General features: G+C 48.8%; 3 protein-coding genes across 10 annotated transcripts; all 3 read left to right on the forward strand.

Moving 5' to 3' along the window:
• The first annotated feature begins 2,556 nt into the window (after nt 1-2,556).
• On the forward strand, nt 2,557-12,075 carry CDC25B (cell division cycle 25B). 4 transcript variants are annotated; one of them, XM_081033927.1, is made up of 16 exons: nt 2,557-3,040; nt 3,884-3,993; nt 4,572-4,623; nt 6,429-6,470; nt 6,678-6,714; nt 6,998-7,120; nt 7,231-7,353; nt 7,542-7,673; nt 8,087-8,167; nt 8,275-8,451; nt 8,580-8,675; nt 9,187-9,249; nt 9,384-9,482; nt 9,678-9,811; nt 10,491-10,602; nt 10,760-12,075. In XM_081033927.1, the coding sequence occupies exons 1-16, from the start codon at nt 2,838-2,840 to the stop codon at nt 10,898-10,900; spliced, it is 1,725 nt and encodes a 574-aa protein (XP_080890053.1). In that variant the 5' UTR covers nt 2,557-2,837; the 3' UTR covers nt 10,901-12,075. The 4 variants fall into 4 exon arrangements, with proteins under 4 accessions (XP_080890053.1, XP_080890054.1, XP_080890051.1 ...); XM_081033928.1 differs by having other exon boundaries at nt 10,491-10,556; XM_081033925.1 differs by having other exon boundaries at nt 2,591-3,040; nt 9,384-9,811.
• Nucleotides 12,076-19,427: 7,352 nt separating this feature from the next.
• AP5S1 (adaptor related protein complex 5 subunit sigma 1) lies at nt 19,428-23,535 on the forward strand. 3 transcript variants are annotated; one of them, XM_081033930.1, is made up of 3 exons: nt 19,428-19,850; nt 20,807-21,041; nt 22,439-23,535. In XM_081033930.1, exons 2-3 carry the CDS (start codon nt 20,866-20,868, stop codon nt 22,863-22,865), a joined length of 603 nt encoding a protein of 200 aa, XP_080890056.1. In that variant the 5' UTR covers nt 19,428-19,850; nt 20,807-20,865; the 3' UTR covers nt 22,866-23,535. The 3 variants fall into 3 exon arrangements, with proteins under 3 accessions (XP_080890056.1, XP_080890057.1, XP_080890055.1); XM_081033931.1 differs by having other exon boundaries at nt 19,476-19,850; nt 20,850-21,041; XM_081033929.1 differs by having other exon boundaries at nt 19,842-20,098.
• A 17,548-nt stretch (nt 23,536-41,083) lies between these two features.
• On the forward strand, nt 41,084-53,574 carry MAVS (mitochondrial antiviral signaling protein). Of its 3 annotated transcripts, none has more exons than XM_081034318.1 (8): nt 41,390-41,443; nt 43,419-43,635; nt 44,568-44,751; nt 46,284-46,458; nt 47,653-47,825; nt 48,536-48,692; nt 50,597-51,111; nt 51,997-53,574. In XM_081034318.1, the coding sequence occupies exons 3-8, from the start codon at nt 44,635-44,637 to the stop codon at nt 52,444-52,446; spliced, it is 1,587 nt and encodes a 528-aa protein (XP_080890444.1). In that variant the 5' UTR covers nt 41,390-41,443; nt 43,419-43,635; nt 44,568-44,634; the 3' UTR covers nt 52,447-53,574. The 3 variants fall into 3 exon arrangements, with proteins under 3 accessions (XP_080890443.1, XP_080890444.1, XP_080890445.1); XM_081034319.1 differs by having other exon boundaries at nt 41,437-42,037; XM_081034317.1 differs by lacking the exon at nt 43,419-43,635 and having other exon boundaries at nt 41,084-41,443.
• The last annotated feature ends 15,969 nt before the right edge of the window (nt 53,575-69,543 follow it).

The following is a 69,543-nucleotide window of genomic DNA, read 5'->3' on the forward strand; positions in this document are numbered from 1 at the left end:
ACTTTTTTTTTCCAAGTCAAGTTGTCCTTTCAGTCTTAGTTATGGAGGGCACAGCTCAGCTCCAGGTCCAGTTGACAGTTGCCTGTTGCAGGGGGCGCAGCCCACCATCCCTTTCCAGAGTCCAACCGGCAACCTTGTGGTTGAGAGGATGCACTCCAACCAAGTGAGCCATCCGGGAGACAGCTCAGCTCAAGGGGCCGTGTTCAATCTTAGTTGCAGGGGGCGGAGCCCACCATCCTTGCGCGACTCCAGAAGTTGAACCGGCAACCTTGTGGTTAACCCACTGGCCCATGGGGGAATCGAACCGGCAGACTTCGGAGTTAGAAGCAGGGAGCTCCAACAGCCTGAGCCACTGGGCCGGCCCCTCGTGTTTTTTTAATGTGGCTACTAGAAAATTTTAAATTACATATTTGGCTTGCATTTGTGCCTCCCATTCAAATTTATAGCAGTGGTGGCTTCTGGGAAGGGGTCCTGAAGGTTTGTGGAGGGTGGGAGAATGTATTCTCACTACCTTTTTGTACCATTTGAATTTTCTCCTTTGCCTGAATTTTTGGTAGCAAGTATTAAATGTTTTAAAAACCATTTAATATGTCACAAGCCATGATAGAAAAGGCACCAAAAAAAATTAGTCCCACAAAGAAGATGCTGTTTGGGAACAGGCTTGGAGAAGCAGAAGGATTTTGCAGGCATGTGGTAATTTTTCCTCCTCTCCTGGCAAAGCACCAGACCCCTTAACTGAGCTCAGTGCTTGATATGTACAGTCCAGTGCCAGGTCATTTGTTTCCATGGGAAGATGGAGCCATGTGCCCAGAAGTGTCATTGTAACCAGCGCCTGGCTGGATGGGAGGAGCTGATCCTCTTACAATGATATTTGCAAAAAGAATTTTAGCTTATTTTTATTAACTAGGTTTGTTTTTAATTGAACACATAATCTATGATCTAGTTGGCAAAAGGAGATTCCAGAAGATATACAGAGCTGCTATGTGGGATGCTCTCGAATGATCCCTCTGTGGCCCTGGCTTCTCCTCACTGGCACAGAGGTGATCTTCTGACTGAGATTTCAAGGGATTCGAGAGTATAACACCCACCTCCTTACCCCCACACACCCTCCCAGCTGTGTGTGTGTGTGTGTGTGTGTGTGTGGCGGGGGTGGCAGATAACATGGCTGGGTTGCTTTTGATAATGCAACCCTCAGGACAGTTCTATTTCTGGTCCTTTGGGTGGATGGCCTCACAGCCCCCCCCTCCCCCCATTGAGGGCAGTCATAGCCTTGAACCTTGGAGGTCCAGAGTGGGACCCTTGACCCAGGGCATATGAGCCTGAAAGTTCAGACCTGCCCATTACACAGCATAGTGCCTGGCACAGCACAGAAGGAGCTGGGCAAAATATTGAAAGGAGAAGTCACAGTTCCCACCCAGGTTACCCCTCTCAGGTGGGACTGGGGTCTTCCCATTCCCTTCCTCCACACGTGGGTCCCAGTCCCTCTGTTTGGCCACCCCCACCCCCTGAGCCCTGGTTGGGGCTGCTCGTGAAGGGGTGTAAGGCCTCAGCTCCTGCCTTCCCGAGCTGCACGCCTCGCAGCTAAAGACCATGTCATCTACCTGGGGAGATGGGATGCGAAAGCTGCTTATGCCCGTTCTTTTGGATACAGCCTTCCTGCCCCGTTCCAGGAGAGCGGGCTCGCTGGAAGGGGATTAGATAATTAGAAGATGCGCAGCTTAAACTGGTGACAAATTCAGCCTCCCAGATCATCAAAGAAACACTAAGTAAACAATCCGATGCCTTTGGCACCACGGAAGTCAAACGGCCAATGGGCAGGAGATACTTTCCTAACTGGGTTTTGAGGTCACCGACACCTTCCTCGGCCGTGGCCGCCAAAACCCATGGCGCTGCCAGAGAAAATCGGGCTCCTTGGGTTCACATCTAACCTGGGGCCCCCCCGGAAGCGCCCGTTAGTTACGCATTGGCCCCCACCGCGGGTCCACCTTCTGCGCTGGGGTCCACAGGTGGGAATTAGGCTTTGGGGCCGCTTGGCGCCTCCTGTCGGGGTGGCGGGAGGCTGCGCGAGCATAGGTGCCTGGGGAGAATCTCGGCTCCACCACCTGCCCAACCTTGTGACCTTGAACGAGTTAATGAACTCCACACCTCAATGTCCGGGTCTGTGAAAATAGCGAACACGAACTGCGTAGAGCCGCTGTGTTTGACAAACTCCTGTAACAGTGCCTCTCACAATACCTACCGGTGCTTGTAAATGATGTTAAACCGCGGGGGGTCCCTCTTGAGGCCACCCTAGGGGGTTGTTGCTTCCCCTGGGGCCCTCTCCGCAGGGAGTAACTCCAAACCACATCCCGGGCAGCGGAATTTGGGAAGCCAGGATTATCAGACCCTGGCTCGAGGGTGGGGCGCGGGGGGTGGGGTGGGGCGGGGCCTGGGAGAAACCCCAATTCCGCCGCCCCACCCAAAGCCTGGAATTGGGCGGGGCGGGGCTGGTCCAGCCTCGCGCCTTTCACCCCGCGGGCCCGCCCTCAGTCCCGCCCTCCTCTAACCCGCGCCCCCATTGGTGGCGTCCGGCGGCGCGGCCGCTGTTATTTTTCGAATATATAAGGAGGTGGAGGTGGCAGCTGCTGCTAGAGGCTTCCCCGACTGGTGGCAGGTCCCCGCGTCCCTACACCCTTCCCCACCCTCCCCGCTTCCCTCTCCTCCCTCGTGCCGGCCCCGTTGCTCTTCCTCCCTTCCTCCCCCCTCCACCCCGGGCCCGCTCCCTACCTGGTCCTGGCCAGCTGTGCCCGGCCTCTGTGGGTCGCCCGGTCCTCCGGCCAGCCTTAGGCTCCGCCGCGATGGAGCTGTCCCAGCCAGATCCCGCCGCGCCGGGCTCGGCTCTAAGTCCGGCCCGCGTGCACGGTGGTACCAAGCGTCCGGGCCACCTCCCGGGCCTCCGGCTGGGAGCTCATAGCCTCCTGGGGTTCCCGGAGCGCGCGACCGCTTCCTCGCCGGTCACCACCCTCACCCAGACCATGCATGATCTCGCCGGGCTCGGCAGGTAGGGCTCCCCGAGGAGGCCGGGTGTGGGGTGAGAAGTCTGCCCCAGGTGTTGGTCCCAGGCCTCCTGGGGAATCCGGCATGGGACCCGAATCCGAGAGGCAAAGTGGGGAGGCTTCCCGGGCAGAGCCTGCTTCGGGGGCCCAGGACAAGGGTGGTGAGGTCAAGACTTTGCTGCTCACACTCTTCAGGTGGCCTGCTCTTGGCTAGCACAAGAGTCTCAAGACCCTCTTTTCACCCTTCTCCTCCTCCCTCAGTGTACCTCCACCATGCTGCCTCCCTAATCTCTGCCCAAATCGCCACCATTTTGCCCCAAATCGTGAGCCTAGAGGGGGAACTTGAGGGTGGCAGAGCAGTCCAGTTCTCATATGTCCATGCCCCTGCTCCCTCCATCCCCAGTTCAATCCTGGGGTTCAGAGGTTAAACGCTGGTCCTGCTCACTGAGCTACCTGTAGGGTTCAGGCTGGGTTGCCTCCCAGCAAGAGACTCAAGTCTTGGTCCTTCCTCCAGGAAGGCTTGTGGATGGGTAGGAGCTTAAAGGCTCTTCAGGGCTGCTCTGCTGCCCCACCATCCCCCACGGTGGTCCCCAGCCCAGTTCCTTGCTCTTGTCTTGGGCTCATCTCCTCCTCCATCCAGGAGGACCTTTCTTAAACCCGTCAACAATGAGAAGACATGTAGGACCTCTGTAGTAGGAGATTGCCTTGGCCTAAGGGGGCAGGCCTTCCATGCCATCACCTCCCTTGGGGCAGTGCAGCATTGGGTGGCTGGTGGGAACAGGGGCCGGCCAGCCCTTGAACCCCCCCATTTACCTTTCTCCTTCCTTGGGTCCCTGCTCCCTTCCCAGGGAGACCCCAAAGAGTCAGGTAGGCAACCTGCTCCCATGCCTACCCCTGTCCCCGCGGCGGGCATCTGCATCCTCTCTGTCGTCTGAGTCCTCTGAATCTTCTGATGCAGGTGAGGCCCAGGGGTGCCAGGGGAGATTGAGGGGCTGCCTGAGCCTCCCCACATCCCTGCCAATTAGATTAACATCTTTCCCACAACCTGGGGGCCCGAGAAGCCTCTCCTGGCCTACCTCTGGTGGGGCTCATCACATCCAGCCCAGATTGGCAGAGTGGGTGGTTGGGCGGGGCCCTCTGCAGATGAGATCTCACCTATTTAAAACCTAACTCTCTGAACCACAGCCCCACCTGGGAGGCATTAGGGCTGAAAGCTGGTCATTTTATAACATTCATTTGCCTTCAACTATAATCTTTTCCTTTAAAAAGCCATTATCTTTTCTAGAATAAATTATCTTAAACCAGTTCAAGAAAAATGCTTAGCAAAGTTTTGGCTTAAAAACCTATGTAGGAGTGTTTCCATAGTAAACAGGGAGTGGAGCCCTGGGCAAATTGGGGGGCAGTGTCAGCCATGGATGGGTTTTGTTTCTAAAATAGAAACAAGTTTTCTCCCTTCTCTGAGTAGGGTTAGGATGAGGTGGGGAAAGTATGCGGAGGATGGCACTACTTTCACACCAAGGTACTCTGTCCCCCCAGGTCTCTGCATGGATTCTCCCAGCCCCATGGACTCCCAGAAGGCAGAGGAGACGTGAGTAGAGAAGAAGGATTCCCCACTACCAAGGATTCCCACCTGCCTTTGGGAATCCCAGCTCTAGTGTAAACTCACTGGAGAAGCTTGGAAGAGTGGACAGACCCCTCTGGATTCCCATCTGGGGGATGACCTTCCTGATTTCTGGGATTCTCCCTGTCTCAGAGAAGGGTCTTCTCTCATGGGAGCAGCTGGGAGTGGGCTCAGAGCTGGGGTGGTGGCCTCTGGAAACAGCAGATACTTGACGCCAGCCAGCCCTTGTCTTGTGGGAAGAGGCCTGGTATGTGTCCCATTTTTCTTTCTGCCAATACACATTTTTTTCCTGTGAAATACCACACTTTCAAAATATGGTCCAACTAATTCAAAACCTTTATCACTCTAGGCCAAACAAAACAGTTGCTGCAGGCTGGTTTGGCCCTCTGCCATCCTATCAGAAACCTCTGGCTTCAGTGACATTTGACCCTTTGGCCAACCCCTGGACCAGGCCCTTTGTGAGGGGGACTGGAGAGGGAGCTGGTGGGTTCTGCTCAGGACAGATCCCTCCCACTAGGTTGTGGGGCAGGCGTAGTACCTTGCAGAGCACAGCTTTTCCCATCCATCTGTTCAGCCTCAGCAGGCAGAGCAGCTGCCAAGCATTAGTGAGGACAGCTGGGCATCCCCCAGCCTGGGCTGGGGGACTATGGCTTTGGGTTTAGGGCAGTGGCTGTCTTTTTTCCCCATTGCCTTTGATCAGACTGGGCTGGGCTGCAGGGTTTGTTCACAAACAGGAAATGAAGAGAGAATTGGGTGGGGGTGGGGGTAGGGAGGAACTGCAGGTTCAGTTTTGGTGGCAACACAGAGCTGTCCCTGCTTTACCCCCCCAAGGCCCAGGTGCATATTGGAAATGAAGCCAATGAAATTGGTCATCCCTGATGACAGGTTGGCTGAGCATAGCCACACTGGCACACACCCAGGGGCCAATTCCTTGATATTTTAGTCCTCGATGTCCCCTCACCTTTGCATGTGTTTTGACAGTTATACAGTTTCTCAGAAAGAAGGGTGTGTGTGTGTGTGTGAGTGCATAGATGCATAAAGGCCTGTGTGGCAGGTGGTCTCGTAACATAGCTAGGCCTGTCTACAGGAGCTTGTGTTCCAGTCTCAATAGGAACATCTGTTGGAATTCCTTGCCTGCTGGCCTATCCTAAGGCAGCAGGAGGAGGGTGGGATAGAGGCTGGGTCCCCGAAAATTCCATAGGAGGGAGGAGAAGATGTAACCCTACACATTTGTCACTAGGGGGTCTGGCATGGCAGACTGGGGCTGATCCAGGGGCACACTATACCAGGCTCCTGTCCTGGGGGAGCCAGGACAGCCCCACACAAGGGGAGGGAAGCCCAGCCTTGTTGGCATCCGGGCCCTGAAGACACCCACATTGTGGGCCAAGGCCCACATGGGATGGATGAATGCCTTTCCTGGCTGCCATATGGCCCTGCTGAGGTGATTTGCATACAGGTGGAAGGCCTGTGGGCAGGCTGGCGTGACCGTTGTCTGGGTAACGCTCAGCCACCCCTGTGACCTGCCCCAGCTGTCTCCATTGCTGCCATTCTCTGGCCCTCTTCCATTCAGGGCAGCCTTTAAAATCCCAGGCTGCCTTTCATCTCCCCGCTCCCCAATATCTGGGCCCCCTTGTAGTTGACATTCTTCCTACCTTCCCTTTCCACTGTGCTAAGCCCTGGCCCACAGGCCTTGTGGACTGGGGACCTGATGCTGGGGGTGGGCAATGGATTGTAGTGGGAGGTGGGCTGCATGGGACCCTTCTCTCTCCTAGGTTTGAACAGGCCATCCAGGCAGCCAGCCGGTTCATTCGAAGGTAGGTGCCCTGCCTTCCTCTTGCAGGCTCCCATGGTCTACCCACTACAGGCTACCCCTGTTCCCCATTGGGTGGAGTAGGCACGGTGAAGGTGTTCTCCCAGGCCCTCCCTTAGGGGTGCACAGAGCGCTGGCGTGGAGGGGCACCCTGCGTGCTCTCCATTGCGGCCCCAGACTCTCCAGCCTTGATGTGTTCTGTTTCCTACAGCGATCAGTTCACCATCCGACGCTTCCAGTCCTTGCCGGTGAGTGTCCTCTGAGGCCCGGTGGGAGGCTCAGGCCCGCTGGCCAGATCTGGGGAAGGGCAGAAGGGATCCAGGGTCAATTCCAAGAGGTTTCACTTAGGTTCAGGTGTCCCTGGGAGATGGGGTTTGGGAGGTGGACAGGCTGGTGCGCCCATTGTCTTGGTAACACTGAGCCACCAGGCCTTGTGGGCTGGGGAGTCAGGGGAGGGATGAGAAAAGTAGGGCCTGGCCTGGTGCAAGAGGAATGCAGCCTCCTGCACCTGCTGCCCTCCTGGCTCCCTAGGTGAGGCTTCTGGGCCACAGCCCCGTGCTACGGAACATCACCAACTCCCAAGCGCCTGGCAGCTGGAGGAAGAGCGAGGCACACGGCCATGCTACTCGAAGCTCTGAGGAGGACAAAGAGAATGTGCGCTTCCAAAGGGCTGGAGTGGGAACACTCCGGGGAGAGAAGGGGGCGTGCTGGGGTGATTCTCGGGCATTTGACGATGCCCCTCCCACCCCCAATCTTGCCCACAGGATGGATTTGTCTTCAAGATGCCGTGGAAGCCCACACATCCCAGCCACACCCATGCTATGGCAGAGTGGGCCACCCGCAGAGAAGCGTTTGCCCAGAGGCCAAGCTCGGCCCCCGACCTGATGGTACATGGGGAGAGCTGACCTTTGCAGGGCAGGAGTGCACGCAGGGCGAGTGCCCCTGAAGGCAGCCTGGGACAGGAGGGTGATTGTGAGCCCCAAGGCAGGGGGAACCTTTTCTCAGAAAGATGGGCGTGGGGACTGCCTCGGCCCCCCACTCCGGAGTAGTCTGCATCTGTTCACCACCTATACAGTGTCTGATCCCTGAGTGGAAGATGGAAGTAGAGGAACTGAGTCCCCTGGCCCAACACTTGTCCCTGAGCCCCACCAAAGGGGCTACTGAGGAAGACGATGGGTTCGTGGACATCCTAGAAAATGACTTAAAGGTAAGCAGTTGCCCCGTCAGGGGCCCTACCTCTCTCTCCCTGGGGTCTCCCAAAGAGGAGAGAATTCTGAGCTTCTACAGCAAGACTTATGACCTCCTTCCAGTATCAGAAGAGTTGGAGGTAACGGAGTCACAGCCTGACCTCTGGCCAATCAGAGAAGAGCAGGTGGCTGCTGCCGCAGTGTGGGGAGGATGGGCGAGGTGGATGGCCATGCTGCTCTCAGTTCTGTGCAGGCCCCAGCAGCAAGGGGCACCCTGCAGCCTCCTTGCTCTGGGGAGCTGCCCTGTGTGGGTATGCTGGCAGGGCCAGGGAGAGCTGTGAGAGAACAGAGAACGCTGTGTTTGGAGAACTCAGGGCCTGAGGTTTGGCCTGTACCTGCGGGGGTGACCATATTCTTGCTGATTTGGCCTCAGGATGATGATGCAGTCCCCCCAAGCATGGAGAGCCTCATTAGCGCCCCACTGGTCAAGACCTTGGAAAAGGACGAAGAGCAGGTGAGCCTCTGGGGTGGCCCCCTCAGAACTTGGAGAGCTGGGGCCCTACCCTCCAAATGGGATTGCAGTGGGGGGTGCTCTGATCCCGGACCTGCTGCCCTTGCCAGGACCTCATCATGTACAGCAAGTGCCATCGCCTCTTCCGTTCTCCGTCCATGCCCTGTGGTGTGATCCGACCCGTCCTCAAGAGGCTGGAGCGGCCCCAGGATAGGGAGCTGCCCATACAGAACAAGCGGAGGAAGAGCATCACCCCTCTGGAGGAGCAGCTGGAGGCCGAGGAACCTGTGAGTGCCCTCCTCCTGGGGTGGGGCTGCCCCGTTCTCACCCAGGGTGCAAGAAAGGGGGGGTACTAGCCAGATGGGGCATGGAGGGGCGGCCTCCCCTCTGACCCTGGCTGCCATCTGTCTCACAGAAAGCCCGTGTCCTCCGCTCCAAGTCCTTGTGTCATGATGAGATTGAGAACATCCTGGACAGTGACCACCGTGAACTGATTGGGGATTACTCCAAGGTACCCTAAGGCTCAACCCCTTACTTACTGTGGCCCCCCCCAGCCCAGCAGCTGCTTCCGCACCTCCCTCTTGCCCCAGAGGCCCTTTTGCTTTGTCCTTTGCATTCTATTTTCCTTTACTCTCACTTAGATTCCTCTCTCTGACGCTCCTTAGTCTCCCAACTCTACCTCACATATGTCTGGGCTTCAGTAGTGTTTCCACCTTAGAAGACATTTCCAAACTAACATCTAGCTTGATCCCCCTCGGGCCTCCTTCCCAGGCTTGGCAGAGCGGGGGACAGGAGGCAGGAATTCCATCACTCTGCTGCCCTTCTTCATTTCCCCTTGGAAGTTTGTTCCCTGGGTATCAGACCAAAGAGTTGCCTCTCAGTTGCTATGGGAACCAGAGCTGAATTTGAAGGTCAAAGCAGGTGTGGCCTCTGGGCTTGGGAAAGAAACTCCATCTTTTCCATGCTCCTCATCTTACAAATGTCACTTTCTTCCTCCCCTCTCTCTCCCCGCTTCCTTTCAGGCCTTCCTCCTACAGACTGTGGATGGAAAGCACCAAGACCTCAAGTACATCTCGCCAGAAACGGTAAGTGTGGATGAGCCATTTGCCTGTTAATGTTCCTTAGGAACAGGCTGCAATCCCTGGGTAGGGTAGGGTTAGGGTCTAGGCCCTCCCTTTCAGCCTGACCTGCTGGGACTCACCTCCATGGCCTCCTACAGATGGTGGCCCTGCTGATGGGCAAGTTCAGCAACATCGTGGAGAGGTTTGTGATTGTGGACTGCAGATACCCCTATGAGTATGAAGGTGGGCACATCAAGGTGAGACGGGGTGACAAGAGAAGCCCTGAAGATTCACTGGTTCTATCCTTCCTCTACGGGTGCACCTACCCTCTCCTGGGGAAGGTCCTGCCCGGCAAGAGGTGGGGTCACCCGTTGGAAAGACAAGGACTGCGTAGGGGAGGGGTCTGCCACCCAGGCCCAGGGTTGTGGCCTGACCTCTGGCTCGTCTGGCAGACTGCCGTGAACCTGCCCCTGGAACGGGACGCTGAGACCTTCCTGCTGCAGAGCCCCATCATGCCCTGTAGCCTAGACAAGAGAATCATCCTCATTTTCCACTGTGAATTCTCATCTGAGCGTGGGCCCCGCATGTGAGTTCCATCTCTGCCCAAAGTTGTGGGTGCTGGAGCCATCCTGTGGCCAGGAGGCCCGAGCCCAGCCTCTCGTGTTGTCTCCTCTGACCACCTGGAGCGGACCTCTCCCCGGCTTCCTTGCACATGGCACCCTTCAGTCTCCCTCTTTCTGTCATTGCTGTCAGGCCTCCATTGCTGTGTCCTCACTTACATCCACTGCTGCCACCCCAACAACATCTGGTTCCACGTTTCCAGCAGTGTCCTTAAAGCCAAGGGCCCTATCCCAGTCTTCTGATGCTGACCCTTCCGGTGTTCGATTGTCCTTTTCTTTCCCCACCTCTTGTCCTCACTAAGTTTTGTCCAGATCTTTTGAATATATCTCTTAAGTTTTGTCTACCTCTCTCTGTTCTGCTTCCCTTTTTCCAGTCTAGACCAGATATTATTAACAAAGATTCTGAACTGCCTTCTAGAAACAGAGAGCCCCTTCGATTTGCCTCCCTCATTCCATCTCCCCAGCTCTCCTCTTCTGTACCCAGTAGGCAGACTGATCTAAAAGGGTTCTTGTGGCTGACATGCTTACACGTGAGCCTTCTGTGGTTCCCTAAGGCCCTCAAAGGAGTGGGTGCAGGGAACAGGTCCCCTGAGGTCCACCCCACTGCACGCCCAGCTCTGACTCCCACGCCTCTGTTGGTCCCAGGTGCCGTTTCATTAGGGAACGAGACCGGGCCACCAACGACTACCCCAGCCTCCACTATCCTGAGATGTACGTCCTCAAAGGCGGCTATAAGGAGTTCTTCCCACAGCACCCGGTACCACAGGCAGGGGTGGTTGCAGCCTTCATGGGAGGGTTGTACTGCAGAGAAAAGGGCTTGGCCAGGTGGTTAATCTAAGAGGAGAAGGGAGGGATTCCCCTTCCCAAAGTTACCTGCTCTTCCATATTAATTGACCCCTCCCATCCTTCTCTAGACCTTCTGTGAGCCCCAGGACTACCGGCCCATGAACCATGAGGCCTTCAAGGATGAGCTGAAGACCTTCCGCCTCAAGACTCGAAGCTGGGCTGGGGAGCGAAGCCGGCGGGAGCTCTGCAGCCGCCTGCAGGACCAGTGAAGGGCCAGCCATGGTCCCAACTAGCTTCATTGCCTTGCGTGGCCTGGGTACCAGCCACCCAGGGGTCTGCAGGGCTGAGGGTCTGCTGGAAGCCCCAGGTGCTGTCCAGGGAAAGACGGCGAGGGTGTCCCATCTACCTGCCTCTAGTCCTGGTCCCCTTGTCTCACTCCAACCATACTCCATATCCTAGTGCCACCCCTACACCCACCCCAGTCCCTGGAAGAACCTGGCCTGTTAGTGAGATTGGATTAAGTCCAGCTCAAGTATTTTGTGTCCAGCAGGAGGCTTTTTGCTTTTTTTATTCCTTGTTTAGGTTCATCCTTTGTCTTCCTGTATCCAGAAAAGTCCCCTTTTTTTGTAGGGCTTTGTTTGTATGTATGGAGGCTGGGGGAAAGGCACAGCCCCCAGAATGGGCCAGAGCTGCACTTTTCCCCGCCCTGGGCGTCAGCACTGTGCCCTGGCCCTCACAGCACTCCTGAGTGTGTCTGCGTGTTCCCCTTTCCTGTTCCCTCTTTCCTGTTCCCCCTTATGTACACCTCTAGCACAAACATAAGCTCTTACTCTTTCCTGTTTCAGTGTTACCTGCATGCTTGATTTGTCTGTCTTGATTTTTTTGCCCGTCTCAGGTCACTCACAGGCTGAGGCTTAGGCTCCCTCTGTCCAGTTGGGGTTAGAGACTCAAACCTTAATTACCCGTTTGACCTAGTTTCTGTTGCCTCACAAACGGAAGTTATTATCCTTGGGGACCCCTGGGCGAGGGCTAAGGCCTATATCCTTAACCTCACTAGAAGCCCAGCCCCCACTGTTGTGAACCTTGGGGCCTGATTTGTCAGAACTTATTGCTGTCTTGTCATGGCCAGACAGATGGACGGACAAATGGATGGATGATGGATGGGTGGATAGCTGTAGATGCTCAGCGCCTTGCACATAGAAACCGCTGAGGGGAAGCATTTCAGTGAACGTGACAGCCTACAGCAAGAGTATATGTGTGTCTGTCTCTGTGGACAAAATCTTTACACTTTAAGGTTTATTTAAGAGGAAGTGTCACGGAAGCAGCTAAACCAAGGACAGAGCCACCCCTGGACTCTTAATCTCAGGATGTGGGAAGGGCTATGCTTGAAGGCTCTGATGTCATCTGTTAGGGCTTTGTTTCAATAAAGCACTGAACAAGTTGAGCAACCAGCATCGTGTCATGTGGGGCCGTTGAGAAGACCACTGCAGGCTGTGATGGTGGGATGAGGCAGGAGCAGGTCAGCAAATTGGGGATGGAAGATGCCTGGAAAGTCTGTCTCATGCTGTCTTTCCAAGTCTTGCCAAGCTTCCTCCTCCCCCGCATGACTGCTCAAGTACCACTGGGCGCACCCTTCCTGAACTGCACCAAGAAGGCAAAAGTGACCCCATCATTCTAGAATTGTCCATGGCTCCCCAAATTGCCAGCAGGATAAACAACTAAGTAGGTTTTTAGGACCTGGGCCCTCCCCAGTTTTATCCCTCACCTCTGACTCAAAACCCCCATACCTTGCTCTTCACAGTCCCTTGCCTTTGCATCTGTGGCAGCACCCTCAGAAATGCTTTCCCCGTATCTGTTGTTCACGTGTAAGGCTTGATTTCAAATGTCACCTCCTCCCAGAAGCCTTCCTGCCCTGTCAGGGAAATGACTTTCCTCTTAGTATCGCCAGCACCCAGCAGGGGTTCTACCACCTAGGAGATGGCTGAATTCAAGATCACAAAATGGGAAAGGCCAATCTGGGAGAGCCGGTCCCAGGCCCAAACCAGGTGTCGCAGGAAATCACCTCAGAATATCACTGCTGTTAACTTCTCCCCATCCCAGTGTGAGCTGTCTGTGATTGCAGGGACTCCTTTGCAAATGTACAAATACGATGCTGCCTGATTCAGAGTACACACACATCAGGCATCATTTCTACACTCTGGCAAAGCATCTACCTTCTGAAGTAGGTGGCCTGATAATTATTCACTCAGTTTTGCAGATGGGAAAATAAAGGCTATTTCTAGCAACAAGAAAGGGACTCCAGATTCCCAGGTTGGGTCTAAAGGACACTTGCTCTGTCTACAGCTTGACACCCAAGTTTGTTATGCCTCAAGGGTTGGTCATCACTCCTGGTTCAGAGTCCCTGCAAGGGCACAACAGGTGGGGGATATTTGGGGACTGGGCCTCTGCTCTGGGAGGGACGGCGCTGAAGGCTCCAAAAGCTCCTTCCACCAAGCAGGTAGCTGACAGGAAAGCCAGCGTTTACTTGGGTAAGGGGGTTTGTCCCTGAAAAGGAAAAATAGCTGTGCAGGCCCCTGAGAAAGAGTACGCCCTGAGCAGTGTCAAGCCGAGACTCGCCTGCTCCACTTTGAGTGCTCAGGTGATCTGACCCCGCTCCCTTCCTGGTTTTACAGAGGTGGAAGGCAGCTGGATGCTCAGAGGGCACTCACTTGGCCCAGGTCACATAGCAAATACAAGCAGAGCAGGCATTCCAGCTGCCCAGGAATCCCCCACTCCTCACCTCCTGCCTTGGTCCCAGAGCAGTCAGGAGGGTGGGGCTGGGCTGCCTGGCTTCTGCTCTGAGTGTCCTCTTCTCGTTCCCATCCGTCTGTAGCAGACCACATAGGGAGGAGGGAGCAACAGGCGCTGAGTGTCTAACAATCCCCAGGCTGTGTGCCAGGTGTTGACATGCACAGCTATGTCTGCTACCCTCACAATCCACCCTCATAGTCATGGCTGCAGTCATGGGGCACTTAGTCTGCTCCAGACAGTTTAATGTCTCCTAAGCTCACCAGGTTGGTTTTCAGCTAATTTTACAGGAGAAACAGGAGGTGGGCAAGGAGGGGTCCTTGGTCAAACCAAGAGAAAACTCCCCCAAGAGAAGGCCCTGGTGCTGGAATCTACTCTAAGGGAGGTGTAGGCATGGGCCTGGGGGAGAGGGCCCCAGGAGTTTACCTCTCCAACTTAGGCCAGGACCCCTCTGCCCCTGGGAAATTCAGAGGATGAAGCAGAGGTGCCCTAATTGCCCTGCCCCCCTTGCAAAGAAGCTGTAACTTTCTTACTGGATGTTCATAAAGAGGGCAGGATCAGACAAGGAAGCAGTTTAAAATCCTGGGCTGCTGGCCAGTTTTAAAGGTTGTTTTGCTTGGGCCAGGGCGGGGCAGGAATTCCAGCCCTTGAGGAGCCATGTGTGGCTGGTTCACGTGGTTAAAGAGCTGCGTGGGGCTGGGCACAAGCCGGAAGCTGGCCTGTGCCAGGCCTAGCCAAGTCAGCGGGTGCGTGTGGGGTCTGGGCATGGTCTGAATTACTCTCTGGGTAACTTGCAATGACAATTTGAAAAAATATTTAAAAAAAAAAAACTTGAATAATCATTCTCCTCAAGGGCACACACTTTAACCATAGAGCACAGACCTAAGGAACCATTACACAGCTCAAGATATAGGACCTTCTCACATCCCAGGAGGCTCCCTGACGGTCCCTCCCAGTTACCTGAACTCCGAGATCCCCCTTATTTTGACCTCTGTAAGTTCTTACTCTTTTGTATCTGGCTTCTTTCACTCAGCATAAGTGAAAGATCCATCTGTGTTTCCTTTAGCAGTTTATTCTTTTTCATTGCTGTGTAGTATTCCATTATATGGTACTCCTAAATTGACTCATTCATTCTTTTTTCCTTCTGGTTTTTAAATAAAAAAAAACTAAGGTATAATTTATATGCAGTAAAATTCAACCGCTTGCGTGTACAGTTTTGTGAATTCTGACAAAGGCATACAGTGGTGTAACTTCCACCACAATCGAGATAGAGAACATTTTCATTCTGCCCTCCGTGGGTTATTTGGGACCACTTCAAATTGTACTGAGAATATACACAGGACTGGAATTGCTGGGTCCTAGTGTATATGTTCAGTTTTAGTATTTTCCACACAGGTCTCCAGGGTTGCCATACCAATTCCCACCAGCAGTGGCCGAGGGTTCTGTTGCTCCATATTCCCATCAAAATCGGTAAATTTTAATCTCTCTCACCCAGAATATTTGATTATTGTATATAGCATATCGCTCTGTTGTCAAGGCCAAGTCTACATACCATGACGTAGCAGTAGCAGGGTTCGAGCATCATAGACCCAGCCTGTTTTCTGACTCTCATACATCAAAATATTAGCCTTAGCCTTAATTTTTTACTGTCAGATTCTTTAAAAAGTCAAAATGACTCTGGAGTTAATTGGCTGTTATGTCACTGGCTTGTGTCCGTCCACTGACGACAGCTCACAACCATGTAGAAAACTTACGATTTCTAAAAAAATCTTTATCCCTAGAATCGAACATACAGGCACAGTACTTTGCAGAGGCAATAAACTGTTAGTGGTACAGAAAGGAAGGGTGTTTAGACAAGGAGGTCCATGGCCACGTGGGATCTGGAAACAATCAGGGGAGGGAAGTTGAGTAATAATGGAGAAGTGGCTATTTTGCAGCCATGAAAGTCAGGCCTTGAGAAAATGTTGGATGATGTGAAGTTATTCAGTCTATTGTTCAAAGAAGATGTTGGTTATGGGACAGAAGAAGCAACCCCACCCAATCCACTTGGGAGTTTTTGTGCCAGGCAGCGATGCTGGGGTTGTTTCTGCCCCACCCAGCCCACACGGGCACAGACATCCTGGGAGGGGGTGGCGACCGCAGCTGCCAGGCTCTGAGTCATGGGGCCTGGGGCAGCTGGAGGGAGGGGAAGGGGCCTCACGTGGCTGGGCCTGAGCCACCTCGTGGGGCCTCCTGGCTCTCAGCCCTACAGGAAGTAAGGCCCTTTGAAAGGGCGAATCACACATGGACTCTCCTCCTGGGGCCCAGCCAACACTACTCCCAAGGGCCCTGGGGCTCCCTGAAAGGAGGGGTGGGGAAGGGATCCTGCTGGGTTGGGATTGGGAGCACTGGGAAAGGAGGTTATCCAATCCAGGTGGGATGAATCTCCCAGGGGTGGGTTGTAGGGAGTAAGTAGTACAGGGCTTATGACCTCCCAGAGCTGGGGGAGGTGGCTGAGCTAGCCCCTGGCGTGACTGTAAGGGGACAGGGAGGAGAGGCGAGGGGAAGGGGCAAGCTGAAATCTACAAACATGCACACCTCCCTCAGCATATGTGTTAATATCAGGAAAGTTACTCGATCTCACTGTACCTCAATTTTTCTCATCTGTAAAATGGGGATAATAAAGCTCTTCCTTCAAAGGGTTGTGGATTAGATTGATTGCGTTGGTGTATATAAAACACTCAGAACAAGGTCTGCCTACAGCAAGTGCCATACTATGTGTATGTATGCTATGTGTCTGCTATGGCTGTTAACACTTAGGGCATCTGGGGATTACAAGGAGATCAGATAGGCAAAAGGATGAGCCTAAAAACATTTAATTTAAAAAGGGGACCATTCTGGGGGTTTCTTCCCCTTTCTGCACATGGACAACCCCTGGGTCATGGGTTACAGGATTAAAACCCAGCCACTGTATGTAGGAAGCAGTTAGGAGGCTGTGAATGGGGGTTCAGTGGAGACAAAGGAGGAAGCCATCTGGTTGGCCCATGGGTGGCTGCCTACACAAGGCAATGTCATCTCTGAGCTGGCTCTGAGAGTGGGAGCACAATGAGGAATGCTTGCCTGACTTTGGCCCACTTTATTCTAGGTCAACCATATCCACTCAATCTCAGCCTGCCTGTATTCTCAAAAAAGGAGATCCCCTCTTAGTTTCCAGCTCTAATCTTCAAGAAATGGCTAGCTATCCTTATCAGGGAGTCAAGAAAAAAGAAAAAAAAACCTCACTGCCTGAAGCTGCAGATTCCACCTAATTGCCCTCCCCACATCCAGAAGTAGGTGGTGGCTTGCTGGAATGGTATGCATGAAGTCTCAGGGTCTATAAAGATCACCCATAAGGATTTCCAGCTGTTAGAAAACAATGGGGCTGTCCCAGGAGAGTGAGCTCCCGCCTCTGGAGGTATGTAAGCAACCTGGGGGTTGGTCCGAATGTCTGGGAGAAGCAGGCTGCTCCTCAGCAATTCAGGATACTGCTATGCTTGGGTAGCTGGGGAATGGGCCCTGCTTTCCAATTTGGGTATCGGTCACCAAGCACATCCCACTGGTGGGCATCAAGGGGGATTGAAACAGGCAAGCACCATGCTGTCTGCCACTGTGGGGAAGGATTCATCCTGACATGGGTAAAAAGCAAAGGAGGGGGTGGGGAGGAGCCAATCTCAGCAGGTGCAGGCAACTCCTTTCCAATTCAGGCCACCCAGGGCTGGGGAATGGGGTGATGGTCACCTCTGCCCACAGCCAGAGGGAGGGCAAGGGAAATGACAGGAAGGTGTGGCTCCAGGTCCCATCTAGGCAGGTGGGCCGATCTCAGATCCAGCCATCTATCTGCTTCCTTCATGCTCCTTTAATTGTTTTGTAGTACTTTATTTAATTTTACTTTTTTTCCTTCTCTCCTCTTTTTCTGTCTCTCTCACACTCACATTGCCCCTCTATCCATATCCCACAAACCCACATCAGTACCTACTAACCGTGTGCCCGGCCCACCGCATTCTCTAGGGTAACCACTAGAAAAGCCTCGCACAAGTGAACATGCACACACATTGCCCCCAACACTCTCAGACTGTTCCATTTTGTCTTCAGGGTGGGTCTTGTAACCCGAAGAAGTACTGGGAAGTTTAGCCTGTCCATCCCCCTGCCTCCAAGCTGCCACCAAACCAGAAGGCCCCAGAAAGCTCTGCTTTCCTGTTCTGCCTCTAGATTAATAGTTGTCAACATTTATTGATTTACTGAGTGCCTACTAGTGCCAGGCTCCATCCTGCCCACTGCACATGCTGCCTCACTTAGGAAGGAATTAAGCTGCATGTAACCCCTACACAAAAGTTTAACAAACCTAAAGTACATACTCCTCACTTAGCAGGAAGGTTCTGCAGCATCTCAGGGACTCAGGCTCTTTCCTGCCTCACTGTCCTCAGCATATAGCATTTGATCTCAGGAGCACAAGCTCGCCGAAGGCTGTAATGTGTCAGAAATGGCACCTGGGCCTGCCCCACTTATCTGACACCACCTCCATCTGGATCCCCCACTAGCTCCGGGGTGGTGGCTCAGACCAGCTTCTCACTGAAGTCTCCTCCATGCACCTCACAGGCTGGTCCCCAAGTGGCCTGAGATTTGGACTGGACTCACTGCCTGAAGAGTAGACAGAGGCTGGAATACTGTGTTCCTGATGTCAGGTGGCCCCCAGTGACTAGAGCCCTCTGCCAGCTCTCTGCTGTAATCAGCTGGCAGAAATGAGTCCTGGCTGAGAGTGATAGGGACCGGAGACCAGGAATTGGCCAACATCACCCCAGCCTTGTGGCTGAGGCCCCACACTCTCCGGGCCTGCCCCTCTACCTACAAGTATATTTACGTATGTGTTGTACCTGCGGTCAAAACACCCACATGCCCTGGCCACCCCCAGGCCACCTCCTCTAGCCTCTCTTCGGTAGCCCCCTTCCCAGGTCCTATGGCCAGAGGGCCCCAGGGTACATACAAGCCCATGGAGGGCCCTGGCTCCATGGTCCCTGCCTAGGCTGCTGTGCTCTTCTCCTTCATTTCTTTAGTCACCAAGGAATGTATCCGGATTGGTTCCAGGCCTGCCTTGTGTATAGCCCTGGAGAGTGTAGCTAGGCGCCATAACCAGGCTGGATTGCATAGGAGACACTACCATAGCAGACCCTCATCATGGGTTTAAAGGGGACAGCTGAATGCTAACGGGAAGTTTGGGCAGGAAGGCTTCCCCTAAATTTTGATCTGAGCACATTTTGAAGGACAAAATAACGGAGGAAAGGGCTACCAGGCTAAGGGACCACACAGTGGGGGCGCTGCGAGGCACAGAACACCGGGACACATCTGGGAGGCTCCAGCAGTTCAATGTCAAGAGGTTGTGTGGGGGAGGGGGAACCCAGGGCAGGCACTGAAACCCAGACAGAACTTGGGGGTCCGGGTGGGGTGGAGGCAAGGAGGCTTAACCCCTCTGGGCCAAGCCTCCAATTGGGGCTTTTACCACACTGCAGGGCTCTGGAAGCGGGCACCTGGCAGAGACCCTTTCAGGTTTAAGGTACAAGCCTCTTTACTATGCCTCTGGTGGCCTCATTCAAAGAGGGGACAAGAAGGGAGCTGGTTAGAGGTGGGAGAGTGAACATAAAAACTGGCCAGCCTACTAAACCCTATGGGCTTCACCAGGGTCCAACGAAGTGACTGACATGTCAGGGACACACAGCTGGTGACAGGGTTGGGACCAAAGTTTGAATCGTTCTACTCCAAACCAAGCTCTAGTATAATCCACTGCAGGTACCCGCACCCCGGAATCTGACCCCCAAACTGCCTAAATACATATTTCCCCCCCAAAAGTCAAAATTTCCAAGGAATCTGCATTTTATCAGACGCCCCCAGGATTCCCACGCATTATTGGCCAGTTTGAGAACTCGGCTCTGCACGTTCCGGCGCCGCGAGCCTCTCACAAGGTTGGCCTGGGCCACAGGGGTCTGAGCCCCGCCCACTGGTGACGACGCGTTCGCCCACTGGTGACGACGCGTTCCCCCGGCCTCCACTCAAACGTCTGTGGGACGGGTCGCTGCGCCCCCTCGCGGCCGCCGGGGAAGGTGGCCTGGGGCTCCGCTGTTCCAGGACTTCGAGCGGGCACCTCGCGTACCCGGTCTGGGAGTAACGCGAGGGAGCGACGGCGGCAGCTCGGAGCAAGGAGGCGTTCGTCCGATTATGAAGGTTGTCCGTGCCCTGTGTCCAGGCGTTGAAATGTCGCCCCCGCTTGGTCCCCGGAGCGCCGCACTGGACGTGAGGGCCCCGCCCACCCAGCGCGCGTCCACCTTGTGTGCGCAGGCGTGCAGGGGCCGCGCAGCCGCCATTGCTCCCCTGCTGCCGAGAGAAGCGGCCTGTTAGTAGAAGTCCGCGAGCGCAGAAGGAAGGGTGAGTGCGACGCCTCGAGGACAGCGGCCTGGGGCTGCAGGGACTGCACATTCGGGGCGGGGTTTCCCGCCCAGGCCTGCCCCACTGGAGCAAGGAACGACAACCCCCAAAATGCACTGCGTTGCAGGGTTGCGCGAGGCAGTGACGTAAAGGGTCTTGGCCGCTACCATTCCCTATGGGGGGGGAGGCGGTGCAGAGGGCTGATGACGCGTTCTTCTTGCCGCTAGAGGGTCACTGTGCCCCAGGAGGTCAGTGTGCCCCGTTCTCAAAGCGCCTCCGGAACCTTCCTGTTTGACCAATCTAAACTGGCGATCTAGTCATCCTTAACTGCAGATATCTGCGTAGTCTTTATTTTGAAATAATCTCGAACTTAGAGCAAAATTAAATAATTGTTTTATAAAGAACTCCCGTGTAACCTTTGATAATTTAGTTGCAGATACAATGACCCTTAACGTCTACATTTAGAGGTATATCAGTGTGTATTTTCTAAAAACAAGGACAGGCCCCTACGTTCAAAATCAGGAAGCGTTGATCAAAACTATTATCTCACTTGTCCATGTTTAAGTGCTTCCAGTTGTCCAAATTGTGCCCTTTATTGAAACGACCTTTTTCTTGGCCGACGACCCCATCCAGGAACACACGTCGTACTCAGCTGTCCTGTCTCTTTAGTCTCCTTCAGTCTGGAGCAGCCCCCCCAGCTTCCTTTGACTCTCATGACTTGGATACTTTTGAAGATTCTTGGCCAGTTGTTTGGTAGAACTGAGTTTGGGGTTGTCAGAATTTTTCACCACCGACTGTTTTGGGCATAGGAGGTGCTGATCGGACTCCTTATTCAAAGGCTGGGGGTGTGTCTTGGGGGGCAGAGTAGAACCAGTGAATGAGCAGCCACACCAGCCTCCAAAAATACTGCCTGATCCTTCTAGACCAGACTCTTTCTGTGTTTGCCTCCTCTGCAGGGGTCTCATGCTCATCTCACCGAGGTTTCTGGCTTCCCTGTAGCACCCACCCTGGAGCCATGGTCCACGCCTTCCTCATCCACACCTTGAGGGCCCCACAGGCCGAGGACATGGGACTTTGCCGAGTGCTCTACTCCTGCGTTTTTGGTGCTGAGAATCTACCCGATGACCCACGGCCACATGGTGCTGAGAGGGACAGGCTCCTCCGCAAGGAGCAGATTTTGGCTGTGGCCAGGTAACCACACAGCCCAGCCCAGCCCCACACCTTCATTGAACATACTGTACTGGATATAGGTTTGTGGAGTGGAGAAACAGGAGGACTTAGAAACAGAGAAAATTTTAGAGTAGCATTTTCCAAAGAGTCTTCCACAGTTGTTCACAAGTGTTACATGAAAAAGGGTTACAGAAAATATTAATAATAATGCTCTTATTAGGTTGGTGCAGAAGTAATTGTGGTTTTTGCAATTTTTTTAACCTTTTAAACCGCAATTACTTTTGCACCAATCTAATACTATTACTATTATAGTTAGTGTTTATTGAGCCTGAATTATGTGCTAAGCATTTATGTTCTGAGCATTTCATGTAGAGTAACTCAGTCATTGTAACAGTGTTTTGAGGTAGGTACAGCTATTATTCCCACCTTACAGATGAGTAAACTGAGATACAGAGTTTCTGGAACTGCTCAAGGTTATGCAGCTAGAAAGCAACAGAGCTTGGAACTGACTGTAGGCAGGCAAACCCTAGTACAGATTAGATATACTTTGTAGTACAGGACTTCTCAGGGCTGTTAGCGTGTCTGTAGACTTTGTAATCTCTAAGGAGATTACCTTTAAGACCAGCCTGTGCACAGAGAAAATGTGGTATGTGGGAACTCTTTATGTCCAGAGCCTTCCGAAAGCCTGGGGTCCACAGAGCCCAAATTAGGAAACACTGTTCCAGATGGGGTAGCTGGCCTTGGACCTTCCCATTCCAGGTGGGGCCAGCAGGTACCAGAATCTCCTGGTACCTCTGTGTTCTGGGTGGTAGATTAATACTCTGGGGCAGTCCTGTGTCTGCTTCCTGCCATCTCCTTGTTCTTCTGGGCCTCCGCCCCCTCTTGTGGCACAGAAAACCAAACAGATACCATTAAGACCAGCCTGTGCACAGCCCAAATTGGAAAGCAGTTCAGAAGGGATCAGAGAATGCTTTCAAAAGCCTGGATGGCCAAGTGGAAGGTTTTTTCTTTTTTATTTGGAGAGGGTTGCAGGATGGGATGAGGGTAGAGAGGTTGGATGACCTGGGCTGGATGTGGCTTTTACACCATTTCTCATCGGTTGCTTTTCTTTATGTTGAGAAGGCCTCTGAAAAGCAGGTGGGTCAGGATCTTTTTCTCTTGGTACCCTTTTCCAACCCAAGGAGCCATGTTCAAAACCTGCCTTCTCTTGGCCACACTGAGTAAAATGGCTCAGGGCCTGAAGTCTGGAGCCTGGATTCCTGTTCCAGCTCACACTTCCTTCTCTGTGGCCCTGGGTATGTCACTTAGTCTCTCTGGGGCTCAGTTTCTACATCCGAGATATGGAGATAATGGCAGCTCCCAGTTCTAGGGGTGATCATGAGGATGACAGAAGTTGGTGACTCACCCATTTTCCACAGGCAGGTGGAGTCCATGTGCCAGCTGCAGCAGCAGGCATCCGGCCGGCCCCCTACAGACCTGCAGCCCCAGTCCTCAGATGAGCCAGTGCCCCTGCATGAGGCCCCACATGGGGCCTTCCGCCTGGCGGCAGGGGACCCGTTCCAGGAGCCTCGGACAGTGGTGTGGCTGGGCGTGCTCTCATTAGGCTTCGCTCTAGTGCTGGATGCCCATGAGAACCTGCTGCTGGCTGAGGGCACCCTTCGGCTGCTGGCTCGCCTCCTTGTCGACCACCTCCGGTTGCTGGCCCCCGGCGCCAACCTCCTGCTGCGAGCTGATCGCATTGAAGGCATCCTCGTCCGCTTCCTGCCTCATGGTCAGCTGCTCTTCCTGAACGACCAGTTTGTCCAAGGTCTGGAGAAAGAATTCAGTGCTGCCTGGCCCCGCTGACCCCTCACTGGGATGGGACTTTCTGAGAGGGCAAGGAGGGAGGATGGGGATGTTGGAACGCTCAGCCAGGTGAAACTTGGCATTTGCTTCCTGCCCCGCCTGCTCCCAGCTCTGGTGTGCTGCCACACCCAGGACAAGTGGATGGGACAAGGTGGCAGAAAAGGTGGAAGGGAGGAATCTCAGGGCGCTGCGCATGACTTATTCAGACTGCTGCTGTGGGCCAGCGCTGCTGGTCTTGAATCCTACTTTCTCCCATCCCCACCAGCCAGCCCCAAACAGTCCACCAGCCCCGAGTGCTGGGGCAGTGAGGGACAGCTACCTGGAACTCAGCCCACCTTCTTCTTCCAAACCCAGTCATTGCAGAGCAGAGGGAGTCTGAGACTCCCAGGTGGGGGATCTGGCCCCTGCCTTTGTACCCACTTAAGCAACAGCGTCAACAAGGATTTTGTCGGTGGGGACCTGCTTGGTGTCCAGCCCCACCGCAGTTTGCAGATGTGCCGGTCGTTTACCTGGGCCCAGCCCAGGCCCATCAGGCAGCCTTGAGAGATGATGGGCTTCTCTTGTGCACAGGGAGAGAAAGTGCCGTCAGATGGGTGCAAGAGGTCTGGCCTGGATGATGTTATTGTTTTCATTTTGAATTAAAAGCACCAACTGTGTGATTTCACCCTCTATCTCTGTGAATTTGATTAATACAGATGCTGCTGCAAGTAAGCGCCTTTCTGTACGGTCCTGGGCTGGGTGTTTGAGCCTTTGTGGTCAAGGTGCGCCCACCCCCCCACCCCCCCCCACCCCCGTTTCCTTATGTGCCTCCTTTGGAGGGTAGCACTTGCTTTCTCTACCACAATGTGGTGATTTGGTGTAGATTCCAGAGAAGCAGAGCCTGAGATAAGGATTAGGTGCAAGCGGTTTATGTGGGAGGTGATTCCAGGAAGCACTGGAAGGGAAGGTAGCCCATACAGATGCATTATGGACGGGGGAAGGGAGCTTCGTGTCTCTGGGGACCAGTGCACAACAGTCACCTCTGAATGACCTCACCTGAGGGGTGAGAATATGTGGGTGTTTGCTACTGCCTTCAGTCAGTGGTCGTGAGTTGGTCCCAGGGCAAATTCCCTGGCTCTTCCCCCAGAAAAAGCTCTCAGGCCCTGGACAATGGTCAGGCCCAAAGGGATATGGGTTGGACGCTGTTAGGGAGTTTGTAATCAGCCGATTCTAGTGGTGATTTAAAATGATTCCATTGAGTGCTCGCTCTGCAGCACATATACTAAAATGATTCCATTGGAAAAAATAACCTCACTTTACATCTATTTTCGTGATCTGCCCTGTTATCTGTGAGGTGCTTTCTTTCATGGGCAGAACAAGCCTCTTCCGAGGCAGTCAGGATGCTGGTATCAGCCCCATTTTATCCCTGCCAAGCATCAGTTGCCCTTTGGCATCCAGGAAGGACCCATCACACCCACTTAGGAGGCAGCACCTGTGATTGGGGTTTTGCCCTTCCAAGTCTTCAGCCAAGGCCACGAACCATGCTGTGCCTTTCATCACTACTATCACCATTGGGACAAAGTCACCTTCTCCACAGATCACTCTGACCTTGAAGACCTAAAGGAACCTCAGGTTATGTGTGTCAAGCCATGTTGCTGGAAATGTCCCGCAGGTTCCCAGTGGGACACCCCTACCCTGAACAATTTGCTCTTCTGAGCTGCCCTTCCCCTCATTCTGGGCTGGTGGTTCTGGTGGAGTGACCATGTTTTCACAAAAGCAAACCCCTCTGGTCTCTGTTGAAAGACCCAAGCTTGTCTGGTCTGAAACCTTTCTGCCTATTCTTCATACTGAACTTGAGTAAGAGAGTGAGACCATCTCACTTGAAAGCTGTGGGAAGCTGGGGTTAAGCGGGCTGGTGGCCTTGGTTCCTATGAGGTAGAGGAAACAGATGCAGGGAATGGCGGAGACTGAGACTCTGCCCTGGAGCCACTGAGCCCCTGATTTTCGTTGTTCTAGATGCCCAGTTAATACCCAGATTTCCTTAACCCCGAAGCGTGCCCAGAACTCTTTCGGTACATTTCCAGTTTGGGTTTCCACCACACTTTTTTTTTTAAAGATTTTATTGGGGAAGGGGAACAGGACTTTATTGGGAAACAGTGTGTACTTCCAGGCCTTTTTTCCAAGTCAAGTTGTTGTCCTTTCAATCTTAGTTGTGGAGGGTGCCATTCCAGTGTTTCTCGTTGCAGGGGGCGCAGCCCACCATCCCTTGTGGGAGTCGAACTCGCAACCTTGTGGTTGAGAAGACACGCTCCAACCAACTGAGCCATCTGGGAGCTCAGCGGCAGCTCAGCTCAAGGTGTCGTGTTCAATTTTAGTTGCAGGGGGCGCTGCCCACCATCCCTTGCGGGACTCGAGGAATTGAACTGGCAACCTTGTGGTTGAGAGCCCACTGGCCCATGTGGGAATCGAACCGGAAGCCTTCGGAGTTAGGAAGGCATGGAGCTCTAACCACCTGAGCCACCGGGCCGGCCCCACCACAATTTTTTATGCTTACTTCACCTTCATCGAGCCTGCCTTGAGCCTGACACTGCTAACTGCTATGTAGGGTACAAGATGCCCCCAAGGGTCCAGGAGAGCCAGCTGGACATGGGTACCTGCAAAGCAGCATAGGTTGACTATCACTGAATTGATCCAAAGTGCTTTAAACATCCAAAGGATTTTTCTCCTACCCTATCTCCTAGGAGTTTTATAGTTTTCTGCTTTACATTTAGGTTTACAATCCATTTTGAGGTAATTTTTTGAAGGATGTAAGATTTGTGTCTACATTGATTTTTTGTTTTTTGTATGTGATGTCTAGTTGTTCTAATACTATTTGTAGTGCCTTTGCTCCTTTGTTAAAGATCAATTGACTCTATTTATGTGGGTCTGTATCTGGGCTCTCTTCCATTCCATTGATCTGTTTCTTCATTCTCTCACCAAGACCACACTGTCTATAGCTTTATAGTAATCTTGAAGTCGGGTAGTGTCAGCCCTCCACCTTTTTTCTTCTCCTTTAATACTGAGTTGATCTTTTGCCTCTCTATATAAACTTTAGAATCAGTTTGTCAATATACACTAATTAACTTGCTGGGTTTTGAGTGGGATTGTTGTGTTTATAGATCAAGTTGGGAAGAACTGACATCTTGACAATACTGAGTTTTCCTGTCCATGAACAGGGAATATCTCTCCATTTATTTAGTTATTTGCTCTCTTTCATCAGAATTTTGTAGTTTTTCTCGTATAGATCTTGTACATATTTTGTTAGATTTATACCTCAGTATTTCATTTTTTGGGGTGTTGTACAGAACATACGTGACTCCATCTTAAAGCTAATCTGCCATCTTGACATCTGTGTGAACCTGGACCCTTGATCCCTTCCACTTCCCCTGTGAGCTCAGGGATATAATCACACAGGTCTCCCATTAATTTGCTCTACAGAGCGGAACGTCCTCTATGTTTCTCTTAACTTGCTCTGGCACCAGAGCTTTCTGGCACCGGAGCTTCCCGGCACCTGGTCCCTTGGAGTATCCATACATTCTCACTGCTTTTTGCTATAAAAAACTGCTTCTGGGGGGTGGAAGGCATGGGGAACCATTCATCTTGCCTCCTGAGACTGCTTTCTGTGTGTAAGTTCCCTATTAAGTTCTTTAAACATACATGCTGGACTTGTCTGCCTCATTTCTTTGGCTTTTTGGCTTCTTCAGCCACTTTGCGTACATGGCCCTTTCACCAAACAGGTGTTAATGTAAATCGTAATGTTTTTAATTTCAAATTCCACTTGTTCATTGTTGGTATAGAGAACAAGTACATTTTTAATATTAACCTTATATCCTGCAACCTTACTATGATTGTTTTTTAGTTCCAAAAGTTTTTTGTTGTTTCTTTCAGATTTTCTACGTAGACCATCATGTCATCTGTAAACAGATACAGTTTTATTTCTTCCTTTCCAACCTATATACCTTTTCTTTCCTTATTGCATTAACTAGGACTTCCAGCACAATGTTGAAAAGGAATGGTGAGATGGGACATCCTTGCCTTGTTCCTGATCTTAGTGGGAAAGCTTCTAGTTTCTCACCATTAAGTATGATGTTTACTGTAGGTTTTTGTAGATATTCTTTATGAAGTTGAGGAAGTTCCCCATTGTCCCTAGTTTTCTGAGAGTTTTTATTATGAATGAATGTTGGATTTTGTCAAATGCTCTTTTCTGCATCTACTGATACGATCATGTGATTTTTCTTTTTTAGTCTGTTGATGTGATGGATTATATTAATTTTCAAATGTTGAACCAACTTTGCATACCTGGGATAAATCCCGCTTGATCATAGTATATAATTCTTTTTATACGTTGTTGGATTCTATTTGCTAATATTTTGTTGAGGACTTTTATATCTATGTCTGTGAGCAATATTGATCTGTTGTTTTCTTGTAATGTCTTTGTCTGGTTTTGGTATTAGGGCAATGCTGGCCTCATAGAATGAGTTGGGAAGTGTTCCCTCTACTTTTATATTCTGGAAGAAATTTTAGAAACTTAGTATATTTTTTTCCTTAAATGTTTGGCAGAATTACCAGTGAACCTATCTGGGCCAGCATTGAGTTTTTAACATGTTTATTTTTTAAATTAAATGTTATTTTCCTAACAGGTAACATGGTTTAGAAAATAAAAATGATAAAAAATTTTCATTGAAAAACTTACTCCCAGCTCTGTCCCTATCCACTCTGTTCCCTCTATTGCCCCAATGGTCAGTAGCTTTCTAGGTTTCCTACATGTCTTTCTATTTCTCTTTATACAAATATAAGCAAATATGAACATGTGTTCTTATTCTATTTCCTGCCTGCACTGATTTTTTTACCCAATAGGCTGCCTACTATTTAAAGGATTCTGCACTCATTTGTTTCACTTAACAGTGTGTACTGGAGATCTTTTCATAACTGTACACAACATTGTTATGCTTTTTTTATTATCCATTGTGTGGATATAGTATAGTTCATTTAACAAACCTAAAAATTCTGTGAAATATTTCACGTTTACAAAAAGGTGCTTAGAATTATATAATGAGCATCCAAGTACTTATCATTCAACTTAAGGGGAACAAACCACCGTTTACTCATGAATTTCTGCTTGTATTTTCATTAAGTTCTTCTGTTTTTATTTGGTTTACCTGTAGCTCTCTTTAAGGGTGCTTAATTCTTTTGTTTTCAATATTTTTTAAAAAGTTGGTATCAGTGTTTAAGTTACAAATTTTCCTCTGACCACTGCTTTAGCTGTATCCTATAGTTTATGACGTGGTGTTTTCTAGAAAATCTTGTTTCAGTTTTTTTCCTCTTTGATTTTCTATTTCTACATGACCTCATAAAAACAATATTCCTGAGTTCTTGGATGTTCGGGAAAAACATTTTGGAGCCTTTATACTTGATTTTTTTGCCTGGGTGTTCCAAAGATTCTTTATTTACCAGTAACATTAGTAGAATATATCTTGTAGTGTAAGCATGTTGTTTTTTTTCAAATGTAGATTGAAATCCTTTTTTATTTCAGAAACATTTTCCTGAGTTATATCTTTAAATGGCTATTATATTTCATTGTTTTTGTTTCTTCAGGGATTCCAGTTACACTTAGTTAGCTCTCCGGGGCAGATCCCAGAAAGCATGTGCACGCGCGCGCGCACACACACACACACACACACACACACACAATCATTTCCTGATAATGTATCTCTTATTTTTTTTTCTTTTTTACGTTTTATTGGGGTGTGTTGGGGAACAGTGTGTTTCTCCAGGGCCCATCAGCTCTAAGGCTACCCGGTCGGTCAGAGCTCATGCTCTAACCAACTGAGCCCCCGGCTGCCTGTGTATCTCTCTATTTTCAATGAGGTAGGAACTGCAGTGCAAAAGCCCCACTGACCCATTTGAACCCAGTTAAACCTAGTTTAACCAGTTTAACCTAGGAGAGAGCCTGCCTGCAGGCTCTGAAGTTCATGCGGCTCAGACTTTTGCTTTCTGGAAGTTCCAGGTCCTCCACCCTTGTGGTGTTGAGCCTCCCCTTAGTATTCTAATGCCAGTTGATTGATCCCTCATCCTCTCTGCAGTGGGACACTCAGTACTGCTCCAGCACGTCACTCTTAGGCATCTCATCTTCTGCTTCAGTCTCACTTGGGTCTCAGGTGGTGGCTCCTCCCATCTCTCTGCCTTGCTGTCTCTCCTTTGAGTCCCCCAGAGAAGCAGGCATTTGGGAATAGCAGACATTTACTAAAGTTTAGGGGGATAGAGGAGTTATCTTAAAAGAATGACAGAGCAAAAAAAGATGTATTGTTAGACACTCCTGTTTCCTGAGTCTCTTGACCATTTCCCCAAAGGGATCTTCTCTCTCCTAGTTGCCCCCAACCCTCAAGGCCGTGGCCTCCCATCAACTTTTAGGCTGCTCCCTTATTTTTAAGTATTATTTAAATTAGAAATTGTTTTTCTTATAAAATATGTACCATCAAGCAGTAATTCTCCTGTTCCCTCCTGTGCTCGCTGGTCTCCAACACCCTCATTTCATTCCAGTTCACTCCTCCTTTCCTGTACATACCGAGCCCTTTAGGGCTTCTCCTCGCACCCGGCTTGGTTCCAGGCCTACCATTTGACAGCGTAGTTGTGCCCACTTAAAAAAGAGGAAGACAAAGGCTGTTCTTGGGCTCCATCTTGAGCTCCATGCACGTTTTCAATTCTGCTTTGAAATCACAAGCTCTCATGGGACATGATTAAATCTCAGGCAAGACTTTCTTCCCCAGCAATGTCTGCAAGCTGGACCATGGAAAGACACTTCCTTTCTGAGATGAATCATCCATTCCCCTTAAAAAGCAGGTATAGCTGTACTAATTTTTTTTAACAGCTTTCCCCACCTCCCCACCCCCCCTTCCCCATTGCATACCACTGTTTATTTGTGTGTGTTTTAGTTTAATGTTTCTTTTCCCTATCCGGTAGTAACCTGCAGGAGGGTGTATATTGTGTCTTTTGTTTTCTCCGTTAACACCTGGCACCTAGCAGGCACCCAGTATATATTGAACAAGTGAATGAACAAATAGGTGCTTTATAGGAGCCAAGGACTCTGCAAAGTCACCATGTAACAACTTTTTCTTTCTCCTAGGAAGCAGATAGAAACATTAGATGGTGTCTGTTATCTCTCAAGGATGATAGCTCAGGACCACACGTCCCTTTTCTAAAAGATAAGCTACTTGTGACACCAAAGGAAGCAATCATGTAGCATTTGCAAATTTCCCAATTTCCTGCCACAAGACCCTCCATCTTTAGAAGTTATGCTGGCTTGCCTTCTACACCGCTATTAATGAATAGGAATGCTGAAAGAGGGCAGAGTTATGGTTGGGTATTGCCACAGGCCTATGATATCTGCCCCTGGGAAAGGTGAATAAAGTGGTCAGAATGCCTCGCCTTTCTGAAACAGTCACAAAGCCTGTGACTTTGGGTTTACAAAGCCTGGCAGTGGTCAGAATGACACCTTCTGTGTTCACTCCAATTATACAAGCCATGCCAGCTTGAGGGTCCAGAAGTCTTTGGACCAGCAAAGACTTCACTTTAAGCTAGAGCTGGGAGCAGAGTGTTCACTATCTGGGCGTTGCTTGGGAGTGAGACTTGATCAGAAGTAAAAGGACATTAAAACCCTCTGACAGGTCTCTCACTCATGTGGTCCTGTAATATCTGTGCAATGAAAAAAAATGCAAGTCATGGCCAAGAAAGGAGACTTCCCAGACTCAGAGAGGCTCTCAGGTAGGTGGCTGATAACAAAAAGTGATGAGTAAAAATAACTTGCCTATGTCCATGAATAATGAGGTAATACATATAATGGAAGACAAGATTCCATTCAGGATAAAGACAAAAAATATCAAATATCTATGATTAGATATAATTAGAAATACACTGGGTCTATATAAAGAAGACCTATGAACTATACTGAGATGCTAAAACGAGTGGGTAAAAGGTTGATGAGGAACAGGATTTTAACATAGCCTCAAAGTACCTTTCCATGAATTACTTATTAATTAAAAATGAGGAAATAGTAATTCTGTAACAGAGTGAAATGCTCCTCTCTGACTCTCCCTTAATTCCAGCCTGCATTTCTCCCATGGCCTACAGGCTAAGAACTCCTGCTGTAGATAGGCTAATTAACTAAAGGAATTCTGCTTGAGGCTGGAGTATTTTGAAAAAACATCCTCCTTGTCAGAAGGTGCCTCTCCTGAAGAGATGGGGAAATATGTACAAAATAATGACTGTTTATCAAAGATTTACAGGAGCCTCAAGACAGGACTCAGATCAGCTAGGGTCTACAGACCCAGAGGGAGCAAAGAGATTTAGAGATTTCGTGCTCTTCATTGGATCTCTGTCCATGCCTAGCTGTTTATGGTAATTATCCACCTCTTGCCCTGCCCCTCCTCTCTTCCCTTGACATAAAAGATTACTGGATTTGGGGTGCTCTTATGATGGATTTGTGGAAGTGTTAAGGCCCCCCCATCTTCTTGAGCTAGTGCCTTCTCGATCAATAGACCTTTCTTTATTCCAGACTCTGACATTTTGAATATTGGACTTGGAAGCACTGGATACATGAACAAATCTACAGAGGAGAAACCTGGAGGGCAGTCCCTTTACCAAGTGACCAAAGTGAACATCCCCAGTAATGGGACAAACAGACATCCCATGCCTCCTGAAGTGCAAGGACACATATCACTTCTGAGTGTCAACAATGCATAACCTGAACCTGATCAGGAGGGAACTGCAGACAAACCCAAATAGAGGGAAATTCTGGTCTGTTCTCTTCAAACTTATCAAGGTGGTAAAAGGCTGAGGAGCTGCTTCAGATTAAAGGAGCTCAAAGAAATATGACTGTTCAAGGCAATGTGCGGTCATAGGCTAGACCCTGAGTCATGAAAACAATTGTTATTGTCAGGGCATTATTGGGACAATAATGGTGATACAGGAGAGTTAGCATGTCCCTAGGTAGACACACAGGTCCCTGGTGGAATAGACAAAGACAGCCATATCCTAAAACTCCAGGTTTTGAAATCATCCTTCACTCCAGGACATAATGTAACAAGGGTTTGAGATTAACCATAAAATTCCTTTTGGTCTGCCAAATGGAGCAGATCTGATAGATAAGAGTGGGTTACTTTGCTAATTCCTTTAGCTTGGGCAAGCAGAACAAACCTGGTAGACGAATTTCATTAGAAGGCACCAGTTCCCTTCTTCAAACAGCTCCCCTTCCCCAAACAGGCAAGGGAAGATACAAAAGTAAGAGCTTTTGCCTCAGTCACTGGGCACCCCCCATTCGGGACCCCCTCCCACTCGGGAGCTGCAACCTCTTCTCCTGCCTCTAATAAACTATCCTGTTTTTAAAACTTTTTGCCTCTCCCTGGTCCATATTTCCATTCTTTGGCTTCACGAGACACGATCCCTGCCCACACCCAGAAACTGCCGGCAGATCCAGCATCACCCACATCAATGGGACCTGGGAGCTACATATCTTCAAGGGATTTATGGATATAATTCAGGGGATTCTGTAAACTTAGATCGGAAAAAAAAAATTGCGCCTTTTTCACTAATCACTAACAGAAATCAACATTTCTTTTTTCTTTTGGAAAATGTTTACAGGATTATGAGTTACACTTGGAATACAATAAGCTGCTGTAAGGATAAATAAAGTGTTGTTGTTTAATGAAGAAGAGGTAGCTGCTTCTCCCCTCACCTTAGGATGACTCCTTAAAAAACATTATAGGCTCAACTGTTGGTCAGAAATTACATAAACCCAGTCTCTGGATTTCACAATGCAAGCCTTCTGACCTTAGAACCCTATTCACCAACCTCTGAAATTAACTCAGGAATCTCTTGTGAGCTGGACAGGAAAATACCACAAGCTTCATTCGTCTCCCAAGATATAAGAGAAGATTCCATTGTTCTTTCTTCTACTTTACTGGATAAAAAGTGTGAAATGCTGTCCAGATTGTATCATCTCATGAAGTACCTGCATGTTTGTAATCTGATTGCATTTTCAATGCTAGTGTTTTCTCTCTATATATGGGGGTCTTTCTGTTGGCATGATTCTTTATTTCCCCAATACAAATTTCCCCTATACATATTTAAAGTGTACAATTTGATGAGATTTGACATATTTATACCCAGGAAACCATCACCACAGTCAGGATAATAAACATACACATTATCTTGCAAAATTGTGCCTTTTGTAATTTCCTTCCTTTTTAAATGTCAGCCACAAATGACAATGAATCTGAGACAAGGTCACCAAAAAAAATTACGCATATTTTCATATCACCATAGAGTTGATGCAGATACCTCAGATTATCATTTATGCATGACACTACTTAAATATTTATTTACTGAAACAAACATTTAATAGTTTAATAATTGTATTTCAAGTTTTTTGTTTTGTTTTGTTTTGTTGTTGTTGTTTTTTTTGTAACCCTATATATCTTTAAATGCGTTTAAAAACATTGTTCTGGCCTGTGGACTTTACCAGACAGGGAATCACTGGTCTGACCCAGGTTTTAAGCACCCATGCTCTAAAGAAACAGAACAGCCCCACGTATGAAACTCTCGTGTTCTGGCCTGTAAAGGCTATTCTGCAGGCAGGTCCCCACCGGGTCCCCCCAAAAGCAAGCCACAAGCCGGGAATGAGCACAAAACTTCCCCAGTGCTTTTTATTGCCTCATTCTTAACGTGAATAAATTTCACCAGACATTTGGAGAAAGCCTGCCACACAAAAAGAGAAACTAAATAAGCAAACAGCAAACAATGGTTTCAGAGGAAAACCATGCAGGGGACATAAGAAAATTCTTTTTTTAAAAATTTTTATTGGGGAATTTTGGGGAACAGTGTGCTTCTCCAGGGACCATCAGCTCCAAGTAGTTGTCCTTTAATCTAGTTGTGGAGGGCGCAGCTCAGCTCCAAGTTCCAGTCCTGTTTTCAATTCTTAGTTGCAAGGGGCGAAGCCCACCATCCCATGTGGGAATTGAACCAGCAACCTTGTTGTTGAGAGCTCACTCTCTAACCAACTGAGCCATTGGCCACTCTTCTAGAAGCTCAGCGGCAGCTTGTTGTATTCAACCTAGTTGTGGAGGGTGCAAGCTCACTGGCCCATGTGAGAATCGAATTGGCAACCCTGTTCAGAGCTCGCCTCAAGAGAATTATTTTTAAAAAGGCTCTCTTAATCACTATTCTCAGTAATTAGATTCAGGAAGGTATCACATCCATAAAGCAAAGAGAGGAACAACAGAACAAGAACAAATTCTCAGAAAATAAAAAAATTGCTTACATTAGAAATGAATTAGAAGATTTGGAAAATAAGGAACCCAGGAAACAGGACAAAATGAAGGAACAGAAAGGTAAGACACAAGAACTCTTGTTGCTTTGCACAAAAAAATAATAGGGTGCTTGGGATTTGCTGGATGGTTCCGGGGTGGGTGCTATGGACTAGTGTGGTAGATTGCCCTGACTTTTCATCCCACCCTTTATTCACACCCTTGCAATATGGCTCTACATCACCTTCTGGAAGAGGTGGAGTCTGGAAAATGCCTTGAACAGTAGTTTTATTCTCAAGTGGATTCAGAAATGTAATTTAAATAGAATGCATTGGTATAGAAAAAACTCTACCCTTGGCTTCAGCAACCCTGTAGTGTGACAGTAGAAGAAACACCTTGTGAAATGCTTACGTTCTTAATAATTGACTTTTTAAAGAGTCAATTAGTCTTAATAATCTTAAAGATTTAAATGGTATAAAAATAGATGAGTTTCAGGCCTGCCTAGTGGCTCAGGTTGTTGGAACACCGAATTCCTACCACGGAGGCCTCAGGTTCGATTCTCACGTGGGACAGTGAGCTGCGCCCTCTACAGATAAGATTGTGAACGGCCTCTACAGAGCTGCGCCCTCTACAGATAAGATTGTGAACGGCCTCTACAGAGCTGCGCCCTCTACAGATAAGACTGTGAACGGCCTCTACAGAGCTGCGCCCTCTACAGATAGGATTGTGTGCTGTGAGCCGACGACCCATGACTGGAAACCGACTGCCTCAGCCCGCAAGGAGCCCAAGGCTCATACCAGCATGGGCCAGGGAGCTACGTCCTACACAACCAGACTGAGAAACGACCGCTTGAACCGGAGTGGGGGGTGGGGAGAGGTGGAAGAAAGGGGGGATAAAAAACAGATGAGTTTCATATAGACTGTTTTACCCTTTTTTGACTAAAGTTTTTCACCCTCTTCACAGATTTCTGTAACATAAATAAAATAACTGAATAATTACAACAATAACAAAAACTGAGTAAAATTTTGTTTTGTTTTGTCTTTTTTTCCTCATCTGTTTGAGCTCATGTTTATTTGGTTTCATAGGAAGGTCATATACTTTCTTCTGATTCTCTATTAAAGAAAGCTGAAGTGGGTAAAGAAGGAAAGATAGTAGAGAGAAGACAGTACGTATTATCTGATTCCATTTGTCTTAAATTCAAAAACAGGTAAAACTAAACTGTGGTGACGAAATCAGAATAATGATTGGGGATGGAGATTGATAAAGAAAGATTACAAGGGAACTTTCTGGGGAGATGGAAAACAATCCAGATCTTGATCTAGTTACACAGGTATTTACTTGGATAAAAATTAATCAAATTGCACACTTAAGATTGATATGTTTTATGGTATGTAAATTATGCTTCAAGAAACAAAATTCTTCCATGCACAAAATACCTACAGTGGTTTCTGTTTTTTTGCACCTAGCTCCAGATTCTAGGGGAGGGGCCCCGTGGCAAGAGACAACAAGAGGGGCACCAGCAGTATGGTAGGAAGCTGGGGCCATGGAGTGAGGTGGCCAGGGAAAAGTCTCCTGCATTGGGGGAGGTCTGTGAATTTTAGGAACTCTGATATCTTACTTTGAAGGCAAGTGCTGCCCATGTGCTCATTTCCCTGTTTCCTGCCAACCCCCATTTCAATGTCTGTTGCCAAGCAACTCATGTCAGTGGTTCTCAGGCAGGAATAGCAGGATGGCAGCCCCTGAATGGCAGGTGACCAGCAACACAATGCCCTGAGGCCGATGAGGAGTCCATGCTGACCACAGGGGCTGGACAGCCCTGGGGAACCGGATGCAGCAGGGACTGACCCACCCATCTGACGTGGTCCAAGTCCCCTCGTTCTGAGACCCCTGAGAAGTAAGGGCTCATACCAGACTCCGTTATGTCCCATAGCATGGCTTGAACCATCTCATGTGTCTGGTCAAGGCAAGAGGGACTCTGAGAAGCCAGAGGACTCAGAGGCTCTGTTTTATAGAAAATACTGGAGAAAAGATACCAAAATGTCACCAGCAGTTTCTCCTGGATGGTGGCATTATGAGTATGGATTTTTATCTTCTTTATTAAACATGTTTATTTCCCCCCATATTAACTATATAAGCATATATTAATTTCCCCCAGCTTTATTGAGCATATTTTTTTGTAATAAAACTGACAGTATGAAAATATAAAATAGTTTAAAGAATAACAGTTTAAAAACTTACTTGCAGTGAGGTTGTAAAGGCGGGGTTTATATTTTGTTTTCCAGACTTGGAGAGGTCCCTGAAGGGAGTCAGATATGAGAACATATCCCTTTGTGGGGCCCTCAGGCACTATCTTTGAGTCTGACTTTGCTCTCTGGGGGGAAACATGAGCTGGCGATTGCTGAGTCATCACGTGTGAACCACATGAGCCACAGCCCTCCTTGAGCACTGGCCTGGAGACACTGGGCACCTGCCTGGGGATGAGCTCTACCAGGGAGGCGGTCTCCAAAGCCCTCACTGGGGGGTGCAGGTGGCCTGGCATATAGATCTCTCTCCAGACTCGCCCTTCCACTAATAAATGGACAATAATCAGTGAATTTTACTCATGAAATAGGGTGGGATGCAATCCCAGAAAATTAATACTGATAGAATATTATTAACTAATCCAAAAGCCTTAGTAAGTCTCATTTGTCCCATTGATGTCTTCTTCTGTTTCAGGGTCCAACCCAGGATCCCACGTTGCTTTCAACTGTTATACCTTTTTATTCTCCTTTAATCTAGGATAGTTGCTCAGTCTTTCCTTGTCTTTTATGGCCTTGACATTATAGATCAGTGCTATCCAATACAACCTTTTTTTTTTACTGCAAAGAAAATTTTATATATCACTAGTCATGAATTTTTGTCATTAGTTATTACATAAATGCTACCTAGTGCCATTATCCAAGTGGCATGACCATTTTATGTCCATGATTCACTTCTGTGTTTACAAAATTTTCATGATTTATGTAAGTACACATCTATCAGTGAAGATTTAACATTGAGATGCAATCTAGCATCCATAATATCTGATGTTTTTCAGATAGCAATGTAGAAGAGATGCATTTTTAATCACTTTGTCATTTGAGTCATCTTATGTAAAAAAACTAATTTAGATGTTCTAAGTCTCTAACGGAGATTTCCCAATGCACTCATAGGAATGGTTACAGACAGTTAAGATTTTCAGAAACAACTTTCATATCCACATCTTGTTGTAATTTCTGTACCATTTTGTTTTCCAGCTGCTTTCCTTGGCATGCAAAGGGGGCCGAATGAGATGAATGTTTTGCTTGACTTCTTTAATGTCCTGAACTTTCTGTAGTTCTTTATTTTTCTTCAACCTGTTCATTATAAATTTAGCTTGGCATTTCTGTTTGCGCTCTTCATTCTATCAATAGTCTTATTCCACAACTTTCGCTGGTAGTTGACAGGTTCATTTCTGCTTTACAGAATGCTTTAGTCCACCTGAACGTGTGAGGATTGCGCTTCTTTTTTTAAAAAAAGATTTTATTGGGAAAGTTGGAACAGGACTTTATTGGGGAACAGTGTGTACTTCCAGGACTATTTTTCCAAGTCAAGTTATTGTCCTTTCAATCTTCGTTGCGGAGGGTGCCGTTCAGCTTCAAATTGTTGTCCTTTCAGTCTTAGTTGTGGAGGGCGCAGCTCAGCTCCAGGTCCTGTTGCCGTTGCTAGTTGCAGGGGCGCAGCCCACTATCCCTATCCGTTGCGGGAGTTGAACTGGCAACCTTGTGGTTGAGAGCCCACTGGCTCATGTGGGAATCGAACCGGCAGACTTCGGAGTTAGGAGCATGGAGCTCCAACTGCCTGAGCCACCGGGCCAGCCCAGATTGTGCTTCTTTTTAAAGTTTCTATGACACTTGGATTTATAGAATCTGAACACCTTGCAATCGTTGTGGACAAACATCAGGTAGTGGCCGGGATATATGGGTCGCTACCAGAAATACCACGTCTCCATACTCATGTTGAACATGCCATGGCGACCCACCACCCATATGCTGAGCTTGAAAGGCCAATACAACTTTCTTTAAAAAAAGCTCTCCAAAAGAACTTTCTGCCGTGATAGAAATGCTCTGTATCTGTGCTGTCCAATATGATAGCCACTAGCTACATGAAAAATTACATTTAAAATGTGGCTAGTGGGGTTGAGGAACTGAATCTTATATTCTGTTTAATTAAAATAATAGTCACATGTGGTAGGTGGCTGCTGCATTGGACAGGACAGCTGTTGAATGCCCCTCATTTTGAATTTGTTTGATGTTTCCTCTTGATTATGAGTTTTAGCAGGTATACCAGAGATGTGAGGTTATGCCCTCCTTTGATTTTCTGATAAAGGTGACAGGAAACCAAGCAGGTCAGAATTTTTATTGTGGCAAAATATACATAAAATTTACAATTTTAACCATTTTAAGTGTACAGTTCTGTGGTATTAAGTACATCGTTGTGCATTCATTACCACCATCCATCTACAGAACCTTTTCATTGTCCTCAACTGAAACTCTACCCGTTAGATATCAATTCTCTATTCTCCATTGCAACCACCATTCTACTTTCTATCGTTATGAATTTGACTACTCTAGGTGCCTCATCTACTCAAAAGTAGAATCATTTAGTATTTTTCCTTTTGTGACTCGCTTATTTCACTTAGCAGAATGTCTTCAAAGTTCATCCGTGTTATAGCATGTGTTTGAATTTCCTTGCCTTTTAAGGGCTGAATGATATTCCACTGTATGTATATAGCATATTTTGTTTATCCTTTCATTCATTGATAGACATTTGGGTTGCTTCTACCTTTTGACTGTTGTGAATATGCTACTATGAACACGGATGGACAAATATCTGTTCCAGTCTCTGCTTTCGGTTCTTTGGGTATGTATCCAGAAGTGGAATTGCTGGATCAGATGTAGTTCTATTTCTAATTTTTTAAGGAACCACCATATTGTTTTCCACAGCGGTTTCATCATTTTGCATTCCCACCAGCAATGTACAAGTTTTCCAATTTCTCCACATCCTTGCCAAACACTTGTTATTTTCTGGTTGTTTTAATAATAGCCATCCCAATGGTTGATATCTATACACTAAATGTTTTTGTCCCCCCAATCCCACCACAATTCATATATTGAAACCTAATCCCCAACGTAGTGGTATTTGGAAGTGGGGGTCTTTGGGAGGTGATTAGGTCATAAGGGTGAAGCCTTTATCAATGGAATTAGTGCTCTTTTAAAGACCCAGAGAGCTACCTCGCTTCTTCTGCCATGTGAGGATTATGTCTATGGACCAGAAAGTGGGCCCTTATCAGACACCAAATCCGTCAGCATCTTGATCTTGGACTTCCCAATGTTCCAGAACTCAGAAATAAATGTTTGTTGATTAAGCCACCCAGTCTATGGATTTTTGTTATAGCAGCCCAAATGGACTAAGACAGTATCTCATTGTGTGTTTGAGGAAGCTGTATTTTCTTTTTTAATGCCCTATGAAGTCCAACAAAAACCGGGTGGCAACTACATTTGGAAGCAATTCACCGCACTTCCAACACTCTTCCTGCAAGAATTAGGTATGAGGTCACTGGATTTGGGGTGGGTAGCAGGCAGGAGTTATTCTTGAACCAATTAGTGTTAACCCTGTCTTGGCTAAACAAGGCAGATGTGGCTTTATTACAGTTAGTTGAGTTCAGGTGTGATATTTACATTTTGTAAATGCTGAATGTTGTGAAATATCCACAAGATTTCCAAGTAATCAATTATCATCTGAAAAGTCATCTTCCTACAATTCAGTTTGGGAGCACTGGCTTTGGAGACAGCCATGTGTTCAGGCATTTGCATGTGATCTAGGCCAAACCTCTTAACCTCTCAGATGTCTTTCCTTTTAAAGTTGCAGTAACAATCTTAAGTGTACAGCTGATGCATTTTTACATATGCACAAGTCCATGTACCCAACACTCATATCAAGATACAGAATATTTCCATCCCACCAGAAGGCTCCCTTGTACCACACCCCTCAACATCCCCAGAGGTAGCTAGTGATATGATTTCTATTTATGTAGATGAGTTTTGCCTGTTTTTGACCCTGACCTTGTGACTTGGAACAGACAGCATGAACTTTCTGCTTGGTTGGTTAGCCATGGTGCCCATTCATGCTGGTGAGATTCAGACAAGTTGTGTGTATCAATAGCTTGTTCTTTTTCACTGTCGTATACTATTCCACGGTGTGAGCACACCAGAGTTTGTCTTTCCATTCTCCTGCTGATGGACCCTTGGCTTGTTTCCAGAGTTTGCCTATTGTGAATAAAGCTACTATGAACATTATCTATTGTGAGTGTTTCTAGGTGGATGTATAGGTAGGAGTGGTTGCTGAGTGGGAGGGTTGGCATGTTTAAACTTTGGTAAGAACAGTCAAACCTTTCCCCAAAGCTTTTAAGTCTCTCTTTAAAACAGAAAAAATAAACTTCTACCTCATTGTTGTGAGAGCATTTAAAGAGCCCTAAGATAGGAACTTGAAGCCTGTACCTGGAACACAGGGGGCCCTCAGTAATCGTCAGCTTCTGCCCCTGCAAGTGTCCTGTGCCCCATCAGAGGGAGGACAAGGCGGCTGGCAAGCACTGCGGGAAGTCACCCGCCTCTGACCTTTGGGTGGAGAGGCCTTTCTCACCCAGCACTCAAGGCCCACTGAGGGAGCCAGGTAAGCAGCCTTGGTACCTACGACCTGCACCCGGATCCTGCTTTCTCAGGCCCAGCACGCGCGTCGCCTGGCTGGGCACTCGCCTGGCTGGGCACGTTTGTTGAGTACTGTGTGCTAGAGCCTGGGCTCCCAAGAGCGAACCACATAAAGCCTCTCCCCCCTCAAATCACTGAGCAGGAGGAGGGATTGCTTTGTGTAGAAAGCTTGGGAACTCAGCAGGGCACAGACTCGGAGGTCTGGAGCCCACTGGGTTTTTAACTAGACCCTGGCCTTCCCCTGAAAGCTGCCTGAGACGAACAGGGAAAGAAGATAATTTGCTCCTTTGCGCCCCTGCAGGAAGCTAGGTCGGTCCGGAGTGCTAGAGCAGAGCGCCCGGGCCTCCAACTCTAGGCCGAGCGCCACCCCCCGTGTCCCAGGGGCCTGCGCCGACCGCGAAGCCCCGCCCCCGCCGTGCGACCAACGGCCCCGCCCCTGGCGGGGGAGTGTTCAGTCGGCGGCTGTCGGCAGGTCGCCGGGTCGTGGCTACCCGAGGTAAGGTCGCAGCCCACGCGCCCGGTCCTCTGGGCTCAGGGCGGACAGACGCCTTTCGGGGAGGGGGCCCGCGGCGTCAGGAGCCAAGTGGGACTTGGGATCCGCCCGAGTTCACGAGGTCCGGGGCGCGCGCGAGGCCGGGGAGGGGACAGGGCGCGCGGGGCTCGGGAAGAGAGAGTCCTAAGGCACTTGGAGTCTGGGGCGGCGAGGGCTCCCAGGGGTCGGGAAGTAGGTGGCAAGGAGCGTCCGCATGGGCTGCGGGGGAAGGTTGGAAAGGAAGGAAACGGGCGCCGGCGCTGAGGCCCTCCCGCTGCCCTGCTCAGGCCCAGGGTGACCCCCGGGCAAGGCCTAGCTCGGTGCGCCAGCCTCCGGTGGCCCTGGCCGTGCCTCGGGGTGGAGGGTTACCGCCCTCCCCTAGGTTTTGACAGTTCTCGGTGGGGACAACTGCTCAGAAGAACAGCCTCCCTGCCCTCCGTGGACCTGGGGCTGTGGGGCTGTGAGGCCTCGCCTTTCCTGCGCGGGTGGATATTCATCAAAAGCACTCGGGCCCCTGGATCCGGAACCTTCGCTGCCCATCTCTGAGATCGGAAAGAGGTGCCAGAAAAACATTGAAAAACAACAACAACAAACCCCCAAACCCCAAACGACGTTCCCCGTATAGATGCTGCGGAGCCTCCAAAACATCTGGAAGGAGAGGCAGCGACCTGAGAACCGCTGCTGTGGAGGGCACGGTTCGGGACTAAATGTCACATCCTCCCGGTGCACCCTCACCCAGTGGCCCTCCTCACTCAGATGGTGACCTTGTCCCGTTTCTGAACTTGAAGGCAGGGGTTGTGTGAGTTTCACTTGCTTCAGGGGCTTCTATGACTTGCAAAGTGTATGGCGAACTGCAGTGAGACATCAAGTCCTGGGTTCAAATCCTGTCAGGGCCACTGGTCAGCTGTGCCACTTGGCATCACTTCCCTCGTGGATTTGTGGCAAGGATTAAATGAGAGAAACTTAGGGTGTGCCTTCCTATAGTGGATCCTCAATAAATGTGAACAACTATGGGCTTCTTTTCTTTTTGGTGGGATCATATCATAACCCATTGCCCCCCAAACTCTGTGCCTTAAGGGCTGAGGCTGAGATGCAGAAAAATGTTATCACCTGACTCTCTCCTGGTGCCTCCCTGGATGCCATGGGAGGGAAGGAGAAAAGGGTCTATTAGCTACCACAGAGTTATTCTTTGCTCATCTCCTGAAATCTCCCTGGCCCTCCCTCCCTAATCCTCTTGAACTCTATCATTAGCACTTGTCCCAGTAGGAATGTAGCAACTGGTGGTTGTCAAAGCAAGTCATGCAACTTGAGGCTGTGAAGCCAGTAGACAGGACTGCTGCCCGGTTTCCCATTTGGCAAGAGACTGGTGGCCTCAGCAGCTTTTGGGCACTCTGTAGCGCTATCTCCTAGAGGTCTCACTGAAGCCTGACCCCTCGTTTCTACTCCAGCCTGGCCCTCTCTGTGCCCCCTTCTCTCCCTGAAAACCCACTTGGACATTCAATAGCATTTCAAGCTTCACTTGTTCAAAATGGAGCTCTGGAGTTCCCTGTGCACCACTGCTCCCCCCCTGGATTCTCTGACTGGCTAAATAGCACCATCCATCCACCCAGCGCCCAAAGAGTCATCCTTGATTTTTCTCCTTTCCTCAACTCCCAAACCCACAAACACCAGGAATCCAACCACCTCTTTCTCCCCATGGCTGGTTACCACCCCAGCCGTACATGTGTCTGTGCCCTGCTGTGGCCTCCTGACTTGTTTCCTTGTTTCTATCCTGGCGTCTCCATAGTCCAAGGTCCTCACAACCACCAGAGAGGTCTTGAACATAGATCCACCCGCTCCCCTCCCTGTTCAGAACCCTCCAAATGACACCCAACACCCTTTCCTGTAACACTATGTAACAGCTCCTCCCAACTTTCTTGATCTCCACCCCTCCCCCTAGCTTTCCAAACCTGGACCAGAGCGACCTGCTTTCTATTCTTCAGACGCGCTGAGCTGGTTTCCTCTTTAGGACTTCTCACTTGTGCCTCTGCCTGAAACACCAAACGAATGGCGCAACTCAAATGCAACCAATTCAGAAAGGCTTCCTTGACCATCCCAGCCCAAGCAGCACTCCCTCCTCCAGGGCTTCTGTTTTGTTACCCCGCTTTGTTTTCTTGGTAATGTTTATCACTCTCTGGGATTCTTATTTATGTATATGTTTGCTGATTTGTTATCTGTCCCACCCCAGTAGAATATAAATTGGATGATGGCAGAAATCTCATTTCTCTTATTCCCTGCAGCTCTCCCCAGAGGGGAGGCAAATAAACAACACACAAACAAATGCATGTAATTGCAAATTGTAAGTGCTTCATAAGCAACTGGTAGTGCTTGCTTGTATTTGAGGCGCTTATAAATTTCAAGCTCATAAGGCAGAACTACTGTATTGTCAAAACAAGTTCCTTGAACCATTTTAGGGGTGAGGATAAACCTGCAAAAGACGGGTAACTTGCCCCAGGTCAATAGTGACGTCAGGGCAGTGGAACTCAGCCTCCTACCCTAAGAACATGTATGTAGCAAACTTCTTTAATGGTGGCCGTGCAGTCATGTTCTGGAAAGAATCTGATCCTGAATCCTCAAGACCTCAGTTCTTTGCTCTTGCACTAACAAGCAAGCCCCCTTTATTCCTTAATACTTCGTTTCCTTCACCATTAAAGTAGGATGGATCCTATTATTATGTTGGGCTTCTTGTTTTTTTCTAGTGTACCTCAAAGAAGCAGCACTCCTAAGTGGAGTCTTCTTGCTGTGAGTGTGTGAGTGGCTAGGGGCACATACAGATCTGAGGACAATGGTGGGAAGCCAGACCCTCCCCAATACTGAACAACTTGCAGGGCAGAAATGGGCCCTAAGACATCTGGGTCTGATTTTTTTTTTTTTTTTTGTCATCAATTTGTTTTTAAGCAAATTCCTTGAGGGCCTCTGGGACTCAGGCAACCATGAAATATGTTGATTAAAGAGAAAAGCCAAAATTCCAGAGATGAGAAAGCAAGAACTGCCTTTTGTCCAGCCCCACTCCCAACCCTGTTGCCATGTGTGATCTGTTTTCTTCCAGTCATTTGGCCTCTGTCTCAGTCCATCCATGGGCCAGAACCCTCGGTCGCTACAGAGCCTGAACAGTGATGACGTTTGCTGAGGACAAGACTTTCCAGTATATCCGCTATCATTACCGAAATTTTGACCGTATTCATGTTCTGGAGATTCTGCCTCACCTGTCTTGCCTCACACCAAGTGACCAGGTGAGCCAGGTCGTGTCAGGTAGCCAGACTGGGGGCAGGACTGTGGAATTCAGAGCTTCACCCAAGCCAGAGGCGACTCCTTCCTTCCATCTTGTCTGTATCCCACTTCCTGCCCTTGTGGCTTCTCTAACTTTCAGCATTGTGGTTCAGGGTAGCCTTGCCAACTTTCCTGAGCTCCCTCTGGTGTCGTTTTGATGTAATGCTCAACAATATGGCGCTGGCTGCCCGAGGTTTCCAGACTCTGGGCCCCTCACCCACTTCTAGTGGCACCTTCGTTTTCTTCATTTCTCTTGTCCTTGTTCGGCTCAGTTTTTATTTTATCCTCCTTGTTGTGAGACCCTGTCCTGGTAGGGATCCCAGGGCTCAGTTTTGAGAGTTAATGGGTGCCAGACCACCCCAAGCCCCCTCAGAACTTGCTGTGGGCACCTAGTGAAGCCAGCCAGACCCTTCCCAGTTTTTGCTGTTGGCAGATTGAACCCCTCTGTTCTCTGCTTCCTCCCCACATATGCTGGTAGCATGTGGGTCTGTGGCTGATGGGGTTTGGCCCCTTCCCCTTGTATTTTGGGGTTTATAGGGGTACCTCATCACCTTGTTCTTCAGTAAATACCGGGAGTGCCAAAAAGATTACACACATGACTTGTATTCATCTTTTGTTATCAGTATATCTTGAGTATTACAATTTTAATACAGTTTTTTTTCCTTTCTTTAAATGTGTATACTTTTTTGGGTACCCTCTGTATTTTCTGTGGGTTTTGTTTCTGCTGTCTGGTTGCTTGTTTGTATGTAGGGATTCAGGTAGATTTAAAAGCTCTGCAGCTATTTCATTGTCTCAGAATCTCCCCAGTCCCTCATCCTCCCTGTTTCTTTCTTCCCTCCCTCCCTCCCTTTCTTTCTTTCAACTTTTATTTATTTTAAGTGTGTTTTTCCAGGACCCATCAGCTCCAAGTCAAGTACTTGTTTCAATCTAGTTGTGGAGGGCGCAGCTCACAGTGGCCCATGTGGGGATCAAACCGGCAACCTTGTTGTTAAGAGCACTGTGCTCTAACCAACTGAGCTAACCGGCCGCCCCGCTCCCTGTTTCTTACAGTTGCCCACCTCTCTTTTCCTTTATACCTCCCTCATCTACTGTTTCCTACATGCCTTTTTCTCCTTTGCCAATCCAAACTCTTTCTTTTGCCTTGCGGTCAAACCCTATGCTTTGGCATCAAACTAACTGGGTTCGGATTCCTGCCCCACTGCCGTAGGATCTTTGCTACCTTACTTCTGTGAAGCCTCAGTTTCCCCATCAGCAGAGTAGGAGTAATAATTACATTAAATAAGATAATTCACACAAAACCCTGAGCAGGAGAGCCTAGGACACAGTAAGAGCCTCTTTCCTGGTAGCTAGCTGCCTTTAAACTTGAACTCAAACCCTAGCCTTGTCCTGGGCTCTGACCCAGTTTCAGGTGGCTGCCTCCTCTTGGTGCCCCTCCTGCGTAGGGAAGGGGCCAGGGCCACCTGGCTTGAGCAAGGAGATGGGCTGTGTCTTCCAGGACCTACTGCGGGCCTGCTACGATCGCAGGGGGAACCAGAACACCATCTGGGAACTCTTCAACAGCCTTCAGCGCCGGAGTGGCTGGGTGGAATACCTCATCCGGGGACTGAGGGCTTGTGAGCTGGCTGGTCTCGCTGACGAAGTGGCCCATGTCTACCAGAGCAACCTGCCCTGTAAGCCTCCTGCCCTGGCCCTCCTCTTGGAACCCTTGTCTGTCCCCCTAGCCTCCCCTCTCCTTGTCCCCTTGCCCTTGTATCTCCTCCCTTCCTCTGTCACCCTCCCTCCCATCACTCCTGGGTAGTAGACAAAACTGACTGTACATCCTAGTGTAGCTACTTAATAGTTGTGACCCTTTGCTAGGTCCCTTAATTTCCCTGAGCCTCGATCTTCTCTGTAAAACAGGGCTCATGGCAATCTTTACCTCATAGGGCTGCGGTGGATACCATGGGACGCTGGCATGTCAAGTACTCAGCAAATTGAGACTCCTCTCATTTTTGTGGCTGTGACGTTTGCCTCCCATTCCTTTTCTCACTGCCTCCTGCCTCTTCTCCCTCAGCTCACCTTTTCTCTCTCCACTGCTCTCTCCTTTTTCTCTCCCTTCACTGTCTCCTTTTTCTTTCTCATGGGTTTCTTCCTTCCTTTCCCTTTGTCTCTTCCACTCCCCTGGTTTTCCTTAAAGCCTTCTAGGTTCCCTACCCCAGCTCCCCAGTTACCCCTCAACTTCCCTCAATGCTCCCTGCCAGTCCAAGTGCCCAGAGGGGGATTTTGTGAGGTCAGGGTCTGAGGGGCTGAGACAGGAAGAAAACTCAAACCAGCTTTATATTTCAGAATAGAGACAACTCCAGAGGCCCTGCCTAGAGATACAGCCTTAGAACATTCCCCTGCTTGTCTTCTTTTTTCTCTACCTTCCTTCCTTCCCTCCCTCCCTCCCTTCTTTCCAAACTTGTCTCTTCACTTAGAGATTAACAGTGATCCCTTGAATACAAACGGCTGTGGTGAGGGCAAAGGAGAAGGGCTGAGGTGGCAGGATCAGGTCAGGGGTCAGTTAGTGGTGACAGACACTCACAAGGAGGAGGAGAAAGCCACTGGGTCTCAGAACACCCACGGACGGAAGTGGTGACTGCTGACCTAGTCTGGATGGTGAGAGGCCAGTGAGGCACCCCTCCCCCTTTGCTCTGCCTTCCTCTCCTTGTCCTTCCCTCAGTGAAGCTTGTCTCCTCTGAGGAGTACATCTCATATCAGGACAGCTTTTGGAGCTGTGGGGGGCCAATGGCCATAGCCCTGGGGGTCCAAGAGCACCAAGGCCTCTCTTATCACTGGGAACCCCCCTGATTCCTCCTTGACTTCACTATATCTTTGTCTTCCAGTGAACCAGAAATGCCCTCCTGCCCCACTGGAGCCACCATCAGTTCCTGCAGAGGTTCCAGGGCGCTCCACACCTGCTGTGGCCCCCAGTGCCTCCAACAACAGCTGCAGAGACGAGGATCCAAGTTACCCCATGCCTATCCAAGACACCCAATCACCAGAGTCCCTGGGGGAGGTGCGTGCTCATAATCGACTTTGTATTCTCTGTTGCTGTCTGCCCACTTCTGCTCACTGAATCTTCCAGAAGCCCCTTCCTGCCCCCGACAAATAGTGCCCAATCTCTGCTCAGAACCCCAGGGCTCCCCCAGTGAGGATCTTTCTCAGTCTGTTGATCAGGGCTGCCACCTGTGGCAGCCCCAGCCCTCTTGTCAACCAGCTGTGAGGTCACAGTTTGAGGTCTTTGCAATGGTGCATGTGAGCTGTTGACCAGATGAGGGGGGTGACGGAGCAGGAGGTGATGGGATGGATTGCGGGTGGATGGTGGAGTTGTATTTATTGCCAGGAAAGTGATGTTTGGGGGAAAGATGACTGATCCTAGTGCTGGGATATGATGAGTTGGCAGTGATTGTCCAGAGACTCCAAACCATGGACTTGAAGCCCAAGGAAGGGGTCTGTGCAATGGCCTTAGAGAAGGGCACCTTTCTACAGGGCCAGACAGATGGTTAGGGACTCTCCAGGCGATGGTGTGCGTGTTTTCTATGAGATAGGTTCAAAGTCACTGTAGTCAGAGGATATGGCAATGACCAAAGCCAAGGCAAGGGCGTCCTTGTTTCCTGTTCTCCACGGTGTAGGCTCAGGCCTATAGAAGCTGCCCCACAAGTATAAGCTGCCCTTTACCAGCTCCTGGGAGAAGCATCTGCCTTATTCACATTTTCCCTCTTGCAGAGCTCAAAGAAGGCCCCACAGACATCCAGCTCTGGGGCTATACTGAGCAGGCCCGGTGGCCCCCTGGAGCCCTCCTCTGACATGGCAGCCCTCAGTCCTCTGACCTCCAGGGGGCCTTCGGAGCAGGACACAGAACTGGGCAGGACCCACACAGCAGGTATGTGTGAATCTGGAGTTATAGGGCCTCTCTGACCTCTCAGTGAGGTGAGGACTAGAGTTGCCCCTCTGGCTTCCTTGGACAGGAGGCAAGGGTGGGAATAAAGGGAGTTCAGCCCATAGAGCAGCCCAATTCCTTAAAAAGTGTATCGGTTAGCATTTGCTGTGTAACAAACAGTCCCCCAAAACTTAGTAGCTTAAACTATGATTATTAATTTGGCTCATGATTCTGTGGGTCAGAAATTTGGGCTGGTTCAGCTGGATACTTCTTCAGATCTTGGCTGAAATCCCTCTTGTGTACACCACTGTCCCTGTAAGCTTTGCTTATGGCTATTGGTTGGGTACTCTTAGTTCTCTTCCATGAGTCTGTCATCCTCCAGCAGACAAACCCATTTCGTGGCAGCTGAGCAGAGTTCTGAGGAAGGGAAGGTTCCTAGGGCATAGGTGGAGTGAGTGTTCCTCCTGCCTTACTCTGTGGGCCAAAGCAAGGCACAAGGCCAGCCCAGAGTCAAGGAGTAGGGAAACAGATTCCATCCCTTGGTGAGAGAGCTGACAAAGTGACATTGCAGAGGCCGTGGATACAGGTAGAAGCAGAGAATTGGGCCACTGCTGTACTCTACCGCCTGGCGGACAGTGCAGAACGGAGAGCTGGCAGGGGAGCCCGTAGGCGCTGTTCTACCCTACGGGGTTGCTAGCCCCCAGGAAAGCACTACAACTGCTCAGCCCCCAGAGGAAGTATGGTCTTCATCAGCCAAGGGCCTGGAGCCCCACACCAGACCTCGCCGCTCCCCCTCAGGAATATAGAGTTGTCTACTCTGACTCCCTAGGCTGGCATCTCTCTGTATCAGTATTTCCCAAACTGTGTTCTACATGACACTGGTGACCCGCCAGCCGTCAGTGCCCCTGGCACAGCCACAAGGCACATGAGTAGTTAAAGACCATCTTAGTGCTCCCCACTCCTGTTGCCTCAAAACTCTGCCCTAAGCACCCACGTGCGTTTTGCAGTGTCAGCTTGCCATGGAATACCTTTCAGGAAATGCTGCGTGGACCTGGAAGGCAAAGGGCACTTAGATTTCAGTATGAACATGGGCACAGAATTCCACGAGATTCTGTGGTGTAAGATTTGGGGTGGAGGGCACATCAGAATCACTCATGGCTTTTTGTTAGCCGTAGGCCCAGGCAGGTGCGTTCTCAGAGTTCCAAGGGAAATCCTGATATTATTGCCTTTATGGACTATCACCACCTGCTTCCCCCAGGGCAGGCCCTTTCCCCGGGGTGACTTTGTCCCTACAGCACACCCCCTACTCACCCCACGCCAAGCCTTAGGCCTCCTAGGAGATTTTCACACACTGGGGGTTGACTGGGCCTTTGGGGTCACATGACTGGTATGAGCTCCTCTGCTTCAGCTATCCTGCTGCCCCTGGCCTGGCCCTAGTCGAGGATTGCTCCGCCTGGAGGAGGGGCAGGAAGGAAAGATGGCGGTGGGAGGAGCATCCAGGATTCCAGGCTAAGGAGAAGATGGAAAAGGCAGACACAGGAGAAAAAAGGGGTGGTCAAGGCAAGAGAAGAACAAGCAAGCGGATAATTAATAATGATCTTCAAGGCTGTTAGAGAAATGGACCATTTCACTCTTGTGAGAGAACAGACTCGGAGATGTAGGTCAAGGAGTGAGGATGGACAGGCCCAGTGTGCCTGCAGTTGTTGGGCCTTCAGGCCTGGGAGTAGTGACCAAAGGGACTATGGAGCCTCCTCCGTGGGTAGGAGATTGGGAACCCTCAGTGCTGTAGAGATGGTGTGAGCTAGGGCAGAGGGAGCCTTCTCCAGCCCTCTGATCCCAGGGAGACTGTGACTTTGGGGTAACACTCCTGTGGATTTGTGTCTCCCCTTTTTTTTTGCGACCTGCAGGCGTGGTCTCTAGCCTCACATCACCCCGTGGGCCTGTGTCACCGACTGTCTCCTTTCAAGCCCTGTCCCGTTCCACCCCCAAGGCAAGCTGCTTGTCTGGACCTCCAGTGTCACCTCTGTCTACTGGTACCTCCTCCTCCTCCACTGGCTTGCCTTCTGCACGGGGCGCTGGTGACCAGGCTGAGGCTACCATCTGCACCAGTGGGGCAGGGGTGCCCAACAACTCTGTGACCACCAGCACAGCGCCCTCCAAGGTGCCCCCTGCCTCAGCAAGTACCGGCACAGTGCCTTCCAAGTTACCCACCAGCTCAAAGCCCTCTGGTATAATGCCCACTAATGTGCTCACCAGTCTAGCACCATCCAAATTGCCCATCAATTCAACGCGTGCTGGCACAGTGCCACCCAAGGTGCCTACTGGCTCGGTCCCTGACCACAGGATGCCCACGAGCACGGTGCCCAGCAAGGCGCCCGCTAACCCAGTACCTACCGTCAGGAGCAGCAACAGACCCTCCAAGGTGAGTCCTTGTCCCTCCCGGCAGTGATCTAGTCCCGTCCCCTGGCCCTGTCCTCGTCTCCATTCTGTCTCCATCCTGGGCAGGTCCAGAGCCTCTTTTTGTGGGTGTAGGGACAGCTGAGTACCGGCCTCATCCAGACCCCACACTATGTCCTTTAGAGTAATAAGAATCACTAGGGCTATTAAGTGTGGATATCTCAGTGAGGTCAGGCGTGGTGGGCCACCCCTATGATCACATGCGTTAACCCACTTAGGGCCCGCAGCTCCCTGGTTAGCTTGGCAATGCCATTTTGTATATGAGAAAGTAGTCAGGGGTAGAGCAGGGTGGCCTGTCTGCCTCGACCCTTTGCTCTTCATCACTGGGATACCCAGCCTGTCTCTCCATGACCAGAATTTTACAGACAGCAGCCCCAGCACACCAGCCTGGGCAGCCATTCGGACCCAGCAGCCCTCACAGCTGTCTCTCTGCCTGCACATCTGACCCTACAACTGCCCAGAGGAACCAAGTCCATGGGTCCCCTTGGGTACATGGCCAGGCCTGTGACCCTGTGCCCAGCCACTCCATGACCCTCAGACCCTGGCTGAATATTGATGCATGAGGGGCCACATACCAGCAAGGGCTCCCAGGGGTGGGGGTGAACTCACAGGAAGCCATAGGGCTGCCTTGGAGGATATGGCTGCAGGGCTTGGGTTTCATCCCCCGCCACTGCCTTTCTGCACCGGCAGTGGGTTGACTCCCCAAGAGAGGGTGGCGTCATGGGCTCTGTGAGCTGGGAATTGCAGTATTGGGGTGCTAGTTCATGCCCTCGCCTAGGACTGAGGCTGCCCAACCTGGCTTGTCCCCCTGCCATACCCAGACCCTTCCATTCTCGCCTTTCTTTACCAGGACACTCCAGTGTCTCCGGCGCCCACAGGTGCCGCTACTGGAGGCAGCTCGCCCGGTACAGACAGCAGCATTGAGAGCTTGGGCTCAGGGCCAGAGCTGAGCAAGCCAAGCATGCTGGTATCCCGGATGGACAGCCAGCCATTTTCTGGCTGCTCCGCGGACCTTGCCATCAGCTACAGTGACAACTTGGGTGTGGTCCCTGGAAACACTCCGGAGGAGAATGAATATAGGTCAGTGGACATCCTGAGGATCCACGTGGAGGAAGCTCCCAGCATCGACAACCTGGCTGGCAACCCCGGGACACACGCTGCCCAGCAGATCCAGGTGGAGGAGGAGGAGTTGCCAGGCAGTGGGTGGGCCCACTCGGCTCTGTGGCTTGGGGCAGCTGCTGCTGGGGCAGTCCTGGCCATGCTGCTGGCCGTGCTGTACCGGCGGCGCCTACCCCAGTGAACTCCCTCGGCCCTCCCTGCCAGGCGTCTGCACCCTGTCCTGCGGTGCATCTAGCCCAAGTCATGGAGCCAGTCCCACCTGCCTTGTCCCTTTCGTGGGGCTGGCGGAGGCTGGGTCAGAGAGGAGCCACAGGCCACAGGCCTGGCTGGAGACCCTGCACCACCGACTGAGTCCTGGATGGCAGGATTGCTGTCCCAGCTCGTGCACTCTGCAGCTCCCTCACCATCCTCAGCTTTTTGGGCCCTGGGCTGCCCCATGCGCTCCTGTCCTCATCCAGCCTGCAATTTGGGTTGTCACCCTTGCCCTCTGGAGGAGGTGCCTCTTCCAGGCCTTATCCCTCTTTGCCCAAGCCCACAGATCAGGAGTTGCCACTGGAGGGTACAGGGCGTTGGCAATGCCTCCCAACCTGCTCTGGTCCCTGGCAGCTGACAGCAGATGTCTGGGGTGGGGGACCCACAGGACCTTGCTCCTTACCCCCAGTGGCCCAGCCTGAGGCTGTTACTCTGGAGAACACCAGAGTTACTTCTGGTCCCCTGCCCCTTGGGTCCTCCATCCATGCTAGGCCAGGTGGGGAGGAGATCCAGAGGTTCCTATGGACCGTGGGGAGGCTGAGGACACCCTCTGGAGCCCTTTTCCAGCCTCCTCATCCCCTTCTCCTCTTTCCCTCCCTCTTGGTTCCCATCCCTATGAGGGTTGGGGAGGGGACCTGTGGGGCAGAGCTCAGGACAAAGTTTGGATTTCAGCCCCACTCCTTCCTGGGCTGTGTGGCCTGGGCCGATGGTCAACTTCTCTGGTCTTGCTTCTCAACATGGACTATGAGTATCATGGCTCATCTTTTATTGCGATCTTCAGAGATTGACGCATACAGGTGTCTGTCAAGTGCCTGGTCCAGAGGGGGTGGCCACTAAATTCTCCCACCTCTCCCCTGCCCAGCCTGGCAGAGATGAGGGCAGGAGTGGCAGAGTGCCCAGTAGGTAAGGGGGTAACTCTGCAGTATAGGATGATCTGGGCCTGCATTCTGCTTTGCCTCTCCCTCGTTCTGTGCTCTTGGGGGGATGAATGGTAAATATGTATCTAATTATATATATCCTAGTGTTGTTTGAAGATTAAATGAGTTTATAAACCTTAAAATGGTTCCTGGCATTTACTAAGGGTGGGGAACATGTTATCACTATTCAAATTGGAGGGGCTGGAGCACGTGGCTACACCTTTAAGGGTGTGCTCAGACCCTACTGCCTTCCCTGACTTTAAGTTTGCCTCTTACTTTATCCTGTGTATTGGGGAATTGTTGGGGAGTGGGGAGAAAGGCACGTCCCCTGGGGAAACTGTAGGATAGGGGCTGGGGTGACTCCCAGCAGCCAGATGGATTGGGGGTATCCTCGTGGCTTCTTTTTGGGTGGCCATCGCTGGACAAGGGGCAGGCACAGGAGCCTCAGGAGCTGCTTCCATTTCTGGGTTCTACAAGGGACAGGGACTAGAGCCCTAGGGAGACATCAGGGGGTGAAGGTCACTGTGGCCCACCCCTAGGCTGTCAGCCTGCAGTGTTCTGAGCCCTGCTTTGGCTGCTACAGTCTGCACTGCCCTCAGGGACTTCTACAACCTCTATTTTCAGTGATCTGTACCTCTGCCTCTGAACTTCTCTTCAACCCTCACTGCAAATCCAACAACCTACACCTTGAAACCGGGAGTGGTCCTTACCCAAGCTGTCGGTACAACTCCCCATCACCCTTACTCTTAACCTGCCCTCGGTGCTTCCCTCTCCCTCCCAGATACCCAGGTCAGTGAACAATTCATGCATACTGGTAGGTGCTACTAGTTTTAATGTGTTTCCTTCCCAGAGTACCTTTGGAAAAAAATATCTCAAGAAAGCAATGGGTAGCCTCAAAGTATCCTATTTAAATGGTGGCATTTCAAGCACAGTGACCAGTGTGTAAGATGGCCCTGGACCTCTGTCCCCAGCTCAGCCTTTAGCCCAAGGTGAAGTGTGCCTTCCCAAATGTGTGGGAGATACCTTTGGGTAAATTTGTGTAGAACGCATTCCAGGACTCACTTGGCACTTCATGTTACGCTGTTCAGAAGCCCTCCCTTGTCCTGCATTGACCAGCACCCCTATTTTGTCTGCTGTCCACCTGAAGGCCTCTAAAATGCCAACATCAAGTAGGGTTGGGAGTTGGCCAGTGTATTGGGGCCTGTGGCCAGGAGAGGACTTGGAGTAGTTGGTAAGACATATTAGATCTCAGGAGTGCTGGCTTTGGAGTAGCTTTCAGCTGCAGGAGATTGCACGTGGGAGGGAGCCCAGGCAGGTTACCTCTTAGCCATGGCCTGGATGATGGAGGCCAGAACCCAAGGAGGGGAGGGAGGGCCTCCATCCCCAGGGGTTGGCTCAGTCACCTATACTCACTTGGGAAAGCACACTTCACCTCAGGCTAACGGCTGGGCTGGGGCCAGAGGTCCAGTGCCATCCTGCACTTGGGGCAAACTTACCAGCAGCCAAGGTACCTGCATATATCTCTCTTGCCACCTTCTCTCTTCTGTTGAAATAATATTTCTCTCAAAGCTCAAAAGCTGACACTGCTTCTGTTTCCCTGGGAAACACTGTGGCCCCTGCTTGACGACCTACTGAAGCCAGACCAATGCCATAGCCTCACCTTATTTCCCATCTGGACGTGCTCAGGTCTAATTGGATGTAGGGGAATTTCTAGTCAAAGACCAGGAAGATGCCCTTTACCCTGCCAGGCCTCGGATTAGTCATAGTTTTTAAGAAATTGTTTTTGTTATGGAAACTTTCAAATACACACAAAAATAGAATATAAGAAAAATACATAAGAAATATATGAGAAAATAGAATAAGAACCCCCTATATGCCCCTCACCCAGCTTCAATAATTATGGACTCATGGACAGTCTTGTTCATCACTGCCCTGTTCTCCTTTTTCTGTACAGGTTCCTTCTGTCAGTCAGAGAGTGAGGGGCTCAGAAAGCCAAATGGCAGACTTGGGGTGGGAGGATTTTGTGGAAAAGGCCCTCTATTTTCTCTTGAGTCAGCATTAGGCATTCCCCTTTTGATTTCTTGGGCTCTGCGGGTGACATCGCACTTGAGCCAGTTCAGGGTGTGAGCAGCACTGGGTCCCTGTCTTAGGAGGAGGGGACCAAACGGGGTTCCTCCATTGACAAGCTCCTTGAAGGTTTCTAGTCCCAGAGAGATGACTGACAGGTGTGTCCAGGGGTACTTTGCCCCTTTGCGCCAGGAGCTCCTCTAGGCTCTGACAGAACCCTTCCAGGAGGCAGAAACTCCCAAATGTGTGGGAGATGCAAACACAAAAATGGGCCAGATGCAAACTCCACAGCATGGTTCCTGCTCTCATGGGAGGCTCCTAGGAATGGAGTCATTCAGGCCTGGTGTCCTTGCTTTCCACCAATGTACCATTGCAAAGCTGATGGCCAAGAACATCCCCCTGGAAAGTAGTGTCGAGGGTTCCTGGTCTAACCTGTGATAGAAGTGATAACTATAGATGAAAATCACATGCTTCTCCTGTGCTCACCTGTCTGTTCTTTTCCTTGTAGCCCAGGGCTATAAAGTTCGCACCTGATGTTGGGCATGGTCGCCCAGCATTACTCATTCTTGCTGCTGCTACTGCTGCTATTAACAGCAGTCATTAGAAGGGCTACCATTTATCCTACACTTTGCTGTGTGCCGGTGCTGGCTAAGCAGTTGACCTATATTAACTCCCCTCCTTTTTTTTTTTTTTAAAGATTTTATTGGGGAAGCGGAGACTTTATTGGGGAACAGTGCGTACTTCTGGGACTTTCCCAAGTCAAATTGTTGTCCTTTCAATCTTAGTTGTGGAGGGCGCAGCTCAGCTCCAGGTCCAGTTGTCTGTTGCTAGTTGCAGGGGGCACAGCCCACCATCCCTTGCAGGAGTCGAACCGGCAACCTTGTGGTTGAGAGGACGCGCTCCAACAAACTGAGCCATCCAAGAGCTCAGCGGCAGCTCAGCTCAAGATGCCGTGTTCACTCTTAGTTGCAGGGGGTGCTGCCCACCATCCCTAGCAGGAGTCGAGGAGTCCAAACGGCACCCTTGTGGTCAAGAGCCCCCGATCCAACCAACTGAGCCATCTGGCCACCCTATATTAACTCTTTTAATCCTTACAATGACCCTACGAAAGGGGTTCCATTAAGACCCAATTTATAGCTAGTCTGCAAGACTGAGAGGAAGGCAAGAATGTTTCTAACTGCACTGTTCATGATAGCCCCAAACTGTAATCAACCCAAATGTCTATCTAGAGTGGAATGCAAGGGACAATGCAAGGGAAAAAACTCTGACCTTTGAGTTCCAGAGCTGGATATTCTCTATGTCCATGACCAATACCTGATTGGGTGTCTGGAGCCTAGGACTCCATTTAAGGTGTCACACCCACACATCCTTGCCCAGTGTGTGAAGATCTGCCACCTGCTCTACTCGTATAATAATGTGCAATACATAATTAACACAGTCTCAGGGATACTGTAACAATATGACTAGCATCACTGTGTGTGCATGCAGGTGCAATGGCCTGAGGCTGCGTGAGGCAGGGCAGGGGCCACAAACCTAACACGCCAGCCCTCCAGAGACCAGTTTGTTTAGCAGACATTGTTTATTAAATGATTCCCCTGTGCCAGGTCTAAGGCGGAAAATGAGGAAGCCACCTGCATACCCTCCAGTGGTTGGCGATGGTTCACAAAGTGTGGTGGAGACAAATAGGCTTTCACATCATCCTTTCAGGTATTTATACAATATTTATTTTATACCTACTGTGTGCAGAGTACTGGCAAAGGGCGTGGAGACACAGAATAATGAAGCAAAGATCCTAAGGGTCCTTTTCCACCCACCACTCTTGTCTCCAATGCAATAGTGATGGTCTAAAGGAGTGTTCCTGAAACATGGGTGGGGGTAGGGAGAGGGCCAAGTGTTATTCTGATCAGTTATATACTATTAGTAATGATAACAAATTCCAGGAAAACAGTCACTCTTAGAGCCTATAGGGAATAAGAAAAATATTAAGTATAAACCGTGTTTCCCTGAAAATAAGACTGGGTCTTATATTAATTTTTGCTCCAAATAACTCATTAGGGCTTCTGTTCAGGGGATGTCATCCTGAAAAATCATGCTAGGGCTTATTTTCCGGGTAGGTCTTATTTTTGAGGAAACACGGAATTTACAAAAACTCTTAGTAGCAAAGCTAAAATGAAAGTCTGACAAGATCAAATGTTGACGAAAATACAGAACTGAAACTCTCATGAACTTTTGGGGGAATGTAAGTAGGTATATAATAACTTTTTGGAAAACTGGTAGTACCTACTAAAGCTGAACACATGCATAAGCTATGACCTAGCAGTTCCACTCTGGGGTATGTACATAACAGACAAGAGCTTCTATCTCCCAAGATATGTACAAGAATGTTTCTAACTGCACTGTTCCTGATAGCCTTAAGCTGGAATCAACCCAAATGTCTATCCACAGTGGAATGCATTATGTAAGTTGTGGTAAAGTCACAGTAGAATACTAGTATACAGCCATGAGTATGAATGAACATATTGCTACACAAAACCACATGAACACATCTCACAGATATAACATTGAACAAAAGAAGTCAGTATCCACAAAAAAAGTTCCCATTGTGTGATTCCACTCATATAAAAAGTACGGAAACAAGCAAAACGTATCCATGGCGTTGAAAGTCAAAATGGTTACCTTTGGGAGGGATAGAACCTGAAAGAGCAGTCTGGGGGGCAACTCTATCTCCTGATTTGGGTGTTGGTTTCATGTGTATGTTCAGTTTGTGTCCATATTCCCTGTTTGAGATATAAACTAAGATCACCCCAATGAGAACAAACGAGGCTATTTATTCAGAGCTTGCAAGAGAGTCGGTCACTATCATGTACATTTGCGGGGTGGGGGTGGGGGGTTCAAAGGCAGGCAGGGAGTGGGAAAAACTTTGTGGTGAAAAAAGAGAGGAACACTGGAGGGGAGCCAGACTAGAATAGGGGCATCTCTGTGATTGTTTGGGGAACATATTTGGCTTTTCCTGGTTGGTCCTGAGTTGGAAGAGAGGGAGGAGTGGTTGGGGATTTGGAAGAAGCTGGCAGACATTGATCATTCTTGTCCCATTACTGCAGGGGTTGTGGTTTGGTTTTCCAGGCTGGTTACTGCGGAGGTTTCGGTCAGAGTTCTTTGTCATATATGGTGTGACCATTGCCCACTTGGGTATTCAGTGTCTCAGAGGGAAGAGTATGGTCTCTGAGAGGGGCTTCCACTGCTGAAATAGGAGGCAGGTGAGCACGTACACACTTCCTCCAGCGCTGTGTCCCTCCCTGGGGTCAGTGGTGCCACTGTGAGGATGAGGCCAATGGCTAGAACCCTCTGCTCCAATTCAGCTCCAAGTCATCGCTTAGCTACCGCACCCACCAAGGTTCTTTTTTTCTTTAAGATCTGGCTGAAAGCCCAGCTCCTATTGGAAGCCTTTAGTCAGACTTCATTTATTAGCCTTCCTAAATTCCCATGGCTTACCTCACACCCTGCAGTGTAAATTCCCATCTCCTTGCCTGCATTTAAAAAACCTACACTGAATATATTCCTTCTACTTACTCAATGCTGTTTCTAAAAAAAAAAAAAAAAACCAAACAAAACCAAAACCAAACCCCCTCCTCAAATCCACAACTTTTTATTGAAGTAAAATATACCTACTGAAAAAGGTACTCAGACAGAAGGAATGGGGTGGGGGATGGCAAGAAGGGTGGAAGTGGGGAGAGGAAAATGGGTGGAGGTGGGAAGGGTGAAGAAAGGGAGGAAGCTCTGGGTTCTACTTCCACCGCCAACTGGGTCCACAGCCAGCCTCTGGCATCCCTTACCCTCCTGGACCCACAAACCATGAGGCTGGAGCAGGTGGTGTCAAATCCTTCCTCCTCCAGACCTCAGTCCCATTGGCCCGTGGATGTCCTTGGCTCAGACTGACACTGCGCAGGCTTCTTCCCCCGCCAGCCCCCTCCTCCACCATCCACACGTGTCATTGCCTTACTATTTGAATCACTGACTTCCTAGCAATCAGCTGCTGCACACATTTAATCAGTTCACTTGTATGTATTGTAAGAAGAAAGAAAAATCCTTTTATTCTCGCATGCAGCTGGAAACCGGCTTCTTGCAGGAGGCTAATCCAAAGGAATTGGGAAAGAGAGAAACTGGTAACTGATGAAAGAATTGCTTTTTTTCCTACTTGCTGTCACGATGTCTTTAGAATTGTGAGTCCAGTGACACTCTTTTGCAGTAATTCTGCTATTATTACTTCTAGAATTAAGATCTTTTAACGTTTCCTTCATTCAACTTGCAGTTATGAGGATCTATTTATCTGTTCATGAATGTGAACAGAACTTTTAGTCTGGAGGGCTTGTTCTGGACCTCTCCCCCTTTCCCCTGCTGCCTTCCCTCTCAGGACCCTTCCATGCAGAGACATGCTCTTCTGCTCTCAGGGCTGAGCAGGCTGTCACCTTCTGGGCTGGCTCAGTGCGCTTATTCCTTCCCACCCAGTCCAGGGGGATCAATCTCCCCTCTGAATTTTCACCTTCCTTATAATCTAGTCTCTAAAACAGCTTTTAATTATGCATGTAGTACATGAACATGTACTCACCGTAAAAAATTAAAACCCCAAAATTCAGTTGTATAGGCCAGAGTTTCTCAAACTTCAGTATAGACACAAATCCTCTGGGGATCTTGCTAAAGGCAGGTGCTGACTCATTGAGTCACTGCATTTCTAAGGAGACTTTTTTGAGGAAAGACAAAGGACAATAATTGAAAATTCCCTTCACCCCCCTGCTACCCTGTTCTCTTTTCAGGGGACATCATTCCTTGCCTTTTTCTGTGTACTTCTGTGCCATTCGATAGCCCTGACTTAATCCCATCCTTGGCTTGGGTCCAGGGACACTCTCTGAGGTCCTGTTTATAGGAGTGGGGTGCAGGGCCTTTTGGCCCCCAGCCTCCTCTATAGCTCCCTGTGGTGTTCCACAAAGAATTGTTGTCAAGCTTATAGGTCTTTGTTGAGTTTATACAACTATCCAAACAATTGGGTCATTGTTTGTTGCAGTTGGTTGAGGGCCCTCTGGTTCTGAATATTTTCTCACCGTGTGCGTGATGCGATACCTAAACCACCGATGAAATGAAGAACAGGGTACAGCCAGAGCGAGAGCCAGAGCCCCACACAATGCTACTCAAGACCACTGATCAACTGACCTCATTCAATTAATCAGCACTCTACTCTCCCTCTATCCATCTAAGGTTTAAAAGTATACATAACACGTATACATAACACAGCCCCCATGGAGGTGTCTCCGTTAATTAATGCTGTGTGAAAAATTATGCCAAAACTTAATCGCTTAAGACAACACATTTACTATCTCGGTTTCTGTGGGTTAAGATATCAGGTGCAGGTTCACTGGGTCCTCTGGCTCAGGGTCTCTTCCAAGGATGCAACCAAGGGGTCAGCCAGGGCTGCAGCCATCTCAAGGCTCAGCTTGGGGAGGGATTCACCTCCAAGCTCGCTCCCGTGGTTGTTGCAGCATTTAGTACTTCACTGAAGTGTTGTTCTGTGGGCCTCACTTCCTTGCTGGCTGCTGGCCAGAGGCTGCCCTCAGTTCCCTGCCACAGGGGCCTCTCCATAGGGGAGCATACCACATGGCAGCTTGCTTTATTAGAGCAAGTAAGAGAAAAGAACTAGAGAGAGAGTGTGACAGCAAAACAGAAGTCGGTCTTTTGTAATTTAATCTTGGAAGTGACATCCCATTTTTTTTAAAAAAAAAGATTTTATTGGGGAAGGGGAACAAAACTTTATTGGGGAACAGTGTGTGTTTCCAGGACTTTTTATTGGGGAACAGTAGCGTGTTTTCCTCAGGACTCATCAGCTCCATCCGAGTCAAGTTGTTGTCCTTTCAGTCTTAGTTGTGGAGGGTGCAGCTCAGCTCCTGGTCCAGTTGCCGTTGCTAGTTGCAGGGGGCTCAACCCACGATCCCTTGCGGGACTCGAGGCGTTGAACCGGTAACCTTGCAGTTGAGAGCCCACTGGCCCATGTGGGAATCAAACTGGCAGCCTTCGGAGTTAGGAGCACAGAGCTCCAACCGCTTGAGCCACTGGGCCGGCCCACATCCCATATTGTTTGTAACGAGCACTCAAAGGGCAATTTACCAGGAAGTAAGGGTCATTGGGAGCATTTTAGACGTTTTTCTATCTTACCGGGGTATTTGGTCCTGTCCTGCAAAACAACATATGTATTTATTCTTTGACCCAGCAATCCCATTTCTAAAAATGTAAACCAAAGATACATTGGCAAAAATAAACAAAGATGTACGTGCAAGACTTATCATTATGGTACACTTTGTAAATAGCGAAAGATTGGAAATAAGCCAGGTTTCCATCAACAGGACACTATCTGAATGACCCATGGCATCGCTACACTGGAGTGCTTTGCAGTTCTAAGTAGGAATGAGGACTATCCATGTACTGCTATGGAGTGAACTTCATGATGTCTGCTAAATGAAAAAAAGGTGGAAAAATGTATTTAGTATACAGTAATCTTTATTTAAGAAAGAATAAAATTTTATTTAAGAGTTGAGCTTGGCATCCTGTGTGACTCTACAGGGAGAGGACTCTTGGAAATTTGGGTCTGGTTTCCTCTGGACTTCACCCTATGCAGCTTTTACCTTTGCTGATTTTGTCTTCCATCCAAGTACTAACCAGGACCAATCCTTTGCTGATTTTGTTTTGTATCGTTTCCCTGTAATAAATCTCAGGCATGAGTACTACTAAAACCAAAAATTATAAGAGTTGAGACTGGAATCCCTTGTCTATTGTTAAGGAAGGGTAGACCAAAAACTAATTAAAAGCATGGTTATCATAGAGAGAGGGAGGGAGGAAACAGGGTGGAAAGTTCAAGGATAGAAGCTAGACTTCTCCGGATATACCGTCCCTTACTTTATTGACTTTGGAATCATGTTAGTACTTTAATAATTATATAACAAAGTAAATAAAAATATTTAAAATCCTTAAAAATTGAATCAAAATGGGACAAAAAGGACTCAATTGTGTATTGAGTCGATGACTGAACTACACTGAGGGGAATTATTTCAAATGACTTTTTACAGCACAACACTTTGACTTTTCTTCTCTGGTGCTATGCATTCTAAGGATAAAAAGAACTGCAAAGAAACCTTAAACGGTATTTAATAACCACATTGTTGGTAATATCGGTATTTTTAGTCTGAAAATATTCTCTATATATTTAATGATACAGCAAAAAAATAGCGAATATTGTTAAGAATAGATTTTCAGGTAAGATACAAGAGAAATATAGCACCAAAAAAATTAAATAAAAACTCTGTAACCTTAAAAACGAATGGAAAATATTAGTATAAATTCATGATATACTTTTCTCTTTAAAAATGTATTTTCTAGGGCTGGCCCAGTGGCTCAGGCGGTTAGAGCCCCATGTTCCTAACGTGGAAGGCTGCCAGTCCGACTCCCACATAGGCCAGTGCCAGATGGCTCAGTTGGTTGGAACGCAGGCTCTCAACCACAAGGTTGACGGTTTGACTCCCACAAGGGTTGGTGAGCTGCACCCCCTGCAACTAACAACCGCGATTGGACCTGGAGCTGAGCTGCGCCCTCCGCAACTAAGATTGAAAGGACAACAGCTTAACTTGGAAAAAGTCCTGGAAGTACACACTGTTCCCCAATGAAGTCCTGTTCCCCTTCCCCAAATTAAAAAGAAAAAATTATTTTCTAGTTCTATCTACCACAAGAACCTGGAAACAATGAACAAAACAGTAGCAATGACCTCTCCTAGTGTGCAAATTGTGGCCTTTAAATATCATTTCCCATTGAAAGGGATAACTACTCTTTGGAGAAATAGCTCATTCAAGATCTGGGCAGGATTTTTACAGAGTTGAGGCTGGAAACTCTGTCGTACCAGAAAAAAAGGAAGCTATCTAAGGCTACTAGAATTATGCTTAAATGACTAAGGAGTCAATCCTGATGGCTTCCATTGGCTTAAGGTGGGACAATTTGAACATCCAAAAGAAGAGTGACTCCAGTAGGTTGAAATTCATCAAATAGGTTTATACAATGCATGAATTCATAATAATACTAAAAAGAAAATAACTCATTAATTGCTTCTAGAGGATGCAAGTAAACCAGTTCATTCTGAAAACTGGTCAATAAAGAGAAAGAATCAATCTTGCTTTTTCTATACAAGTTGTACTTCAGGATACCAAAGAGTTGATGAGACAAGGTTCTTCTTTATATGAGAATTCCAGTTCTTAATTGCAGAAGAGACAATAGAATTAGAATATCACAATTTGGCAGCCCCTGATGAAATAATGGCTATATCGTCATTAGGCAATATCCCTCAATAGCTGCTAAAACAAGTGGGTGAAAAGCTGATGGAAAACTTTATAATGGATGGACCAGTCTGATGGTCCCTGAACTGACTGACCAATCTTAACATCTCAAAAAGTGGTGATAATGCAAGTAAGTAGTTAATGTTATGAAGGAGGAGTTTTCTCTTCTCCTGATGAGATAAATAGGAACAAACAGCATTACCTATGAAGAATTCTTTTAAAAAAAGCAAATCTGAATCTAATCAAGCCTCTGCTTTTATCAGATTACAAGAAATATAGGGGACAGAAGAACAGGCTAACCTTCAAGGATGCAGTCGTCAAAATCCTGAATGCAGGAAATTCTTCAGGACAAATAACCTGGTTTCTCCAATAAATATATTGCAAGGGAAAATAAATGGAGGAGGGGCCGGCCTGGTGGCTCAGGTAGTTGGAGCTCTGTACTCCTAATGCCGATGGCTGCTAGTTCGATTCCCACATGGGCCAGTGGGCTCTTAACCACAAGGTTGCTGTTCGACTCCCACAAAGGATGGTGGGCTGTGTCCCCTGCAACTAATAATGGCAACTGGACCTGGAGCTCAGCTGCGACCTCCACAACTAAGATTGAAAGGACAATAACTTGACCTGGAAAAAGCCCTGGAAGTCCATACTGATCCCCAGTAAAGTCCTGTTCCCTTTCCCCAATAAAATCTTTAAAAAAAATAAAGAAACGGAGGGGTAACCTATCGGTCAAAAAAGATTTAAGAGACAAAGGAATCAAATATAATATGTTGACCTTGTTTGGAAACTAATTTGAACAAAACTACTGCAGGCGGGACGGCCTGCAGGGTCTCAGCTCCTGCTCCCCACACAAGAACGTAGGATATGGTGAGGCCAAAAAGGAACACCCACGGAGCCATAGGTAGGGGAGTCATACCCCTATATTCTCGCTGGTGGCTGGGTTGGAGACACAGGAAGCAGGAGCCACACGATCTGCAACCTGCCGTCTGCTTTTCTGCCAACCAACCAACCCCACTTGCTAGCTGCAATCCGCCATGCTAACTGCAATCCGCTCTTGCTGGCTCAGCCACCATCTTCTTGCTAGCCCCTATTTTCTGCTAGCGAAGCCATGGCAGTTACATTAGTGGCCAATGGCTCATTGGTTACAGCTGATGGCCAACTAGCCATAGCTGATGGCCATCCAATCACAGTTGATGGCCATTTACTACCCGAGTGAGCACCTTTCTACGTGAGGCCGAGAGCCTGGAAACTGCACTCCTGGCTCTGTCCCCACAACTAGTGTAAAAAAAGATGACAATCAAGGAAATTTAAACACCGACTAGTATTTAATGATATTAATACTATTATTATCATTATTAATTTTTAGGTGTTATAATGGAAATTATTATGAATTTTTTAGGTGTTCTAATGGTTCTGTGGGAGTATAAAAAAAGAGTCCTCATCTTTTATAGTTACTGTTTATGATGAAGTGATGTTTCTGGGATTTACTTCAAAATAAAGTAATGGAAGAGGTGAGGGTAAAGATGAAACAAAAAAGACTATGAATTGAATGTTGTTGAAGTTGGGTGATCAGAATATGTGGATTCATGATACCTGACTTTTGTACATTTTTGAAGTTTTCCATAGTAAAAGGTTAAGAAGCCCATTTTTTTTCTTTTGTGTCCTGATAGCAAGAGATTTCCCTCGGTGCTTTGCTGAAACCAGAGTCATAGCACCTACACCATTTCTCTGAGCTATCAGCTAGTAACTGTACCAACAAAGGAATAAGAATAGCTGATATTTGTTAAGCACTTATGATGTGCCAAAACCAATCTATTAATAACTACTCTATATATATTATCTTATTTAATTTTTCCCCAAAGCCCATTTAAAAATTTATCTTTCTGTAAAAAGATGATAGATATGTCTATATTTTTGCTTTTTTTTCAGTGAAGATACTGTAGGAATCACTCCGTAGTATCTAACGATATTACAAATTCCTTTTGATGGCTGTGTAGTGTTTCACTGCATGGATCTGTCACAGTTTTTTAAAATGAGGTTTAGCTAGGTTAAGCAGCTTGTCCCAAATCACTTGTCTGGTGCAGCCAGGATTAGAACTAAGGTTTGCCTGGCTCCAAAGCCTGTATTCTACAGTAGTGCTTCCCAAACTTTAACACATATGAATCATCTGGGGCTCTTGCTAAAAATGCAGATAAGGTGGGTCTGGGATGGGGCCAGAGATTCTGAATTTCTTACAAAGTACTAATTATGTCAAAGCAAGGCCAGCCTGGATCACTGGATCTCTACCTTAACTGCATATTGGAATCACCTGGGGAGTATTAAACACTACTGTACCTGGGTCCCATCCCCAGAGATGCCAACTTTATCTATCTGAGATGCATGCATCCTGGCTATCTTTTTTCCCCCAAAGCTCCCCAGGTGATTTTCAGGTGCAGCCTGGGATGAGAACTACTGTCCCAGAAGCTTGCTTGTTCTGAAGAGTTCTTCTACCATCACTAACCTACTCCTTATCTAGCTGGCTCCTGGGTAGGAGTTGATTGGCATCAGATGACTTCTAATTTAGAGCAGCTTGGTGCCATATTACAGCCTGCTTCAATGACCTTATCTGCAGTTCTACCTTTACATCTGATAGACCACTGTGTGCCAGCCACATATCTATTGGGCTGGGGGAGAGTACAAAATGATAAAGTCACAGCTCCTTCTCTCAAGGTATTTACAACCCAGATGTTTTCTCCTTGAGGTAAGCTCCAGAAACAGGAAGAATAGAGTGTCATACGGGAGACCCTGCTCGCTGCGCCATTTGTCGTGCAGGGTCTCCTGCGGAGTTTACTGCAGGCTCTCTGCTCCCGATCCCCACATAAGAACGCAGAACATGGTGAGGCCAAAGGGGAACACCCACAGAGCCATAAGTAGGGGAGTCATATCACTATATTCTCACCGGCGGCATCCGCCTCTCTGCAATCCGTTCTTGCTAGCCCCCAATTTTTTTCTGCTAGCGTAGCCACGGCAGTTATATTAGTGGCCAATGGCTTACGGGTTACAGCTGACGGCCAACTAGCCACAGCTGATGGCCATCTGATTACAGTTGATGGCCATTTACTACCCGAGCCAGCACCTTTCTATGTGAGGCCGAGAGCCTGGAAACTGCTTTTTGGGGCTTTGTCCCCACATAGAGTGTTGGGGTTTATGGGCCTAAAGCATCACACCCCTTTCTATTTTTCTGAGAGACAGAGACAGGAGTCAGATAGTAAGCAAAATACTTATTTTTAAATATTTAAAATACGCAGCCATCAAAAGTATTTAAATACTTTTAAATACTTAATACATTTTTTTTAATTATCACTTTTTTTTTTTAATTGGGGAAGGGGAACAGGATTTTATTGGGGAACAGTGTGTACTTCCAGGACCTTTCTCCAAGCCAAGTTGTTGCCCTTTCAGTCTTAGTTGTGGAGGGCGCAGCTCAGCTCCAGGTCCAGTTGCGTTGCTAGTTGCAGGGGGCGCAGCCCACCATCCCTTGCGGGCCTTGAGGAATTGAACCGGCAACCTTGTGGTTGAGAGCCCACTGGCCCATGTGGAATCGAACCGGCAGCCTTCAGAGTTAGGAGCATGGAGCTCCAACTGCCTGAGCCACCAGGCCGGCCCCTTAATACATTTTTTTTAAACTGCTGAAGCTGGTTGGAGAATGTGGTTTTAGGTCTACGGCTGAGTGCTCAAGCATTGAATTTGGCAGTCTTGTTTATCTGTTGTTCACAGTGGGTCTGGATACTTTGGGCCTCTCTCTGAGCCCCACAAGAGTGGGCCTCTTACCAGGTGGCTAGTAGACCGGAAAGCACACAACCTACAAGCCCCTGATAACTGCAGGGGAGAGAGTTAGGGTCAGCTAAACATGCTCACTTCCTTCTTTAGATTTGCCAATCAGATAATACATTCTCCTCCTATAGGAAGTTTCCTTAATTTGTACCACATAGGTAACTGCCTTCTCTGGACATGCTTAGGGCCAGTCCCACTGCCATGTGATAGCTGTGCATATGACAGAAACTCAATGGCTCTTTGGGTCTGTCATGTTGAATCATTAGCTTTCCAGAACTCCAGCTGTTCCGACTTTTGCAGTCTCCAGGGGAGTTAGGTCACTATGCATACCTCATCTTTCAGTACTGATAAGTATTTCGGAGAGATATTTTTTTCTATTTACAAATTATTAAATTCCTTTGGGTTTTATAGTTAAAGCCTCATTTATTTGAGTCCTTTGATTTCAAATTCAAGATATTTCAGGCTGTCACGTGGGGTGGCAGGCGTGGTCTCAGCTCCCACTCCTCCTAAGAATGCAGGACATGGTGAGGCCAAAAAGGAACACCCATGGAGCCATAAATAGGGGAGTCATGCTACCATATTCTCACTGGTGGCTGGGTTGGAGACAAGGAAGCAGGAGCCACACTATCTGCAACTTGCCTTCCACTTCTCTCTGCCAACCAACCTCACTTGCTAGCTGCAATCCACCGTGCTAACTGAAACCCGCTCTTGCTAGCTCAGACACCATCTTCTTGCTAGCCCCCATTTTTCTGCTAGCGTAGCCACAGCAGTTATATTAGTGGCCAATGGCTCACTGGTTACAGCTGATGGCCAAGTGACCACAGCTGATGGCCATTTACTACCCAAGCCAGTAACTTTCCATGTGAGGCCGAGAGCCTGGAAACTGCACTCCTGGCTCTGTCCCCACACAGGCTGAGGTCAATTTGATTTTGCTTGTAATCAAAAATATTCATTAAAAACATTGTGCTAGGCCTTCTGGGCACAATGACAAACCAGTGTTACAGGATCCCTGCCTCATGGAATTGTGGTCTAGTGGTGAGATGGGTGTGAAATGAGAAAATAAACATGTATACAATGGAAAAGGGTTTTAAGAAGGGAATTAAGATGGAGAACAAGTGAGGGTAAGTTTCTTATAAAGTTAAACAAACACCATTTGACCCATTTCTAGGGATGAAATCGTATGTTCACAGAAGGACTCGTACACAAATTTCATAGCAGTTTTACTCACAACAGCCAACAATTGGAAACAACATAAATGTCTACTAACGGGTGAATTGACAAACAAAGTAAGGTATTTCTATATAATAGAGTACTACTCAGCAATAAAAGGAACAAACTACTGACATACCAACAACATACCAAAAGCATTGTGCTGAGAGAAAGAAGTCAGACTCAAAAGGGATATTATGAATGATTCCATTTATGTGAAACCCTGGGAAAGGCAAACATAACCTATAGAGATAGAAATCAGATCAGTGGTTTCCTGGGATTAGGGATGGGGAAAGCTGGGAAGGAGCACCAAGGAACCTTTGGGGTGATGACAAAGGTTTTGATTGTGGTGATGGTGGTTATATTTATCAAAAGTCACCCAACTGTGCACTTAAAGTGGATGCATTTTATTATACATAGTAAATCATACCTCAAAAAAGTTGATTAAAATGCAATTAGAATAGAGAGGAAGGAAATGATAAAAATGAAATGGGGAATGGGTGGGGAAGTGACACCTACTTAGAGAGAGTGATGGTGAAGGGATTCTCCGAGGGAGAGAACATTTAAACTGAGACCTGCGCAGGAAAAGGGCCAAAAGAGTGAGAGGTGAAGATTGGTTCCTAGGGCTGGGGTGGGGGAAGGAGTTCTCTAGGCAGAAATAGC

Source organism: Rhinolophus hipposideros, assembly GCF_964194185.1.
Source record: "Rhinolophus hipposideros genome assembly, chromosome: 22".
In the NCBI taxonomy this organism is placed as follows: domain Eukaryota; kingdom Metazoa; phylum Chordata; class Mammalia; order Chiroptera; family Rhinolophidae; genus Rhinolophus; species Rhinolophus hipposideros.

Coding starts and splice junctions, on each gene's coding strand:
- CDC25B (XM_081033925.1), top strand. CDS start 2,838: ATGGAGCTGTCCCAGCCAGATCCCGCCGCGCCGGGCTCGGCTCTAAGT. Junction 8,676..9,186: donor TGATTGGGGATTACTCCAAG/GTACCCTAAGGC, acceptor GCTTCCTTTCAG/GCCTTCCTCCTACAGACTGT. Junction 10,603..10,759: donor AGTTCTTCCCACAGCACCCG/GTACCACAGGCA, acceptor ATCCTTCTCTAG/ACCTTCTGTGAGCCCCAGGA.
- AP5S1 (XM_081033929.1), top strand. CDS start 20,026: ATGGGGGGGGAGGCGGTGCAGAGGGCTGATGACGCGTTCTTCTTGCCG. Junction 20,099..20,806: donor GGGTCACTGTGCCCCAGGAG/GTCAGTGTGCCC, acceptor CCTCCTCTGCAG/GGGTCTCATGCTCATCTCAC. Junction 21,042..22,438: donor CAGATTTTGGCTGTGGCCAG/GTAACCACACAG, acceptor CATTTTCCACAG/GCAGGTGGAGTCCATGTGCC.
- MAVS (XM_081034317.1), top strand. CDS start 44,635: ATGACGTTTGCTGAGGACAAGACTTTCCAGTATATCCGCTATCATTAC. Junction 48,693..50,596: donor GGGCAGGACCCACACAGCAG/GTATGTGTGAAT, acceptor TGCGACCTGCAG/GCGTGGTCTCTAGCCTCACA. Junction 51,112..51,996: donor GCAGCAACAGACCCTCCAAG/GTGAGTCCTTGT, acceptor TTTCTTTACCAG/GACACTCCAGTGTCTCCGGC.